This window comes from Oncorhynchus clarkii, chromosome 30 (genome assembly GCF_045791955.1).
Source record: "Oncorhynchus clarkii lewisi isolate Uvic-CL-2024 chromosome 30, UVic_Ocla_1.0, whole genome shotgun sequence".
In the NCBI taxonomy this organism is placed as follows: domain Eukaryota; kingdom Metazoa; phylum Chordata; class Actinopteri; order Salmoniformes; family Salmonidae; genus Oncorhynchus; species Oncorhynchus clarkii.
In genome coordinates, this window is record NC_092176.1 from 18174158 (window position 1) to 18246246 (window position 72089).

At 44.9% G+C, this 72089-nt stretch overlaps 2 protein-coding genes across 11 annotated transcripts in view; both read right to left on the reverse strand.

Moving 5' to 3' along the window:
- Nucleotides 1-3887: 3887 nt before the first annotated feature.
- Nucleotides 3888-45423, reverse strand: LOC139389288 (vinexin-like). 10 transcript variants are annotated; one of them, XR_011629399.1, is made up of 21 exons: nt 45189-45411; nt 25764-25880; nt 24487-24699; nt 23275-23353; nt 22635-22771; nt 21849-21912; nt 15435-15470; nt 15253-15334; nt 14655-14769; nt 12142-12282; nt 11815-11925; nt 11016-11074; nt 8842-8930; nt 8035-8093; nt 7668-7714; nt 7303-7417; nt 7090-7215; nt 6367-6953; nt 6121-6227; nt 5297-5566; nt 3889-4950 (listed from the first exon to the last, which is right to left on the reverse strand). XR_011629399.1 is itself a non-coding variant. In XM_071135878.1 (20 exons), exons 2-20 carry the CDS (start codon nt 25773-25775, stop codon nt 5505-5507), a joined length of 2241 nt encoding a protein of 746 aa, XP_070991979.1. In that variant the 5' UTR covers nt 25776-25880; nt 45189-45412; the 3' UTR covers nt 3888-5504. The 10 variants fall into 10 exon arrangements, 8 of the variants coding, with proteins under 8 accessions (XP_070991979.1, XP_070991981.1, XP_070991980.1 ...); XR_011629398.1 differs by having other exon boundaries at nt 5174-5566; XM_071135878.1 differs by having other exon boundaries at nt 3888-5566; nt 45189-45412.
- A 4771-nt stretch (nt 45424-50194) lies between these two features.
- LOC139389499 (E3 ubiquitin-protein ligase NEURL3-like) overlaps nt 50195-72089 on the reverse strand; it is a 36774-nt gene continuing 14879 nt past the window's right edge. The window contains exons 2-5 of the mRNA XM_071136324.1: nt 55275-55338; nt 51630-52142; nt 51315-51500; nt 50195-50364 (exon numbers count right to left, since the gene is read on the reverse strand). Of these exons, the coding sequence (XP_070992425.1) occupies nt 50195-50364; nt 51315-51500; nt 51630-52142; nt 55275-55338 (933 nt within the window). The remainder of the gene's footprint in view (nt 50365-51314; nt 51501-51629; nt 52143-55274; nt 55339-72089) is intronic.

The following is a 72089-nucleotide window of genomic DNA, read 5'->3' on the forward strand; positions in this document are numbered from 1 at the left end:
GCCTCTGTGTCAGGAAGCATGTGCTATTAATATAGGCCTACTATCTCCATAAAATTTCCCGTCAGGTTGGCCTAAGTATGTTATCTCTACTGGCCCCTTACATTACCATGTTGGCACAAAAAGACTCAATACATGGATGAGTGATTGAAAAATGACAACAAGTACACTCTTTTCGGCTGTCCCCATAGGATAACCTTTTGAAGAACCCTTTTTGGTTCCAGATAGAACCCTTTCCACAGAGGAACCAAAAATGGTTATCCTATGGGGACAGCCAAATAACCCCTTTGGAACCCTTTTAAGAGTGTAGGAAAACAAAACATGACAATAAACACTATTATGAGAATTGCAAACTTTTCTCAAAACTAACCTCCCCCTTGGCTGTAGGGACAATGGATATGCTCATTCCCAAACAGCTCTTGCTGAGCAAGTGCATACAGGCAATCTCCTGGAGAACAAAGAATGTCCAAAGTGATTGGCCACTAGGTAATTAAAGATGCGTTCCAGATTGAGGTTAGTTTGACTTTTAGCCATTAGTTCCAAAACGGGCCCCTGAACAATTGTGCACAATTGTGTATAACGTCATCCATTTTGTATGATATATTACATCCTGCTTTTTTTGTGTGTGCAATTTGCATAACATGTTACGAATTCCAATTTGTACAATATGTTCAGAATTTGTAAGTGCATTTGTACAATATGTTACTAATTTGTGTAAGTGCTTAAGGTCCCAGTATACTGTGTCTTGAACGCTTTTCTTGAGCCGCCTACTGTAATGGTTAGTGAAATTACTTTCAGAGTGGTTGCAGATCCCACTTTTCTGGACCCCTCTTCCCAACAGCTAAAGGTCCCGAAGCTACTGCTCATGTGCGGGATTCTCTACTTTAGTTTACAGGCTACTCTGGTGATTGGTGCATCATTTAATAAAGTTAGATGAAAAATGAATCAATGTCTACAAGTTCCCATTATGATAGTAGGCCTATTCTACATAACAGAACTGAATATAATAGCATAGTATAACGTCACTGTATGAAGGGGAAAAAAAATATTATGAGATTTTAGGATGTTTGTGTGAATGGTCACATTTTTCTGGCATGCTGCCAAACCACCGACGCGACCCGCTACCAAGGACTGTGGGCTCTCCCTCTCCTTGGCCAACGTGAGTAAGACATTTAAACGTGTTAACCCTCGCATTAACCCTCGCAAGGCTGCAGGCCCAGATGGTATCCCTAGCCGCATCCTCAGAGCATGCACAGACCAGCTGACTGGTGTATTCAGTCTCTCCCTATCCCAGTCTGCTGGCCAAAGTTGGCCACCGTTGTTCCTGTACCCAAGAACGCAAAGGTAACTGAACTAAATTACTATCGCCCTGTAGCACTCACTTCCGTCATCATTAAGTGCTTTGAGAGACTAGTCAAGGATCATATCACCTCTACCTTACCTGTCACCCTAGACCCACTTCAAGTTGCTTACCGCCCCAATAGGTCCACAAATGATGCAATCGCCATCACACTGCACACTGCCCTATCCCATCTGGACAAGAGGAATACCTATGTAAGAATGCTGTTCATTGACTATAGCTCAGCATTCAACACCATAGTACCCTCCAAGCTCATCATTAAGCTTGAGGCCCTGGGTCTCAACCCCGCCCTGTGCAATGGGGGTCCTGGACTTCTTGACGAGCCGCCCCCAGGTGGTGAAGGTAGGAAACAACATCTCCACTTCACCGATGCGCATCACTGGGGCCCCACAAGAGTGTGTGCTCAGCTCCCTCCTGTACTCCCTGTTCACCCTTGACTGCGTGACCATGCACACCTCCAACTCAATCATCAAGTTTGCTGACGACCAAACAGTAGTAGGCTTGATTACCAACAATGACGAGACAGCCTACAGGGAGGAGGTGAAGGCTCTCGGAGTGTGGTGTCCCCCTATCCACATCGACAGGACAGCAGTGGAGAAGGGGGAACGTTTTAAGTTCTTCGGCGTACATATCACTGACAAACTGTCAGGTCCACCCACACAGACAGTGTGGTGAAGAAGGTGCAACAGCGAAATTTGGCTTGGCACCTAAAACCCTCACAAACTTTTACAGACGCAGAATTGAGAGCATCCTGTCGGGCTGTATCACTGCCTGGTACTGCAACTGCACCACCCACAACTGCAGGGCTCTCCAGAGGGTGGTGCGGTCTGCACAATACATCACCGTGGGCAAACTACCTGCCCTCCAGGACACCTACAGCACTCGATGTCACAGGAAGGCCAAAAAGATCATCAAGGACAACAACCACCCGAGCCACTGCCTGTTCACCCCGCTACCATCCAGGAGGCAAGGTCAATACAGATGCATCAAAGCTGGGACTGAGAGACTGAAAAGCAGCTTCTATCTCAAGGCATCAGACTGTTAAACAGCCCTCACTAGCAGAGGCTGCTGCCTGAATACTGACTTGAAATCATTGGCCACTTTAATAAATAGAACACTAGTCACTTTAATAATGCCACTTTAATAATGTTTACATATCTTGCATTACTCATCTCATATGTATACACTGTATTAGCCTATGCCACTCTGACATTGCTCATCCACATATTTATATATTCTTATTCCATTCCTTACTTAGATTTGTGTGTATTAGGTATTGGTTGTGGAATTTTTAGATATTACTCGTTAGATATTGCTGCACTGCATTTCACTACACTCACAATAACATCTGCTAACCATGTGTATGTGACCAATAACACATATTCAAAACAACACTGTAGGCTACTTGAAACAACACTATGACTCAAGAAGATCTAAATGCATATCCCCATGAAACTGAGACTCTGTGTTTAAAGTAGAAAGTCCCGCACATGCGCAGAACCTTCGGGACCTTAAACTGTCTGGAAGAAGGGTTCAGAAAAGTCGTATCCGCAGACACTGCCAATTCATTTTGGCAGGGAAATTATCTCTAGCAATTTTCTGTAGGCCTAACGAGCTAGGCGACAGGGGATATGGCTGAGACATGAATATGTTGCCAAAACGCAGTCTGCTCAGACATGAGTCCCTGTCCAAGCATTTGCTTTTCATAACGGCCATTTGCAATTGCAAAATCAATGCAACATGAAATCAACTACATACACATCAACGGAAATAAACGCTGCAAAAAATAGAGAATGTTCAACTGTATTTAGCAACATGAGATAGCAGTCTCGTTCCTTCACTCAGCCATTGCTGATGGATGCCAGATCTAATAACACCTGGATAGGCATTTTACGTATCAGCTAAGCACGTGATGGTCGTGTTTCTCTCATCAGACATTGCTGACCCATGCCAGATCTTACAACGCCTTGATAGGAATTTTAGATATCAGTTCATTTCATCGTATGTTATAACAATCTGGTGCCAGGCAGCACTGTCGATGACTTGGCACCCATTGGTTGATGCACGCAACTCCTGAGCATGGAACACGCCACTTTGTAAGAAGAGGAGCGCTAGCTATAGTCACATGTGCTGATGGTTGTCTCGATGCTCATGGTCACACTTTGGAACAAAATAGTCCTCCTAGAACAGGCCTACACATTTGTGGGAAATCTGTATTTTCAGAGAGCAGAAACAGACTGTAAACTCATATTTATGAAGGAAATAGAGGTAGGCTAAAGGTAGGCCTCGCTCAGGGCTCTCCAACCCTGTTCCTGTAGAGCTACTGTTCTATTGGTTTTCACTCCAACCCTAATCTAGCGCAGCTGAATCAAGTAATTAGCTGGTTGATAAAACTAATCAGGTTACTTACAACTGGGGTTGGAGTAAACAGCTTCAAGAGTAGCTCTCCAGGAACAGGTTCGGAGAGCTCTGGCCAAGCTACTTCACAAACGTCAAACCGCTCGGGAATCAATTCGAGTCACACATCAAAACCGTTTTTTCACTTTATATGGTTTATTTGAATTACATAATGTGTGTGTATCATATATATTGAAGAACATTGGTTGGTATTAAATGAAATATATTACGTTTAATCTGACATGGTTAAAACCCTGTACAATCATATGTTGTGGCTAGAAAAGGTATGTTGCATTTTGACAATACCGTTAATGAACAAAGCAGAGAAACATTTCATTTGGCAACATCATGATAGGGGTTTGGGGTTTAGTTGCTTCGTATTGACTTAAACGTATATTTGCCATTGGTTACACTTGTATGCAGACCCTCGATTCGCCGTTTTAATGTATACTGTATGTCAAAGCAAATTGGTTCATTTTTTTAAGCGACAAATTAATAGAAACAGTAGTAAACAAACACAGTTTGCAGTAGAATTGAGCTACCAAATCAAATGTACAGTAGCCTAAGGAATCAATCTCCTGGTCCATTTTACTGTTCACGCCTTTCTTTCTGAAATGTTTGAACACCATTGTGGGTTTTGATGTTGTAGTTGACAAGCAGGATTCGTTTCAGAAAAGATCTGTGCTCCAAAGTGAAGCAATGGCATCTCTTTGCTATCCCTTAGGTCATGGCCTAAAAATGTCAGTAGTTCCACTGAATTGATACAATTGGTGTAGCTCCACTTCTGCTCTGTCGAGACATTCTGTGTTGCATTCACTTGGGGGTTAATGTCAACATTCCTCTTCTCCACCATCACATTCAACTTCCACTAACACTCAACACCTCCTCTGTTCCCAACAGAAATACAAGCTGCACAAATGGCTGGCTGAATCATTACATGTGAGATTAATTAAAGATGTAAGTAGCGAACAATAACACACTGAAGGACATAAAGACGTTGCCTTGATTCTATTAGTACTCTATGCAGCAGAGCAAACAATCTTGAACAAATGGAGAGTCAGCAGAACTATTTTGTAACCAAGCAACAAATATTTTATGCCATTGTTTCGAATAATAAAGTAAGTGATCCATTCATGTATATTGGACAGTCATATCAGTGCTGTAGCCTCGGACACACCCAGGACGCATTTATTGATCTGAAATCAAAGTGTAGGAAGACATTTAAAAGGCAACATTCATTCTGTCTACGTTATAGAGACCATAACATTCTCAGGCATTTGTGTCTGTGATGGCACTTGGGTGACAAAGTGCAGCAGGTGCATGCTAAGCCGAACACTCCATAGAAGTAGCTGAACTGTACTGAAGGAATGTAATTTGAGTTTTAGTCAATGAGGACAAAGTTCTTTCTTTATACTGTACCTGGAACAGTATCATCAACATTCATTATATCCATTCAAGCAGTGTCTGTGAAAATCACTCCAAGACTATTCAGTGATGGACCACATGCTGGGGGTGAGGTGTCAAACCACACAGTGTTCCTACCTCCAGACTAGCTGCACACTGGTCAACAGCTGTGGTCACTGGCTGATGTGAACATGCAGACCTGACTAAACCAGGTTGGTGACAGTGGGTGTTGGGGTAAGGGGTTGGTCATATGGCTGCTGGAATGATCTGATGTGCTGGTTGATCTAATAGTCATGTGTCCACTACAGTCCATGTGGTTGTGGAGTGGACAGGTAGAGTGAAGCAGTTACACTGGTGTGACATAGTTCCCTGGGAAAGTCCCAAAGGCATGTGTCCTTTCTGACGTACCTAAGGAAAGAGCAGAGCACATTGTAAACCAAAAGACTGCTCTCTCCTACTTTACATCATACAGCCAAGACAACCCTGGTCCGTTCATCTGACTACATAAGTAATATTTGTAATATCATTTGCTGCCCGATAGGGGGCACACTTGTATTTAATTTGACTTAACTTAAAGAAGTGGCAATCCGCTGCCGAAACAATAACAAAGTGTCCTCCCCAGCACATTCCGCTAAAAAGCTGAGGGGCGGGGCTGGAGAAATGTAAGCACTCTAAAATTCATAGACAGAGCTATGGATGCAAGGACAGACCATCCATGAAATAAACATAGTTTTAACCATGTTTTGAGGCTATATAGTGTTTGTTTACATGTTAGTTTGTTTACAAACATTTGTGTGAAATAAGCTTATATTTTGGGTGCTGATGGGTATGATAGTTGAACTAAGCTCATGAGGCATTACATTCTTCAAGAATCAATGGGTACATATCATTAATTTATAAAGTCCAAAAATAGATGTAGCTACTGCAGATTGCCCCTTTCAAGTCTTGTGTAAATGTCTTACCTACAAACCAGCCATCATCACACTTCTCCATCACTTGTACAATGTCCCCCTCTCTCAGTTCCAGCTCATCTCTGTTCTGTGGGTTGTAGTTGTAAACTGCTCTGTATCTGAGTGAGAGCACAGACCAGGGTGTGGGATTTGATTTTTGGCAAGGTGAGTAGACTGTGGCAGTGGAAAATGAGATAAACAGTACCTCCATTACATTACATAAAATCACATTTTCATTGGCAAAAACATTTGACTCACGGTTGGCGTTGCACTACTGTTGAGCCAGCATTGTTGGTCGTTTTTGTTTTGGGGATGTTGTTCGGGGCTGCTCCTCCCCTGTGGGCAGATGGGGACATCTGATTGGACGGTGAATCAGCTCTGCCAATGGAGTTGTGCAAAGCCGGTTGTGCTCCTCCCCAGTGGTTGCTCTGGGGGGTGGGGTAGGCAGGCCCAGAAGTGGGGTGTGGCCAGTGATTGGGTGCTTCTTTAGATAGTGAGGGCTGGAGGGATGAACGTGAATGTGAAGCTACTGTCCCATGGGATATGGGTGATGACGGCTTCAGGGGGGAAAATCCTGGTTCAGGGCTGCGGGAGGAGGGGGTCAGACTCCGAGGCGAGCGGGTCAAAGGAGAGCAGGGTGAGTGTAGAGGACGCCCTGGACTCATTGGCTCTGGGGATGTGGGTGACATGGGGCAAACTGGGTAGTCGTCAGAGGATGATTTGGTGCGGGGCAACTTGTTAACCTGGACATAGTTGGTGGGGAAGATGCCACTCCTGGTAGTCCCTGGTACCCGGCCCTCCAACCACCTGTCATCCACACGCCTGGTTACACTGATCACCTCGCCCTGAGATAGAGGAGCAGGGGGGGTTTACTTGCAGCCTTTTTATGAACATGTCCTGCATTGATTCCAGGCTGGCTTTCTTCAGGATTTAAAACAGGTATTAGGGTGTTAAAGATAGAATACATAGTAGGATGCTCACTTTACGGAAGGACAGCTCAACAGGCAGGTCTGCATTGAAGGTGAACAGAGCCACTGCCTGTCCGTAATCCAGCACCTGGATGGTGGGAGACTTGATGGGTGTGGGCTTCTCTGTAGGAGGGACAATCTGGAGCAGAAATGAGTGAGGTTCAGAATGACATGTGGAGCGCATCCCATAAATCGACATTCAGAGGTTAGTTGGATGCACACCCACCTCCACATAGGTTGTGGGGAAGATACCGGCTCTCCCATGATGCTCTCCTTCAAACCAGTTGGCGTCTACCTGCCTGAGGATGTAAACAATGTCTCCCTTCTGTAGAGACAGTTCCCTAGGAAGAGGAGGATAAAAGTCAGACTGTGGCTCGAGGGACATGCATTAGATTAATTGAAGAGCTCAGCTTTACTAACTCGATATTAACATTATTGGGCTTTCTGAGAAAATCGGTTTGGTCAAATTAGGTTTGACTGGCCTAAATGTGATATAATTACATTGAGTGTGTTTCTTTTCACTGACAATACAGTTAAACGGACATGTGAGGGGGAATGGTTTGCAGCCGATCAGCAGAAATTATAACTCACTTGGGGGACTGAGCCTGGAAATTGAACTTGGCTCTTGCTGCTTTCATCTGCACAAACAAACACAAAAAAAGTTTATTGGCGAGATGTGAAAGTCTGCTTCTCACAAGGGCACAGGCCTGTTCCAGCTTGCAGTTGTTGATAGTTATAGCAAGATCCTAATCAGGGCAGCTAAAAGAAAACAAAACAATATGTTCATATATACAGATTATTTTCAGACCACAATACATAAAGCACCAAAACCTTCCGATGAACCTCGCTCCTCAAAGATCATAGATACATTTTCAAAATGTTTTCACATTGTGTACAGTACACACAGGTATGTATAGTAATTGCATATCCCAACACCAAGAAGGATAAAGACATCTACCTGCTTCTCCTGTCTTTTGGGTGGGAACTCCATGACTTCAGGTGCAGGGGAGAGGCGTTCTATTGTAGAACAGCAGGGAGACGTGGAGAGCAACAGATGAGAGTGAGGAAACAAGACACGGGTCAAAAGAGTGGAGCAGAATCACAAGATTCATCAGGAAATTGTATAGCCTCCCAATCCAGCTTTTTGATGCTTTAAGAGTAATTATATCAAGTCGGTGGGAAGATATGTAAACATTGAATGAACCCTCTCCAGTTCAATGTATGTTCTTCTAAAGAAGCCAAACCTTTGGGCTGGTTCTTAGACTAATCTCCAAGAAAAACAGTTGGATAAAGCTGATCTATAATCAAGGTTTCCGGCCAGCAGTCCCTATTTTCTGTGCTACCTCCCCACCCATACACTACAGCTCTTTCCATGCTAAAAGTAAGAAACCTCTCCTCTCACTAATCCAGATCAGTTTTATATCAAATTAATTCAGACAGATCAGGAAAGTCTGCAGGAAATGACAAGGAATCACAGACTTCAACGGTAGTCCCATATTGAATTACTGTATTTCGTTAGTAGAGGCTGTTTTTCCATGGAAGTGTCACTGATTAGATTTTAAACATTAGCCACTATTAAAATGAATCAATTCCAACTACAGCATTCAAGTACACAGCAGTATTATACATAACCTACTGTTACTAGTCTTTACTGGGCCATTTTACTGAGACTGCATGTTGAGTGGCCTAGCCTTAGCACCACTCTTTCTGAATAAAGGTTTTCATGTATGGATTGGATCCAGGATCAACTCCTACATAGCCTTACCATGTGTGGGACTAGGGTCTGCCCTCTGAGAAACAGCTGTTGTGGGGACAATGGGAGGATGGAGAGGTTGCTTTGCTCCAGTCAAAGAGCTGGAAAAAAAACGACAGGAAAAGAGAACAGGTTTACTATATGACTGTATGCTCCCACAAACTCCAGTCAATTAGATGTTTCCCAACATTAACAGCCCACATGGTGGAGCTCCACACTGTATAAGGACAGGGTACTGTGTGCAGTAGTATATACATTTGTCATGCAGATTTGGCCTCTGGCCACAGCTGCTGGTTTGCATATAAAGATCAAACAAAAGTTGAAACAGATGACAAAATTGAGAGAGAGGAGACAGGAGAGAGAGGAAATTACTCTGGGGACCTTCTGTCTTTGGAGAACTCATAGTCATCATCATAGTCGCTGACTTTATTACCGTGTGTAAATGACAGGGAAACATCATGCAGGGTTCTCCAATAAATGTGAAGTTAAAAGACATAGCAGCATGAGCAAATCAGTATCATTATTAAACAAACATGTATCTGGGAAAGTGCATTAGATCAGTAAACAGCTGTCCACTGTCTGAACCAGATAAACACAGTCACAGAAAGGCATCACACCTGCCTGTTGATCCAGTCAGAGTCTGGCAGCAGGCTGTGTCTGCCTGCAGCCAAACAGGAGGCCTGGACAACAGGAAGCCGTAAAAACCTGCCGTATTCTTACTGTTGTATGTTTCCATTTTACATCTCCTTAGCAACCTGCTCAGTAACCGGACTCTGAGGTCTCGAGGTAGGAAGAAGGTCGCTTGGCCAAAACACATGAGCTCAGTTTAGCAAACAACAACTAGGAGAGATCTGTCCAATAATGTATTACACAGTAGGCAAGAAATTAACTGACCTTCAATTTGTTAAAAGGGTATGTAGCTCAACTATTAAGTATTATATAACAGTGTCTACTAGGCAGCAAGACTAACTTTACTTTGCTCTCATTTCTAACTGATAGGGAACCAACGACTGTAAAGACTGTAACTTATTGCAAGAGTAGTGTGATGGACAAGTGCATGTATCCATAGTGGATGAAGAAATGTGTAACTGGATTAAGAACGTGGGAGTTGGGCTCAGAGGAGGTCTGGTATGTGGCCACCAGCCAGACTGGGGCTCAACCATTAACCTGGCATGTCCTGGTGTTACCTCCCTCTGCAGTTCACACTGGCCTCATGCTGCACACTAACCGCACAATCTGGGATCATTTTGGAGAATATCTTTAGAAAGTCACAAGCTTTTGAATTGCATTATCTTTAAAAAACGGCATTGTTACTGTCGGGCGATTATTTCACATGCCTGCAAAAATGAATTGACTGCAATAATTTGAATCATGGCTTAGACTTGCTTCATCTCTCTGCACTGGTCATCAAGCCGCAGTCTAGCTAGACTCTTCAATGACCAACCTGCCAGTGCACAGACACATGCCTGGGGAAGTGGGTCCCACCCGTTAGTATCAAGACAACAGCAAATGGTTGTAAACAGACTTGTAGATGCTTAGTCACTTAGTCACTGAAGAGGCATCAGTCATCCAACTGTAATGCGCAAGCAATAGTCTCAATACCATTGACATACATGAATCTTGTAGAAACAACATGTGGATTTTCTACTCATACCCAAGTGGTATATTGAGTCAGAAATGATGCACACAGGTCAATAGTGCATCTGTAGCCTCTGTGGGACAATAAAGTTGTAAAAAAAAACTTTATGGTCTAAAAACAAAGCACAATTCATGTCAGTGAGACCAACTGCCAGATTTGATCTTTGTCCAAAACAAAATATTGTCTGGATAAGGAAGCTTAAGAAAGGCCCCAATGATTTGAAAAAAGGCTAAAAGATTTGCTGAGTAAATCCCCTGTCATGAACAGATTTGTCAGAGCAAATTAAATAATGGCGCGTGAATCAGTTGATGTTGACATGGTTATGGGGACGCAACTATAGTAGCAGGATACAACAATGAACAGTATAATAACTGTTTCCTGTATCGACAACAATTCCTGTACATATTTCTCAACATCAGAAAAGTGATGCAGCTACACCCAATGACCTACCCTGTACAACTTGAGACATAGTTTTACTGAAGGGATAAAACCATTGTATGTACAATCACACCAACAGACAAAGCAACAACGCTGTCCCATTACTCACCTGTTGTCCTGTGTTCTCCCTGTCCCTGCAGAAGTTCCTGGATCAGCATTCCTGGCACCCTGGAAGCAGAGATCACATTGAAGGCTGTTCTCTTTTGGAGGAAATCTCACAGCTACTCAGACAGAGCAGAGGTGGTGACCACTCCCAAATGAGCCAGAGGGAGAGAGAACTCCCCTGGGTCCTACACTCCATTGAATACAATGACAAGGTTGGTAACAGTATCTTTCTGTGGCATCTTTGATTGAGGACTGGCAGTATACAACCACATACAGCTGATTAGATGAGGTGCAAATTAAGGTTGTGAAGAGAATCAGCATCAACTTTTGAAGAGTGAAATGAAATCCTTCAATTCAGCATTAAACGCATACAAGGCATACAGTGTTGCAAACAGTTAAGTTCTTCATTGAATTTAACCTCTTTTTCTACAGAAAGCTTGAGGGAAAAATATAACAAATGCGTGTTGGATTTGCAGTCTGATTTAGATTTGTGTCGGGTTTAGATTTGTAGGCGTGTGATTTGAGGCAGACACATCCAAGTGCAAGGCAGGCAAGTCCTGGGGGTAGCAGGGTCACAGGGCAGTGTCGGGGTTGGCATGCAGGCCTGTCTGTCTTTCAAACAGTCCTCACAGGAGGGGGAGATGGGGAGATAACAGGGAGGTATGGTATTGACATTATCCATGCAAGCAACCTGACCTCCTCTCAGTGTATTTCTAGAGGAGTGTGAGAGTGAGGAGAGGGTTACAGGCAGGGTAGCAGGGAGGAGGGTTGCTTCAGCAGAGTCACAAGGGGGGCCTCAGTACCTCACCCCGGCCTCGCCGCGTCTGCTTCTTCTGGGAAAGCCTCCTCTCCAGGCCCTGGATGTCCGAGTCCAGCTCAGCCTCAAAACAGCTCAGCTCAGAGAGCAGAGACTCCTGGTCAACGCAGCATGGTGGTTGGAAGGAATGAATCAATCAAATATCCAACTAAATACAGTAACTCATGGTGGCCCCATACTTTCATGCTCCTGGCATGATTCAATCTGTCCATGCTAACTTTTCCTTTTTCTTTGCTAGCTCATTAAAACAATCACTGCCTTTGGCCATCATGGTGGAGGTTATGACAACTATCATATCACTGTGAGCACTCACCTCGAAAGCGGATGGCTTAGACGGCTTCTCTATGGGGGACCAGGGTTTCTCTGTGGGTCTGTGCTGGGCCAGCTGTATCGGCGGCTGCTGGGCCAGCTGTATGGGAGGCTGCTGGGGCTTCTGGGCTGGCTGACTCTGAGGCTGGGAAACACAAACATATAGACTCTGAGCACACAGTCAGACAGGGAGACCTGAGAGTTGGTCATATACAGTGGGGCAAAAAAAGTATTTAGTCAGCCACCAATTGTGCAAGTTCTCCCACTTAAAAAACCCCACAGTTTAATTTACAGTAAAGCATGATCATAGTTTGTGATACATACAAAACCTGTGTTTTTTATGTAATCCAGCCAAACACAGAAGTGCGTTCCTGTCGACTACTTTATAGTCAGTCAATCTGATTCACTTCATTAGCTCTACATCCACATAAATAATTCAACAGTCAGATAAAACCGAACTCATTCCCTCATTAAAGGCTCAATGCAGACATTTTTATATCAATATCAAATCATTTTGGGGTAACAATTAAAGGTCCATGTCACCAGGCAGGCCAAAACTCCAACCGAAACAGGCTGAAATTTCAGGTGGTCTTTTCAAACAGCTCTTACACTAAAAAGACATTATCATTATTTTCACAATTTCACAGTATTATTCCAACCTTAAAGTGTGGAAATATATATAAAACACAGGAAAATCACATTCTTGACTGCACTGGGTTTTTAAATACCTTACCATACTAGTTTTCCAATAAAATTGACAAAAAGCTATTTCTCAAGCAATAATTTTGCTAGGACTGTCTGGGAGTGGGGGACGGAAAACTAAAAACTACCTGTTATTGGCAGATTTGGAACTGTCTTTGTTATTGGTTTATTTACCAATTTACCACATTGTGATGTCACCAGGCAAGCCGAAACTCCAGCCCAAACCTGCTGATTAGAAGGTCCTGTGTAGATTGTATTTTCAACCAGCAACTATCAGGAAATAACAGAGATCTCATTTTTTTCCCCAAAAAATGTAGTGTCATCAGCCAATGCAAAACACAGGCAAACTGGATTTTGACTGCACTGGGCCTTTAAGAAGACATATGTTCCAGTAGCTTACACTAGAAAGAATTGCTACACTACTTTAAAAGGGTATAAACTTAAGAAACCTTCAACTCCCAACCCCTTTTTCATGTTCCTTGAAATACCTTGGCAGAGTGAGTTCCTGTGAAAGCCAAAGTATTCTCTCAGTCAGTAGTCATCACTACAATCACAGGCAATGATATCACTACTCAGGAGTTCAGCACTTGATTTGGTCTGTCCTCTGTAATTGTGTGATTCTCTGTACACAGGCTGGCCTGAACTGAGGAGAGGAGTTGCTGGAGGTAGAAGCTGTACCTAACCACAGATCTAGGATCATATTACAATACCTCCAATCCTTAACCATTAGGGGTATTAAACACATCTGACCCTGTATCAGTTGGTGAGGGACAATTTCTACCTATTCTAGAGCAAGCCTGGTGATGACCTTCAGAGTAAATGAAATACGCCTCCATACTGTGAAACATTACGCACCACAAGAGGTTAACAGGCATAATCAGTATCACAAGACGCCTGGGCCCTGTATTTGTTTTCTTCCCGCTGTGAGACGCCAGGCTCAATTTGCACCAGATCTGGGGCTTGGCGACAAGAGCCATTCAAAACGTCAGCCCAGAGACAAACACACTCCTCTCTAAATCACTCAGAGTATTTTAACAGACAGACATACATTATTCAAAGGGCCTCATGCATGCATGCATGCACACACACACACACACACACACACACACACACACACACACACACACACACCTCACACACACACACACACACACACACACACACACACACACACACACACACACACACACACACACACACACACACTCATGGGTAGTTCCGAGTCACTTACTCATTTTAGTAAGGGCAGAAAAGTTAGATACATTTCCAAGGGAACACATGCATCAGAGACAGCAAAACATACACTGTTGACCATCCAGTAGTTTATGGCAGTTCATGGTTAACAAACACTGTCTTCATGTTCTTCTGTTTGTTCTACAAATTATGATCTCGAAATTAAGAAGAAAGCCGGAACACAGCTGGTGTGGGTTTGCCATTGTAGCAATGATCGCATTAACAACTTCCTGATTACCTGGCGTGAGATGCTTTTAGCTGAGAAGCATTCCAGGGTATTGACACAAACTAATCCTAATAAGAAAGGGATAGGGTGTTTGCCACCATGAGCAGCTATTGTAGGCAGCCCACTCCACACTAACAAATACAGTACAAAGAAAAACTCTCAAAAATAGTTCTGAAGCTAAGCCACAAATCTTTTGAAAACCTCAATGAAAAGCATGTTGCTTTAAAATCAGAAATTATTTGCCACAGTGCAACCTTTAAATACAAACAAATATGTTCAATCCAAGTACCACCTATATTAAATTGTGTGGTATTGCTACATGTTAAGCACCCTGGTAAAGGAGGGTAAGGCCTAACCTGGCTGTGGACCTCTGAGGTGGTGCTCTGTCCAGGCTCAAAGTCAAATATGCTCCTGAGTTGTGGTGGCTCCCCCCATCGGTCTGAAAGCTTATCTTCAACCCCCAGCTCACTCCTGAAACACAATCCCCAACAACATGCATGCACGAACACACATGCACGCACACGCACACGCGCACACGCACACACACACACACACACACACACACACACACACACACACACACACACACACACACACACACACACACAACTTAATCATGGTTTCATTGTCAATGCCTGTAGGAACAGATCCAAACGTGTCTACCTGGCACTTGTTTTTGTCTCTCCCCACACTCCTTGTCTTGGGTCGGGGTTTGGAATTCACACTTATACCATTCACCCAATTACCATGTTGACTGAAGTAGCACGAACTGGGTGTTTCACAATGACTGACCACATGCTTCTGATATGCTGTGAACTTGGTCATGGTGTTACAGTAACAGAAACAAATACATTCTAACATTCTCAACATGAGCTCTACTGTTGGTTTAAATGAGGAGGTTGAACGTGGAATCTCCCAGTCCTATTCAGTCCCATCAGTCTCTCCCAGTCTCACCAGTCAGGGAGGGCTCCGTAATTGTCCATATGGGTCTGAGTCTGCTGCCCACCGGCTGAGTCAGCAGCAAGGGCCCGGCTCCCTGAGGATCAGTCAAAATTAGTGTTAGCAAAGACTGGCCATCTGACAGAGTAGATAAGTTACACCCCAGAACATGGCTATGTTATTTCCACTTTACTCACGTTCAGCAGACCATCGCTCAGAGTCCTCGTCAGTTTCTAACAAATGGGCAAAGATAGCAGAGTTAGAGGGATTTAGAGAACATTAATCATAAATAGTACACTCGCCCCAACTAAGGAGCCTGAACCATGAAAAACAGCCCCAGACCATTATTCCTCCTCCACCAAACTTTACAGTTGGCACTATGCATTCAGGCTGTTCTCCTGACATCCGTCAAACACAGATCTGTCTGTCGGACTGCCAGATGGTGAAGCGTGATTCATCACTCCAGAGAACACGCTTCCACTGCTCCAGAGTCCAATGTTGACTTTACACAGCTCCAGCCGATGCTTGGCATTGCGCATGGTGATCATAGGCTTGTGTGCGGCTGCTCGGCCATGGAAACCCATTTCATGAAGCTCCTGACGAACAGTTCATGTGTTGACATTTGAGGTAGCATGAGTTAGTGTTGCAACTGTGTTGCAATCAATTTTATGTGCTACACCTTCAGTACTCAGCGGTCCCAATCTGTGAGCTTGTGTGGCCTACCACTTCACGGCTGAGCTGTTGTTGCGCCTAGATGTTTCCATTTCACAATAACAGCATGTACATTTGCCCGGGGTAGCTCTAGCAGGGCAGAAATTTGACAAACTGACTTGTTGGAAAGGTGGCATCCTATGACAGTGCCACAATGAAAGTCACTGAGCTCTTCAGTAAGGCCGTTCTACTGCAAATGTTTGTCTATGGCGATTGCATGGCTGTGTGCTTGAATTGCCAAATCCACAAATGTTAAGGCATGTTCATGTACTTTCGTATGTATAGTGGTGATTCTATTCAGTAGGGCCCTGATTCCGAATTCCGTCTCAAGTTAAGCTCACGTAAATGGAACGTTATTCCCTTTTTATGCACTTTTCTCTATATATGCGTATTCTGAACTTGAATTTAAGAATGAGAGTAGCGTGCTATTCATCCGCTATTAGTTTGGGGTGGAGATCAAATAAATGAAGGAGTGGCAGAGATGTGTCTACAGTTACGCCGTATTCTGACCTTGACTCAACTCCCTAATAATTCCACCACCTTTACACGTGAGGAAACCATGAATAAGGTCGAGCAATCTGCCGGACCCAGGTTGAAAAAGCATCTACTTTAGATACATCTACTAACAGCATTCTCCATGCACTGTAATTTACAACTTGATAAGAGCTATTGACAAGAGCTATGTAAATGAGTAATCCGATTGGATAAGGGAGTTGTAAATATAAATTACACTTGTTTTAGATCTATTTTACCTTATAATTGATGGAGACAAATGTGAAACCAGTCATATGAAAGCAAACTGAAGCATATCAACATACCAGCTTTCCCACAGTAAAGTTTATGAAATACTGTGCCATTATGCTGAATTGAAATTATACAGTCTTTTAATTTGCAAGGATGGGCACTTTCAAATCTCTTAGTTATAGACTACCCCGACTTTCTCTGTTTCCTGTTTCTATCATGTTAAATATTAGCCACTATCGGTACCGACCCTCAGTAGGTATAATAACAACATATATTCAACTGCCAATTTATCATTCCATTTAATTACATTGTTTTTATTAACTTCATTTGCCATCACGGTCATGTGGTTGTTGAAGAGGATGACTAGTAACAGTTAATAATATAAATATATAATTTATATTATTAACTGTATATATATATATGCTAATTGAATTGTTATGGAGTGGAGTGCAGATCAAGCTGTAACAGTTTGAACCTGACGTATGGTGCAGTACTTGGCTGTGTGATAACACAGTTCCATGGTTAGTGCAGGCAATAGATGAGGGTATAGCCTACTATTGTACACTATTCTACCTATTACAGTGCCTTGCGAAAGTATTCGGCCCCCTTGAACTTTGCGACCTTTTGCCACATTTCAGGCTTCAAACATAAAGATATAAAACTGTATTTTTTTGTGAAGAATCAACAACAAGTGGGACACAATCATGAAATGGAACGACATTTATTGGATATTTCAAACTTTTTTAACAAATCAAAAACTGAAAGATTGGGCGTGCAAAATTATTCAGCCCCTTTACTTTCAGTGCAGCTTCTCTCCAGAAGTTCAGTGAGGATCTCTGAATGATCCAATGTTGACCTAAATGACTAATGATGATAAGTACAATCCACCTGTGTGTAATCAAGTCTCCGTATAAATGCACCTGCACTGTGATAGTCTCAGAGGTCCGTTAAAAGCGCAGAGAGCATCATGAAGAACAAGGAACACACCAGGCAGGTCCGAGATACTGTTGTGAAGAAGTTTAAAGCCGGATTTGGATACAAAAAGATTTCCCAAGCTTTAAACATCCCAAGGAGCACTGTGCAAGCGATAATATTGAAATGGAAGGAGTATCAGACCACTGCAAATCTACCAAGACCTGGCCGTCCCTCTAAACTTTCAGCTCATACAAGGAGAAGACTGATCAGAGATGCAGCCAAGAGGCCCATGATCACTCTGGATGAACTGCAGAGATCTACAGCTGAGGTGGGAGACTCTGTCCATAGGACAACAATCAGATGTATATTGCACAAATCTGGCCTTTATGGAAGAGTGGCAAGAAGAAAGCCATTTCTTAAAGATATCCATAAAAAGTGTTGTTTAAAGTTTGCCACAAGCCACCTGGGAGACACACCAAACATGTGGAAGAAGGTGCTCTGGTCAGATGAAACTAAAATTGAACTTTTTGGCAACAATGCAAAACGTTATGTTTGGCGTAAAAGCAACACAGCTCATCACCCTGAACACACCATCCCCACTGTCAAACATGGTGGTGGCAGCATCATGGTTTGGGCCTGCTTTTCTTCAGCAGGGACAGGGAAGATGGTTCAAATTGATTGGAAGATGGTTGGAGCCAAATACAGGACCATTCTGGAAGAAAACCTGATGGAGTCTGCAAAAGACCTGAGACTGGGACGGAGATTTGTCTTCCAAAAAGACAATGATCCAAAACATAAAGCAAAATCTACAATGGAATGGTTCAAAAATAAACATATCCAGGTGTTAGAATGGCCAAGTCAAAGTCCAGACCTGAATCCAATCGAGAATCTGAGGAAAGAACTGAAAACTGCTGTTCACAAATGCTCTCCATCCAACCTCACTGAGCTCGAGCTGTTTTGCAAGGAGGAATGGGAAAAAATTTCAGTCTCTCGATGTGCAAAACTGATAGAGACATACCCCAAGCGACTTACAGCTGTAATCGCAGCAAAAGGTGGCGCTACAAAGTATTAACTTAAGGGGGCTGAATAATTTTGCACGCCCAATTTTTCAGTTTTTGATTTGTTAAAAAAGTTTGAAATATCCAATAAATGTCGTTCCACTTCATGATTGTGTCCCACTTGTTGTTGATTCTTCACAAAAAAATACAGTTTTATATCTTTATGTTTGAAGCCTGAAATGTGGCAAAAGGTTGCATAGTTCAAGGGGGCCGAATACTTTCGCAAGGCACTGTATAATGCTATGTACACTAATCTGCCCAGCTGCCCACTGCACTGAGGCTAGGTAACACGGTCACCACTGATAAATCCATGATAATCGGAAATTTCAATAAGCATTTCTCAACGGCTGGCCATGCCTTCCTCCTGGCTACTCCAACCCCGGCCAACAGCCCCCCCCCCCCCCCCCCCACCTCTTGGATAGCTGCAGGGGGTCATCCCCCTCTTCAAAGGGAGTGACACCCTAGACCCAAACTGTTACAGACCTGTATCCATCCTGCCCTGCCTATCTAAAGTCTTTCGAAAGCCAAGTTAATAAACAGATCACTGACCATTTCGAATCCCACCATACCTTCTCCGCTGTGCAATCCGGTTTCCGAGCTGGTCACGGGTGCACCTCAGCCACCCTCAAGGTACTGAACGATATCATAACCGCCATCGATAAAAGACAGTACTGTGCAGCCGTCTTCATCAACCTGGCCAAGGCTTTCGACTCTGTCAATCACCGTATTCTTATCGGCAGACTCAATAGCCTTGGTTTTTCTAATGACTGCCTCGCCTGGTTCACCAACTACTTTGCAGGCAGAGTTCAGTGTGTCAAATCGGAGGGCATGTTGTCTTCTGGCAGTCTCTATGGGGGTACCACAGGGTTCAATTCTCGGGACAACTCTTTTCTCTGTATATATCCAAATGAGCTTCAATGCCATACAACACTCCTTCCGTGGCCTCCAACTGCTCTTAAACACTAGTAAAACCAAATGCATGCTTTTCAACCGTTCTCTGCCCACACCTGCCCGCCCGACTAGCATCACCACCCTGGATGGTTCCGACCTAGAATATGTGGACAACTATAAATACCTAGGTGTCTGGTTAGACTGTAAACTCTCCTTCCAGACTCATATTAAACATCTCCAATCCAAAATCAAATCTAGAATCGGCTTTCTATTTCGCAACAAAGCCTCCTTCACTCACGCCACCAAACTTACCCTAGTAAAACTAACTATCCTACCGATCCTCGACTTCGGGCGATGTCATCTACAAAATAGCTTCCAATACTCTACTCAGCAAACTGGATGCAGTCTATCACAGTGCCATCCGTTTTGTCAACAAATCACCTTATACCACCCACTACTGAAACCTGTATGCTCTAGTCGGCTGGCCCTCGCTAGATATTTATCGCCAGACCCACTGGCTCCAGGTCATCTATAAGTCTATGCTAGGTAAAGCTCCGCCTTATCTCAGTTCACTGGTCACGGTAACAAACACCCACCAGCAGTATTGCACACGTTCCAGCAGGTATATCTCACTGATCATCCCCAAAGCCAACACCCCATTTGGCCGCATTTCCTTCCAGTTCTCTGCCGCCAGTGAATGGAGCGAATTGCAAAAATCGCTGAAGTTGGAGACTTTTATTTCCCTCACCAACTTTAAACATCAGCTATCTGAGCAGCTAACCGATCGCTTAGTCCACTTAGTCCATCTGTAAATAGCCCACCCAATTTACCTACCTCATCCCCATACTGTTTTTATGTACTTTTCTGCTCTTTTGCACACCAGTTTCTCTACTTGCACATCATCATCTGCTCATTTATCACTCCAGTGTTAATCTGATGAATTGTAATTATTCGCTCCTATGGCCTATTTTTTGCCTACCTCATGCCTTTTGCACACACTACATATAGACTTTCTTTTTTTTCTACTGTGTCATTGACTTGTTTATTGTGTTATTGGCTTGTTTATTGTTTATTCCATGTGAAACTCCATGTGTTGTTGTCTGTGTCACACTACTTTGCTTTATCTGGGCCAGGTCACCGTTTTAAATGAGAACTTGTTCTCAACTAGTCTACCTGGTTAAATAAAGGTGAAATAAATCAAAAATAAAATAAAAATCTTCTAACATTACCATGGGTCAAATAATGGAATATGGCAATTTTCAGAAGGAATCAAACCACTGTATATTTGATTAATCAATATATTTTGTGTGTAAAGGCTCTCCAAACCATTTTTAAAAATTATTCCGTACTTTCCTAACCCCAAAATTTGCCGATATAATCTTCAAGATCAGATATATTTTTTATCTAACAGTTGGTGTTGAAATGGAGACGAATATGCATATATTTGGATTTCGATGTATTCTAGTCTGTTGACAAAATTCGAATGAAATGTTCACCGTATTTAAAGGGATGGCTTAAAATGCACTGAAAACCCAATTGAATGAAAACTCAATGAGAAAATCTGTTGGCCAGCTAGTGGGAGGGGTATCACCGGTTCAATTACATTTATTCAGCGGAGCAAGGTAACCACACCTGCAAAGCCCGTTACGCACCTTCATAAGGTAAGTCTGAATATCAACTACTGAGAAGGGCTGAAAGGCGTGCCTACGAAAGGCGTAATTTCCTAAGTCTGAATCGGGCCCTAGTGACATTCCAATGCAATTCTGATATGTGACTAATGCAAATATTTTCTGTACTCTGCCAAAGGAATCCATCACCTGCACATTAATCAGGTTGGTGCCTATGGCACAATGAACCAGCGCAGTAGACACTGCTCTCAGGAGGCATCAGTGGCTGTGAAACCTGTAGTGGGTTAAAAGCCAACTGCCTGGAGAGTGGTGACACCTGAGAATCAGTTTTAAACTCCATCCTGGCCATTCCTGTCCTGTCACTCTGAGGACCTGAGTGCTGCTTGTCAATACCACCAAGAAATAGACTACTGATATACAACTGGATATAAGAACTGGTATGAAGGAATACATTTAGGATGGTGCTAGATATGTGGAGATACTGTAGATAAGTTGGAATGATTGGGTATAGATATCAAAACATCTTGAGAGTTCTCCTGTCCCTGGAATAATCTGCCTTCTGGATCAGCTCTCTGGAGGCTGACATTGATAGAAAGGAATTCTCTGTCTGGGCTGGTGTGAGTGAGTGTGTGTGAGAGAAGGTGAGAGGGAGGAGAAGTCATACCTTCTGGCTTCTTGTGGATCTGCCTGAACATGCTCCTGTACCAGTCTTTGGGCTTGTTCACGCTCTGGTGTGAGAAAAGAAGGAAACATGACAAAAACACCTTGTTAGACATATGAGAAAAAGCTCTCAGAAGTTTCAGAGTACATGAATGAGGACATTTTGGCTCCAGGTAAATGACAACTACAGATGTTAGATTTTAATTTGACCACTCTTTTGTTGCTGAGAATTTTGCTGTACAGCAGGAAATGCAGATGAGCTTCATGTGTTACATAAATTCAATAATAATTTATTTTTTAAATGTATTTTTGGATTTATCCTTAATTTAACTAGTCAAGTCAGTTAAGAACACGTTCTTATTTACAATGACGGCCTACCCTGGCAAAACTCGGACAACGCTGGGCCAATTGTGCGCTGCCCTATGGGACTCCCAATCACGGCCGAATGTGATACAGCCTGGATTATATTAACAGTATTGCACTTTTCATGTAGCCTCTTTTTGGACAGCTAATAGCCTAACCATCGATCAAGCACCATTATAGACTAAACGTTTAAATCCTGTTTCTGCAGGATTATTTTACTGCGACAACACTGGTCAAATTAAGATCCTACACCTGTTTGAGTGTACCAAGGAGTATTTATTATCTGCGTGACCAGATTAAGAAAAAGTCTGGGCCCTAGGGCGATATATGGTTATAATATAATATAAATATAACAATAATATATGCTACGTAACAGATGCTTTTATGTATGGTTATGCAAGCTGCTATCTGTCTGTGTTCATCTTACTGATCTTGAGGCGATGGGCATCCCTGTTTCATCCACTGGGCCGATCCCAGAGAACTTGATGAGCCGCTCCTCCCTTGTAGCAACCCTGCGTGGCAGAGTGGAAGAGCCCCTGGTCTGGACTCCATTAGAAAGACCCCCTGTTACAGAAAGACAGGACAGACCTGTTATCAAAAGCAATTCTAACTGTCCTCATTTTTCTATTACATTTCAGCTGAGTAGCAGTATGAACATTCAAGCCTTCTTCACCACCATTGCCACTGGGTGGCCACAGAGTGCCACTGTGAAATGGAGGTTGTTTTCATTTATGAAGCAATTGTGTGGTTAATACCCTGCGTCATATAATACATTTTAGGGTGATAATAGTATGATTGTGAAGGCTTCATTAAAGCTGATGATAAAAAATATATTATATATACATTAAGCCTTGACATTTGAAACACAGAGTTCTGAGAATCTTTTAGCAGAAGATTTCAGACTGCGACCGCAGCACATATCAGTCATGTCTCCATTGAGAGTATTCCAGAGTGTTCTGTCTTCTCTCCCACCAAAGATCCCATAAGACTTTGCACATTCATGACTTAAACATAAAACTCAAAATGTAATGCTCTATATGATAATTTAAAGAAAACTATAATCCTACCATTTGATTGAGCAGGGCCATAGTATGATCCAAAACGAAGAGGGTCGGTAAGAGGGTCACTCCCATTGACCTCTGAAACCTAAGATGGAAAATCAATTAGTCTGATATAAATATTAACAGTTGGAGAGCATGTGATTGTATATATGAATTTTGTGTAAATAGTATTTTTGTTGTCTCTTGGTGTCTTTACTATATATAACTCTTTATTATTATCCAGGTCGCAATTGTAAATGAGAACTTGTTCTCAACTTGCCTACCTGGTTAAATAAAGGTGAAATAAAAAATAAAATAAAATAAAATTTATTTAAAAAAAAAGTAATATCTTATGTTGTTCTTGTCTATTACTGTTCTGTACTTCGTCGTGTACTTGTACGTTCTATGTGGACCCCAGGAAGAGTAGCTGCTGCATGTGCAGGAGCTAATGGGGATCTTAATAAACTAAACTAAACTGTGGAAATAGTCTGTAGTGCAGGACACATTATCATATATTGGATTAACCAACACAAATTCAGGTCCTCTATCAAGATCCAGTATATTCCAATCCAGTGGCATAACACTGAACCTGTGATACTAGACAATTCCACAGAAAGGAGCCGTTGTCTCTCAATATAACGTGTGATCTTGACAGAGTGTACAAAACATAGGAACCCTACTCTTTCCATGACATAGACTGACCAGGTGAATCCAGGTGAAAGCTATGATCCTTATTGATGTCACTTGTTAAATCCAATTCAATCAGTGTATTAGATGGGGAGGAAGACACGTTGAAGGATTTTTAGGCCTTGAGACAATTGAGACATGGATTGTGTGTGTGTCATTTAGAGGGTGAATGGGCAAGACAAAATATTTAAGTGCTGTTGGGCTTTCACACTCAACAGTTTCCTGTGTGTATCAAGAATGGTCCACCACCCAAAGGTCATCCAAAGGTCTTAATTTGATCACCCTGTTTCAGGTGAACTTTCCTGCAATGCAGGACATTTAAAACCTTTAGTGCATTTGAGGTTGAACAAGGCCTCTGAAGTTTGCAATTTCCACTTAGAAATGTCAGACTTGATTTTCCCTTAAGAAAAATGTTTCAACCCCTACATAAATGTACATTAATTATAATTCATATAATAATTCACATTTCCTATTGCTGCAGGATTATTTTCCTGCTGTAGCAAATTGGCCCGAATTAAGATTCTACATCTGTACAATAACCATGTGTATCACCTTAACAGTTTTGTTTGCCTTAATGAGCTCCACGGGTGGCAGTCTTGTGGAATGGAAGGGGCTGAGAAGGGGGGTGGGGAGCCCCGGGGAGATGACCACCACCTCCTGGGTCAGGTCTGGAGGGGACAGGTGATGCTGCTGGCTGGAGGGAGGGCCATCGTCAGAGAAGACGATACGAGAGCCGTTCAGATGGTCCAGGATGTCCACACGTTGCTACAGGAGAGAGGCAGTTGAACACTACATCTAAACACAGCCATGTCATTTTGTTAATGCTCTCTCTCTCTCTCTCTCTCTCTCTCTCTCTCTCTCGCGCTCTCTCGCGCTCTCTCTCTCTCTCGCGCTCTCTCTCTCTGTGGGAGGTCGGGTGGGCTTGTTAACGACATTGTTTTTATGTGGACATTAATTGACCCTAACAGTGGGGCTCCTGGTGAAAAGGCCTCTCATTTATTTAAAGCAGAGCAGCAGAAGGATGTGCTGTTCCACCCACTTCATCATCTCCCTTGCAGAGGCTGTAGAAAGGGCCCATTCAGGACCTAGATCAGGGGGTTGTAACAGGAGAGGCCCATTATAAGCCCATTAACCATCCATTCAGCTGGGCCTTGTGTTCTCCAACTAGGGGGAGTGGCCCAGGCCGAGGGGGTCGAAAAGGGGTCGCTGATGTTGACCGCAGTGAAAGTGCACCAGCATTAGTGATTCTCCCAAAGCCCTCCCCTGCTCTCTAAGTTTCCGTGTCAACTGGTCAGCCTCCCTCCTTGCTGCCCAACACTGCCCCACTTAGCCTACTCCTGCGTGTTTGAGTCCACAAGGGGCATTTCAGCTCTCTCTGTGTGAACTCTGGGGGTCATGGGAAGCTCTTGTGCCTCTCACACAGGATGAAACTGTATCTAGCTATTCCGAGAGATACCATTATGGAGCTAGGACTGGGGCATTTTCATGGAAATTGTAGCCTATAAATACAGTAAATAGCTGTTATTTTCATTCTAACTTATGTGTTGTTGTTTTGCCTTGTTGTATAGCATCTTTAAAAGGCACCTCTCTGTTTGCTGTTCATGCCAACTCTGCCAAGGCAGACTTCAAAGATTATTTTCTCTGACACAGCAAATTCAATTTGTTTTTAATATCTCTATCAAATCTTCAATACTTTGGGTCTGCCTGAATATGTTCTTTCATAGAATTCAGTTCTACTAAGAATCTAGCTCTCTTCATGTGGAGTTAGAGAAAGATGTCAGTTTTACTCTCAAATCCTAAATGAAATTTGTGAGCCAAAATGCCTGTACCTGAGACTGCATTTCATTTGTTATGATCCTGGCTGGGGTCTGACGCCAAAGTCTTCGTGTTATGAGCCTAGCTGGTCTATGACACCAAAGTCTTTGTGCAGCCGCCAAAGTATTCACCTGTGATAAACAAAACACACATACTGGTTAGATGGTGAGCAAATAATTGATATCAAGTCACTCACATGCAGAGAACACCACGGTAGCATATTCTCTTACACAACACCCTAAAAGGAGACAAACAGATTTATGGTCAATTACCTCTTATTCCAGAGACAATTGCATTATGCCTTTTAGTTGGGTCACGTCCAAGTTTTGAAGGCAAATAACCCACACTGGTTGAATCAACGTTGTTGTGAACCAATCTGGAATACACATTGAGTTGACGTCTGTTCCCAGTGGGAAGGGACTGACCAAAGAGCTCAGGAGCTGCCTGTACTGATAAAAGTCACTTACAATGCAACAAACTGTGCTTCTTCAGTTATTGGATAATTTTTTATAAATGCCGAACATCACTCCCAGAGATCTGAACTTTGATGCAATTCCCGGCAGAAGAGCAGGCAGGCATTCAAGACTGAATTGTGTGTTCTCTAAAGACGAGTGAACGCATTCCAGATCAAAATAGCATTACTGTCTAGAAAACGTTGCACGTCTATATTACATGTTAATGTGTAACAGCCTTTGTTGGGTCTCTGTGGGGTTGATTGATTCATCCTATGCCACAGACCATTCTTTTCAATGGAACATTTAACATTTAATCTCTGAGTAATTAGTCTGTCTGCCAAACAACCTTTTCGTCCATAAATCAAAACTAAGTCATGAGTTGAGTTGACTGGGGTTCTATTAACCCACTGTCAAGGCATTCTGAAAGGAAAACGTTTGTTATCCTCCTATCCCTGTTACCACAGCAGAGGCCATTCAAAACATGAGTCACAACTCTCCCTAAACTCTTCCATGACATACAGTGAAAGAGAGCTGTGGGAATGGCCACCGTGGCGAGAGTGAGCCATGTCAGGCTGAAGTCAGGTCCTAATCACCAGCACCTTGGAAAATCAGATTAGCTGTTTCTACATCAAAGGCCTTTGGGGACTCAAAGGGAGGTCATTTCCTCTCCTCTACAGTGGCGCCAAAAGCCCATAATAACAGGGTTGGCATGGAAACGCAAGACCTGAAAAGATCTACAACTGCTACCATGGGACTTGAGAATTGATACGTGATTATTAAGACTTTCCATTTGAGATCAACTTTCTCCGACTTGTGCCTTGGCCAGGCGAGGCTGAGAGCTGTCCAAGAGTATTTGAGTTGATGGGTTTTCCATGTGGCCCGCAACTTTACGGACTGTAATCATTATGGTCAGTGCTTAGAGACAGATATATGCACTCTGTCTGTGTACAGTACAACAACAACAAGACAAAATGTAGCAAAGAGATCCAATCAGTGTTTCTGGTTCCGGACAATGATGTCACTCTTTCTGACTCATCACCTCCGAATAAATCAGGTTACGTAAGAGGGAAAATATGGGAAACGGGGGATCATTGTCTACAATAATACCATTACAACTCAGATACAACACAGATGTTAAGACTGCACTAAAAGTAATCATGTTTATGTGAGGGACACTTTAACAGTATATCACACTTGCCAACAGTGTTAATCAGTTAGGCTTTCTGGTTGTTTTCACTGTGGTATTCACACTTCCAATGGCCTTTAGGGCAGGCAGCGTTATAGATGTTTGACATCATGTTGGTTTCTCTTGATTCTGTGGCCATTACAACCCTCAGGTCTGGCTGTATGTGGTGCTCTTTGGGCTGACATTCACTCTGAGATCCCATCTCACTGATGGATAACTAGACGTGTAATTCATTGGCATTTTGGACAAATAATATTTCCACATAGGAGGACTGTTCAATCTAATACTCCAAAAGGGCAAACAATTGAGCTCCTTTTTGTTCCTAACACTGCTGCCATTCATGTCTCAACGTCAATCACTGCAGCAATAGGGCTGTCTCTTATTTCTTCTTTTCATGTATAAATATTATAAATTGTGTTATTACTGGAGAGACATATCTAATCATGATACATGAAGAGGGGGATCAACATGCATTGACTGTTTTGTTACAGACTTTGTAAGAAAACAGCTGCAGACAAACGTCCTCTCAGTTCACAACAGAACACCGTTACAATATCTGCTCTGAGGGCGGGATTCAGTGAAACAGCCACTGTGGCACACCCACCCACACTGCATAGACATACATAACTTATGCACTGCAAAAATTAATGTGTTTATTAGAATAGTATCCTTTAACATTTTCTGATTCACCAAATTACTTCAAATGCACTTCCAATTATGGCAGTAACAATATCACTTCCTTACTGCAGGTTTGAAAGAATTCCAGCCTAGGTACTTTTAGTATCTTTGGCATCACAACAAAAACAACTTTAAGATCCAATGCAGTGGTTTTTTGTCTCAATCTCAAATCATAATATTGCGATTGTTTTCAAATTAAAATGGTCAAAAATAAATAAAAATAGCTTCTTAGCTAAGAGCAATTTCTCAAGTAATAACTTTAACTTGTGATGTCACCAGGCAGACCAAAACTCCATCCCAAAACAGGCTGAAATTTCAGGCAGTCTTTTCAAACAGTAATTTTCACAATTTTACAGTATTACCCCAGCCTCATAGTGTTGAAATATATATAAAACACAGGAATATCACGTTTTTGACTGCGCTGGGCCTTTAAAATATAAAATCATAGGTAGAAGTATCTCCATCAGTATGCGTTAGAAGCACACAAAAAATGCTTCTCCTTTTGACTGTGCATTTGGCCTCCACCATTCTCCTTACCTAAATGAGTCTGGATGGAGGATGGAGGTCTAACTCTATCAGCCAGAGCTACGCATATTACCACTCATAGAGCACCAAACATGATCCAGCCTAATAAGGCAAAATCAGCTGTGATATCTGGCAACAAATCCTGCTCCAGAACCTTGCTTCTCCCTGGGATATGTTTACTTTGAACGCCCCACACATTCTTATCTGATTAGTAACGTTCAAATACCATGACTATCTCTTTCACATGGAGCAGATTCCTCGAACAGTATTAAACAAAGTCAGATACAATTCTACTATATGCAATATACTGTATATATGAATAAAAAACACCTGCAAAGCTCATAATGTCTGGTATACCATATATGGTTGAAAATCCAAGATCAGGGCTGGTTTACTGCTAGTGAGGAATGTCAGAGTCTGTCAACTTGACTTTGATGTCCAAGATGTTTCTTGTACTCTGGATACCATGATTAAGTCACACAGGTATAATTTGGAATGCTCTGGTAATTTTGAACATTTCTCACACATGCAATATCTTATGTCAGATTGCTAGAGCTGCAGTGTGCCTTGTGTAACGCCCTCACCATGTCTTCCAGTATCTGCCTTGTGGCCTTATGGGGCAACAACCAGGCTGCTTTGGGACAAGGAAAGAGGATAGATAATTGAAGAAATATGACAATAGGAGACAGGGAGGATGTCTGTGTGGTAATCCCTCTCACATGGCCTCACACATCTCTGCTCAACAGAACTCATTTCGTCCCTTTGAACTTTGCCAGATGCTTTGCAATAGACTCACATTTCAAGAGAATGGGGTTGTCAATAAATGTGACTTTACCTTTAATACATAAGCAGTTGCCTTCCATTTAATGAGATAATGGTTCACAAACTCAGATGTTAGATACAGATACAGAGATCAGTAGAGACCAGTAGACTAATTAGATTGAGACAACAGACTACTGTACTTTGCAGAGAGAGGAAGTAGGAGGTGGTGTTAGTAACAGTAACAGTGCACTATGATGCAGTGAGACAGAAAAGTGTTAGTCAGCATGGGGTCACTGAACTTCACCACTCCCTGCTGCTGATTCCCAGGAAATCTATGGGACGTTTCCCTCACGGCCCAGATTAGCAACCGTGTAACTGAGTAGAATGGAGACGCACAGTTACATAGGTCAAGGAACCGACTCGATAACTAACAGCAAAGCTGCTGTATGACTATATCAGTGAAGTAGGGTCAGGGTAGGCAGGGTCACGGTAGGCAGGGTCAGGGTAGGCAGGGTCGGGGTAGGCAGGGTCAGGGTAGGCAGGGTCAGGGTGGGCAGGGTAGGGGTAGGCAGGGTCAGGGTAGGCAGGGTCAGGGTAGGCAGGGTCGGGGTAGGCAGGGTCAGGGTAGGCAGGGTCAGGGTAGGCAGGGTCAGGGTAGGCAGGGTCAGGGTAGGCAGGGTCAGGGTAGGCAGGGTAGGGGTAGGCAGGGTCAGGGTAGGCAGGGTCGGGGTAGGCAGGGTCGGGGTAGGCAGGGTCAGGGTAGGCAGGGTCAGGGTACGCAGGGCCAGGGTAGGCAGGGTCAGCAATGCTGTGATAATCAAATAAAAAAGCTGTTATAATTGTATATTTTTTAATCATTCTTTTTTGTTATCTAATGTTTTTTCCCAATGATTCTGGTGGTTTTTAGGCTCAAAATCAAAAAATATGCCAAGAATGCTACAAAACCATAGGAAAGGTGTCAAGGTATGCATGCTTTCCATTCAAATCCATTCAAATTGTTGACGGACGTGGTCGTTCCTGACTAATTTGGTGCTTGCATCCCTTGAACTGAACAAAGGTAGCGAGCAAGTAAAAACTGTCTGACGAATGGACACTATACTGCACCTTCTAGGCAGAGTTATTTTGCCCATATTAATCTTTTATTTTTATTGGCCAGTCTGAGAAATGGCTTTTTCTTTGCAACTCTGCCTAGAAGGCCAGCATCCCGGAGTTGCCTGTTCACTAGTGCCCAAAAAGCTAAGGACCCTGGGACTAAACACCTCCCTCTGCAACTGGATCCTGGACTTCCTGACGGGCCAGCCCCCAGGTGGTAAGGGTAGGCAACGACACATCTGCCACCCTAATCCTCAACAGGGGGCCCCTCAGGGGTGTGTGCTTAGTCCTTTCCTGTACTCCCTGTTCACCCACGACTGTACTCCCTGTTTACACTGCTGTTACTCGCTGTTTACTATCTATGCATAGTCACTTTGCCCCTACCACCATGTACAAATGACCTCGACTAACCTTTACCCCCGCACATTGGTTCGGTACCTGTACCCCCTGAATATAGCCTCATTACTGTTATTTTTTGTGTTGCATTTTTTTTTAAATTTAATTTGATACTTTAGTTTATTTAGTAAATATTTTCTTAACTCTATTTTCTTAGAAATGCATTGTTGGTTAAGGGCTTTTAAGTAAGCATTTCACGGTAAGGTCTACACTTGTTGTATTCAGCGCACATGACAAATGAAATTTGCTTTGATTTGACAACATCCTATGATGCATTTGATTAATCAAGCTTAAATTCTGTTTTGATGAGACACTTTTTTGATGTTTTGAATTGTATTTTTCAGTCATTTTGATTGTTGGACATTTCGTTAGAATCTTATTATGTATGTGTGTGTAATAATATTTCACAAAGTAATAATATTATTATTGTGTGTGTGTGTGTGTGTGTGTGCGTGTGTGTGTGTGTGTGTGTGTGTGTGTGTGTGTGTGTTTGCAGTGCATTGGAAGTATGTAAATCTATTGTGAAAGGCTATGGAGTTTGTGTTGTAAATTATACTGATTACATGTGTCCATATATTGTTTTTTTAGTGACCCCTATTAGTTGTTTGGTTGTAACTGTGGATGCTACATCGGTCTATGGCTGAGCTGAGTTAAGCAGTGTTTCATTTCGTCGGATGATATAAAATATGATGCCATCGTAGACTATCGCTTGTGTACAATACAGTGCCTTGCGAAAGTATTCGGTCCCCTTGAACTTTGCGACCTTTTGCCACATTTCAGGCTTCAAACATAAAGATATAAAACTGTATTTTTTTGTGAAGAATCAACAACAAGTGGGACACAATCATGAAGTGGAACGACATTTATTGGATATTTCAAACTTTTTTTAACAAATCAAAAACTGAAAAATTGGGCGTGCAAAATTATTCAGCCCCTTTACTTTCAGTGCAGCAAACTCTCTCCAGAAGTTCAGTGAGGATCTCTGAATGATCCAATGTTGACCTAAATGACTAATGATGATAAATACAATCCACCTGTGTGTAATCAAGTCTCCGTATAAATGCACCTGCACTGTGATAGTCTCAGAGGTCCGTCAAAAGCGCAGAGAGCATCATGAAGAACAAGGAACACACCAGGCAGGTCCGAGATACTGTTGTGAAGAAGTTTAAAGCCGGATTTGGATACAAAAAGATTTCCCAAGCTTTAAACATCCCAAGGAGCACTGTGCAAGCGATAATATTGAAATGGAAGGAGTATCAGACCACTGCAAATCTATCAAGACCTGGCCGTCCCTCTAAACTTTCAGCTCATACAAGGAGAAGACTGATCAGAGATTCAGCCAAGAGGCCCATGATCACTCTGGAGGAACTGCAGAGATCTACAGCTGAGGTGGGAGACTCTGTCCATAGGACAACAATCAGTCGTATATTGCACAAATCTGGCCTTTATGGAAGAGTGGCAAGAAGAAAGCCATTTCTTAAAGATATCCATAAAAAGTGTTGTTTAAAGTTTGTCTCAAGCCACCCGGGAGACACACCAAACATGTGGAAGGAGGCGCTCTGGTCAGATGAAACCAAAATTAAACTTTTTGGCAACAATGCAAAACGTTATGTTTGGCGTAAAAGCAACACAGCTCATCACCCTGAACACACCATCCCCACTGTCAAACATGGTGGTGGCAGCATCATGGTTTGGGCCTGCTTTTCTTCAGCAGGGACAGGGAAGATGGTTAAAATTGATGGGAAGATGGATGGAGCCAAATACAGGACCATTCTGGAAGAAAACCTGATGGAGTCTGCAAAAGACCTGAGACTGGGACGGAGATTTGTCTTCCAACAAGACAATGATCCGAAACATAAAGCAAAATCTACAATGGAATGGTTCAAAAATAAACATATCCAGGTGTTAGAATGGCCAAGTCAAAGTCCAGACCTGAATCCAATCGAGAATCTGTGGAAAGAACTGAAAACTGCTGTTCACAAATGCTCTCCATCCAACCTCACTGAGCTCGAGCTGTTTTGCAAGGAGGAATGGGAAAAAATTTCAGTCTCTCGATGTGCAAAACTGATAGAGACATACCCCAAGCGACTTACAGCTGTAATCGCAGCAAAAGGTGGCGCTACAAAGTATTAACTTATGGGGGCTGAATCATTTTGCACGCCCAATTTTTCAGTTTTTGATTTGTTAAAAAAGTTTGAAATATCCAATAAATGTTGTTCCACTTCATGATTGTGTCCCACTTGTTGTTGATTCTTCACAAAAAAATACAGTTTTATATATTTATGTTTGAAGCCTGAAATGTGGCAAAAGGTCGCAAAGTTCAAGGGGGCCGAATACTTTCGCAAGGCACTGTATCTTTTCTACATTGGTATTTACATTTGGTGAAAATTGTTTGTCAATCTCAGTTAATAGCCTATGTCACTCTGGTTGTTGGAGCGATCTGTCGTATGGTTCATCAAGGTTTATTTGTGAGTAAATCTGTCTTTGATAATAGCTAGTGCAGCGTTTCCCAAGCTCAGTTCTCGGGACCCCAAAGGGTACATATTATGACTTTTGCCCTAACACTACACGGCTGATTCAAATGATCAACTAATCATCAAGCTTTGATCATTTGAATCAGCCGTGTAGTGCTAGGGCAAAAACCAAACTATATTAGTTTTTATCGTAGCCAATAACGTATAGGGACATTTTTCATATATTTGCTTTAATCTTCAATCCCATAAATACCTTTTATTACAAGAAGGTGTTTCACAACAGGATTTCTCTAAGCACCAGTATTTGTTTATGGTCAAATGTTGCAATAGGATGATCTCGTGAAAAATGAGTTGGCACTCTGTTTCTCTGTCACCCAGATTTCTCCTCTGCTCCTCTCCTCCTCTGCTCCTCTCCTCCTCTTCTCTGCTGTAGGAGGCCACTGGGTTAAAACTGGTTGAATCATCTTTGTTTCCACATAATTTCAACAACAACTTTCAATATGATGACATTGAATCAATGTGAAAAACTGATTGGATTTGGAAAAAGTCATCAGTGTAAAGGTGGTGCAAGCTCCCGAGTGGTGCAGTGTTATAAGGCACTGCATCGCAGTGCTAGAGGCGTCACAACAGACCCGGGTTCGATTCCAGGCTGTATCGTAACTGGCCGTAATCGGGAGTCCCATAGGGCGGTGTACAATTGGCCCAGCGTTGTCCGGGTTAGGTGAGGGTTTGGCTGCGGGGGCTTTACATGTCATTGTAAATAAGAATTTATTCTTAACTGACTTGCCTAGTGAAATAAAAAGGCAATGTTATTTTTTTTCACCCAAATATTAACCTACATCCATGGTGAAATGTATTGTTGAGTTCACATTGAATTCATGTCAGTTGACAACTCAACCAAATGTAACGTTGATGTTGAAATGACATCTGTGCTCAGTGGGGGTTTTCCTGTGACTCGGCCCAGCTCTGACCTCTTCCACATCACCTCCACCAACTCCTCATCCATTGCATTGTTCTCCCAGGGAGTATGGTTGTCAGGACAGCGACAAAATACACCTTGTGAGTTGTTGTTTTGGTTGTCGCGGTGGCGACCCCTGAACTTCTGCTGCCAACTGTATCACCACAACAGGCAGCCTGCCAGAGCCCCAGCAGGGTAGAGGGAGAGTTTACAGTCAGTTGGAATAACAATAGAAAAACGTGTCTTCATGCCAAACATCATGGAACCATTTTTCGGCTTGAAAGAGAATGGACGAAACTCAACAATTGAATTGAAGCATTGATTCACACAATTTAGACATTTTTCACGTTATTTGACATAAACCAAAAAGTGCAGTTCATGGTAGTATCATATAGGGCTGGGAATTGCCAGGGACCTCAAAATACAATATTATCACGATACTTAGGTGCTGATACGATATGTAGTGCAATTCTCACAATTCCATATGTATTGTGATTCGATACTGCAATTTGATGTTCTGAAGAGAGCGCATGAGGGTAAAGAGAGAGTATGAGAGAAAAGAGAGAGTATGAGAGAGACGAGAGAGCATGAGAAAATTAGTTTTGATCAGTCATGGGAATAAAAGTGCTGAAAACATGTTGGCTCACTATTTAAAAGAAGATAGAGAACAAGCTATAAGAAAATACAGGAGTTTGTTGTAGGTACATCTGACTAGCCCGATTTAACACTATCTAGCAAAACATTTTTATAATATCGCAATATATCAATTTTTCCCCCATCACTAGTATCATAGCTTGAGTATAGTGAAATTGGTGTGCAAAGTCACTTTATGGATAACTCGATTTGACACCTAAAAAAGTCCCTGCAACTAATCAAACTAGCGACATCCTCTCTATTCATTGTATTTCTATGACTGACCACCTCCATTGGCCTCTGTGTGAGGGGCTGTGTTTGGCAGAAGGAGCAGGTTAATCATTGACTCCATAATGTTGTTCCCAGCCATGAGAACGGATCTAAGTCCTGCTCAGAGTTAGACTAATAAGGACAGACCAAAACACCGACATGTCTGCTTAAAGTGGTCAGTTTGTTTGTTTGTGTGTTCCTGTAGTGTAGTGCAATACAGGTCCTGAAAACATATTGGTTTTCTTTAATATCAGACAGCATAAACATCCCTTCATCTGCATGTATCCTTTAATGGAAATATACATATATATTTATTTGTTTAACATTTGGGCAAAAACTGATTGAATCAACTATGCGTCATTTCAACCCCAAAACTCAATGTGATGACATTGAATCAAAGTGGAAAACTGATTGGATTTTCAACCAATCATCATCGTAAGGGCATTTTGTCTTTTTTCACCCAACTTTTAACCTAAATCCAATAACATGAAATGGTTTGTTGATTCCACAATGAATTCCAGTTAGTTGAAAACTCAATCAAATGTAAATCAAAACTGAGGTCTGTGCCCAGTGGGCCATGTCTGGTCTCGCACAACTACTCTCCGGATGAGTAGGAGGCAGGTAATGCCTTATCAAATAATCTCACACAATGTAGTAAATTCCAGGGGATAAGTTTCGTGCGAAAGCAATAAACCTGAAAAGACCGTCAATATCTTTTTGCTTGAACAGGATGTAAGATCATCACAAATCTTTTTCAAAGACCTGAGGGGTGACTCATCATCAGGTTGTTATTATAAAGATGTTCTCTAAAGTATCCTACAAGGTTAATCACACACTCCTGCCTTGTCTCCAGACTGCAACTTGGCCCATGTGAACACACAGCCGTAGACCATACAAGGACCTGGACCAGGCCTGTTTATGATATGCGTTTATTGAGCGATACACACATTTATCAGAAGGAAACTATTCTGCCTCCTTGTATGGTGATCCCTCCCCTCAGCCTGCTGCTTGGGGGAGACATGGCTTCAGTGTTACTTGTCAATGGAGATACTACATGTTCCCTGCTAGATTAGATGCTCTTCATCAGACATACCATAGCCTCACTTTGAGGGGGCCGCTAATAATATGACGGCTGAACCAGAGAGTGTTTGGAGTTTTCAGAGAGGTTACTGTACTCACATTAGGGCTCATGCAGTGCTATGAAAGGTAGTTCAGCCTTTACACTCCTTTATTTTTGTAATTATGATTGATATGATTATTTTTTTTCAGTGAGTATAGGCTGTGGTGATGGAGCAAGAGAGATCTCAGAAGAGCTCAAAGAGGATCAGTGCAGTGTGTAGAAATCCTCCTGACATCCATAATAACCCCCAAGGTAAAGGGAGAACATGTCTGGAGCCAGTGGGCCCTGTGTTAGGGGCAGTGTCCCAGGGAAGTGTCCCTGACAGGGATGTTTATTTCCACATGTCACATCATGGGAATCACACCTCTATACAGAGTTAATAAGAAAGCCCCATGATTACAGTACAGTATTTCCAAACCCGTGGGCAGAGCAGTGAAGACCATAATAACACAGCCCCCTCCTCTCATGCCCACCCTCTGTGTTCCTGTAATGTGACAGGGGGTGCCTCAGAGCTGCCCTCTCCTCTCCTCCACTCAATCATCCACATGCCACAACTCAGACTGCTACTCTAGGACAGTTCCTAAATCACAGCATTGACGTCATCACTGAGGGTAGCAGAATAAATCAACCTCTTTTGTCAGAATGAGACAGCCTTAACGTAAGTATATTTATATTGTACTGGGTCTCGCTGTATGGCCATCCTCTCAGTTTACTGAGAGTCTCTAAAAGAAACCACGGACAAATTCCTGGTCTACCTCACCAATCCTGTGAAGCAAGTAAGCAAGGAGCAGACAGGCCGACGGGCAGGCGAATCAACTCTTCAATAAAAACAGAGCAAAGCACAACCTAGCACAACCACGTGATTACATAGTTACATAGTTAGTGCAAAATATCTGTCTGGCTATATCTGACAAGTGTATCTCATGCTATGTCATCCTACAGTCCTGCCTCATCATAGGAAAAATGTAGGCTACTCACCTCTGATGCAGAATCCCAGGGAACAACACACCTCTCAAAGTCCTGTCTGCTCCGTGGTGCATGTAAGCCCAATATGTTGTGGGCAGTCACTCTCTACTCTCGCTCTCTCTTTCCCGCCCACCCTCCCTCCCCCTCTCTCTCTCTCTCTCTCTCTCTGGACTTGCTCCGCCTGTGAAGGACTTCCCGGTTGACAGGCATAGCCATGGCAACCCCTGGGCCGTGTTCAAAAGGCACCCTCCTCTTTGCTTGTCAGTGTGGGGCTCCTTCAATGAAGAGGGCCCATTGTTGTGATTAGGTGATATTTCACAGCGCAGGGTTAACCAAAGGGGAATGCAAATAGTTCATCACCTCCACCTCTCCAACACCCCACCCTATCACACACCTCTCTCTCTGTCGATTTCTCTCCCATGACTCCCTCTCTTTTGTGCTGCTGTTTGTTTGTGTCTGTTCTGCGGGCATATACAGGCCAGGTCTCTGTCCAGTCAAAGGGATGGGAGTAGAGAGGAGGGGAGGGGAGAGAAAGAGCTCTCTCAGTCCAGGGGGGTTCTCTGATGATCCTCTGGCATCATTCGTCTTTTGGGGGGTCCACCCCATGTATCCTACTGACACTGGAGCCACCACTAGACCCTAGACAAACAGACAAAGCTGGTCTCTCTCACATCCCCTGCCCTTCCACACATCACTGATATCCAACTACAGCACGTTAGTACGTTGACTAAAGAGAAATGTGAGGGTAGGTGAATCAATTTTAATATGCTTCAGCCACTGAACATAAATGTTTCTGTCACATGTTTCTCAGGTACTGAGTTAACCTTTACACGGCCCACGTTGCAGGTGGTAGTCCACTCACCTTTATTGCACTTTCCTGACAGACCAGCTATAAACTAGAAATGATTTGATAAGCTGTGTGCGGATGCGTGTGTGTGCGGATGCGTGTGTGTGCGCGTGTGTGTGTGGAAGCCCCTCTCCTTGGCCAGTTCCAGGTTGGAATTGAAAGAGTCAACTCTTTTTTAATAAGTCAGTGGTCTGGCTTGGGACACTGAAACTCAGGCAAATACCAGACAGTATCCACTTACTGAGTCTTCACCCCTTCTCTGGAGGTTGTTTTTGCTAAAGGAAAGCAGAGTTTTTTAGCCCTAGGACAAGAAATGGTTCTGGATAGTTTGGCCTGTAGTGGAGTAGGCTATAGGTCCCAGTTAGGGAAGTCAGGCAGGCACAGTCCCCCGCTGTGACCCAATCCTGCACCCTGTCACTCTGTGGCTCAATGAGGTGCAAGAGGGGATCGCTGCTTTGGCCGAGGACCCAGCGCCTCTCTCACAAACACTCCCCCTAACTCTTCTCTCCTTCTCTCTCCCCTATACACATACATATCTTTCTCTCTCACTGCGATCTTGCCTGTACCTCCCTCCAATGAGAAATACTATATTTGGAGAGGTGGGAACTGTAGCTTGTTTCACTATCCCACTGAGTTCATAGCATGGTTTTTGTAACAGTGATGGGATCCTAATAACTTAACCCTAGCAACTCTCAAGCTCTGTACCAGACTGGTAAATCCCACCTAGCAACTTTCAACACATTCAATCCTGTCCTGTCTCAGTGGTATGTCACTATGTTCCAGTATGTTTCTATCAAACCCTGTCCAACCTCAGTGGTATTTTCCTGGATGTTCCAGGATGTTTCTATGAAACAATCGTGTGGGTCATTAAAATCCCAAATGCCAAGCCAAGTGAGTAAATACATCATGATATAAATCTCTGTCACATACCAGTGAACTACCTCACTTGATGATGGCTATAGGCTGCATACTTTTACTACTGCTTAGGAAAAACATTTCCTAGTAAAGCACTAGACTACAGAATCTGAATTTATAGCAAAATAGAATCATGCATTTGGAATTAAACTATCAAAACTGCCCATAAAAGGAACTATTTGGTTTCCATCAAGCCTTTAAGATTTAATACATAGTAGTACAATCCTATTACTAAGTATTGCTGAACACTGAAAGACGTTTAATATAAAAACTCAGTTCAGCTGGTTTATCCTTAGGTGACCTTTGCCTAAAAGATCACCACTGTCTCCCATACAGCCTAAATGCTCACCACTGTCTCCCATATAGCAAAATGATCATCACTGTCTCCCATACAGCCTAAATGATCATCACTGTCTCCCATACAGCCTAAATGATCATCACTGTCTCCCATACAGCCTAAATGATCACCACTGTCTCCCATATAGCCTAAATGATCACCACGGTCTCCCATACAGCCTAAATGCTCACCACTGTCTCCCATACAGCCTAAATGATCATCACTGTCTCCCATACAGCCTAAATGATCACCACTGTCTCCCATATAGCCTAAATGATCACAACTGTCTCCCATACAGCCTAAATGATCATCACTGTCTCCCATACAGCCTAAATGATCACCACGGTCTCCCATACAGCCTAAATGATCACCACTGTCTCCCATATAGCCTAAATGCTCACCACTGTCTCCCATACAGCCTAAATTATCACCACTGTCTCCCATACAGCCTAAATGATCACCACGGTCTCCCATACAGCCTAAATGATCATCACTGTCTCATATACAGCCTAAATCATCATCACTGTCTCATATACAGCCTAAATGATCATCACTGTCTCCCATACAGCCTAAATGATCATCACTGTCTCATATACAGCCTAAATGATCATCACTGTCTCATATACAGCCTAAATGATCATCACTGTCTCATATACAGCCTAAATGATCATCACTGTCTCCCATACAGCCTAAATGATCACAACTGTCTCCCATACAGCCTAAATGATCATCACTGTCTCCCATACAGCCTAAATGATCAACGCCGTCTCCCATACAGCCTAAATGATCATCACTGTCTCATATACAGCCTAAATGATCATCACTGTCTCCCATACAGCCTAAATGATCATCACTGTCTCCCATACAGCCTAAATGATCACAACTGGCTCCCATACAGCCTAAATGACCATCACTGTCTCATATACAGCCTAAATGATCATCACCGTCTTCCATACAGCCGGACACACACTGAGTGAACAAGACAATAGGAACACCTTCCTGATATTGAGTTGCACCCCCTTTTCCCCTCAGAACAGCCTCAATTCGTTGGGCATGGACTCAATGTGTTGAAAGTGTTCCACATGGATGCTGGCACATTGTAACTCCAATGCTTCCCACAGTTGTTTTAAGTTGGCTGGATGTTGTTTGGGTGGTGGACCATTCTTGATACACACGGGAAACTTGAAGGTGAAAACGCAGCAGCGTTGCAGTTCTCGACACAGTCATACTCCGTTCAAAGGCACTTCAATATTTTGTCTTGCCCATTCACCCTTTGAATGGCACACATACACAATCCATGTCTTAATCGTCTCAAGGCTTAAAAAGCCTTCTTTGACTCATCTTATCCACTTCATCTACACTGATTGAAGTGGATTTAACAGGTGACATCAATAAGAGATCATAGCTTAAATCTGGATTCACCAAGTCAGTCTATTTCATGGAAAGATAATATTTTGTACACTCAGTGTTCTTACAATGCCTTTCAGAAGGACACAACAGCACCATGGGGGTTGTTGGTTTGTTTTGCTTGTACACAAACCTTTGGTGACAGCGGTCGGTCCATCTCCCAACCCTATGAGCCATAATGCTGAATGATGGTGAAGCCCACCATTCCCATGCATACCTCTGCTTAGACTCTACTTAGAGGAATGCTCTTCTGAGAGTTAACCTATGATAAGAAACCTCTATTTCGTTCTCTCTATCAGCACTAAGATGCACAGCACTTATTCACCCTGAGTATAAGAGTAGAGAAATGAACACAAGAAGATATGCTTGTGGTGGTTTGCCCAAAGAAGAATCTGAATAATCATTATCCATTTGGAGCTCTCAAGGTTATCTACTACTAGGATAAAACAACCCAGCTAGGGCTTCCTGAGTGGCGCAGCAGTCTAAGGCACTGCATCACAGTGCTTGAGGCGTCATTACAGACCCAGGTTTGATCCCAGGCTGTGTCACAACCAGCCGTGACCGGGAGTCCCATAGGACGGCGCACAATTAGCCCAGCGTTGTCCGGGTTAAGGGAGGGTTTGGCTGGAGGGGCTTTACTTGGCTCATTGTGCTCTAGCGACTCCTTGTGGTGGGCCGGGCGCCTGCCGGCTGACTTTGTTTGTCAGTTGAACAGTGTTTCCTCCAACACATTGGTGCCGCTGGCTTCCGAGTTAAGCGGGCCGGTGTTAAGAAGTGCGGTTTGGCGGGTCATGTTTCTGAGGACGCATGACTCGACCTTCGCCCTTCTCCCGAGCCAGTTGGAGAGTTGCCGTGAAGAGACAAAATCAAAATTGTGGAGAAAAAAGGGGGTACATTGTTTTTTTAAACAAGCTAAACAGAGAACAAGCACCAAAGCCATAGAAGTGGAAATGATAGTTAAATTACTAGTAAGCCCTTCACATACGGGATGGTAACAAAATGATCATGATAAAACACTGGCATGTTGAATGAACAAATGAACAAATTAACGTATACAGTATGTGTACATGAACATGCACAGCATAACCAGAAGTGCAACACTGAAGTGGTTTCATTCAGCATAGCTCTTAGCCCAAAACAATAGCCATGGAAACAGCAGAAACCTGTTTTTCCGTGGAGTTCTGATTCCTATCTACTCAACCATAGACAGTGAAAGATAGCTCCTCCCTAACACAATGTTAGAACTCTACCAGAACTACTATGCTGTTACTGTTTAACAATATTCAGACAAAGTAATTGACACACATGGAGAACTAAAGATAAACAGAGTTCCAGTTCCCACAGTTTAAGTGTATAATCCTGTCATTATGCTCCTGATCTCTTCAGTCCTCTAAGTGATAGAGCAGAAGAGAGAGAGCAGGAGTCTCACAATATGAACTGTTTTTTAGTCTTGGTGTGGAGCACCAGAGACAGACAGACAGAGAGAGAGAGAGTTGTACTTACAGAGCAGTGCAGGCTGAGTAGAGAGGTGTTCTTGAGAAAGAAAAAGAAGGAGGGAGGGAGAGAACCACTGCTGGGTGTCTTTTATCTTCTGCGAGCTTGAGTTTGAATGTTTTTTTTGTGTCAGTGAGTGACTGTATGTGTGTATGTATGTGTGTGTGGGTGTGTGTTTGAGCATGCACCCCTCCACTCCACTATACAGCGACTTTGTAATAGTTTCCATCTGCAGCTGGAAATAATAGAAATCCCCATGCAGGCACAGCCTCAGTGGCACCGACCTTTTGTGTTCCATGAGCAGGAACCGAGGAGGCCATTTCCATAGCCATCTAAATAAACAGACTTTTGTTTGAGATGGATCCAGTAATAGTATGGTGCTCCATTCACAGTCTAAGGCCTGTGTGAGCAGCCTGGTATCATAAACTAGACTTGACATAGTAAATGTAAATCTGACTTGCATGAGTATGATATGTTACTTTTGGTGTGGTTACAAAAGACAGAACGTTACTTGGTTGGGGTGGATGGGTGGGAGTATAGCGCGAGCGTCTAGCAACCCAAATGTTGAGAGTTTGAATCTCGTCATGGACTACTTTAGTATTTTTGCTAATCAGCAACTTTTCAACTACTTACTACTTTTGAGTTACTTTGCAACTACTTAACATGTTAGCTAACTCTTCCCCTAACCCTAATCCTAACCCTTACCTTAACCATTTTAGCTAACCCTTCCCCTAACCTTGACCTTAACCTTTTTAGCTAACCATTCCCCTAAATCCTAACTTAACCCTAACCTAAGCCCGAGCCTAGCTAACGTTAGCCACCTAGCTAGAATTCGTAAAATAGGATCTGTTTTGCAAATTTGTAGCATACAATACGAATTGTAATTTTTAACATACAGTGGGGGGGAAAAGTATTTAGTCAGCCACCAATTGTGCAAGTTCTCCCACTTAAAAAGATGAGAGAGGCCTGTAATTTTCATCATAGAGACGCTTCAACTATGACAGACAAAATGAGAAGAAAAAATCCAGAAAATCACATTGTAGGATTTTTAATGAATTTATTTGCAAATTATGGTGGAAAATAAGTATTTGGTCACCTACAAACAAGCAAGATTTCTGTCTCTCACAGACCTGTAACTTCTTCTTTAAGAGGCTCCTCTGTCCTCCACTCGTTACCTGTATTAATGGCACCTGTTTGAACTTGTTATCAGTATAAAAGACACCTGTCCACAACCTCAAACAGTCACACTCCAAACTCCACTATGGCCAAGACCAAAGAGCTGTCAAAGGACACCAGAAAAAAAACCTAGTGAATGACATGCAGAGAGCTGGGACCAAAGTAACAAAGCCTACCGTCAGTAACACACTACGCCGCCAGGGACTCAAATCCTGCAGTGCCAGACGTGTCCCCCTGCTTAAGCCAGTACATGTCCAGGCCTGTCTGAAGTTTGCTAGAGAGCATTTTGATGATCCAGAAGAAGATTGTGAGAATGTCATATGGTCAGATGAAACCAAAATATAACTTTTTGGTAAAAACTCAACTCGTCGTGTTTGGAGGACAAAAAATGCTGAGTTGCGTCCAAAGAACACCATACCTATTGTGAAGCATGGGGGTGGAAACATCATGCTTTGGGGCTGTTTTTCTGCAAAGGGACCAGGACGACTGATCCGTGTAAAGGAAAGAATGAATGGGGCCATGTATAGTGAGATTTTGAGTGAAAACCTCCTTCCATCAGCAACGGCATCGAAGATGAAATGTGGCTGGGTCTTTCAGCATGACAATGATCCCAAACACACCGCCCGGGCAACGAAGGAGTGGCTTCGTAAGAAGCATTTCAAGGTCCTGGAGTGGCCTAGCCATTCTCCAGATCTCAACCCCATAGGAAATCTTTGGAGGGAGTTGAAAGTCCGTGTTGCCCAGCAACAGCCCAAAAACATCACTGCTCTAGAGGAGATCTGCATGGAGGAATGGGCCAAAATACCAGCAACAGTGTGTGAAAACCTTGTGAAGACTTACAGAAAAGTTTGACCTCTGTCTTTTCCAACAAGGGTATATAACAAAGTATTGAGATAAACTGTTGTTATTGACCAAATACTTATTTTCCACCATAATTTGCAAATAAATTCATTAAAAATCCTACAATGTGGTTTTCTGGATTTTTGAATAGTTGAAATGTATCTATGATGAAAATTACAGGCCTCTCTCATCTTTTAAAGTGGGAGAACTTGCACAATTGGTGGCTGACTAAATACTTTTTTGCCCCACTGTTTCATACAAAAAGGGTGATGGACATCCACAAATGAATACATACCATACGAAACGTAACATATAATACTAAATGGACTGTCTCGGATTTACGTACAGAATAAAAAGAAATGCTCTGAAAAAGGTTGGTGTGAGAGAATGAGATGCAGATTTGCTAAACTAAACCTTGAGTCATAATGTAAGTTGACACAAAGCAATGCAATGCTAGGGTTGCTATCTCTGCACGAATACACAAATTCAAAATACAGACCTGGGCTCACACTAACGCACTTAATCACACATTTACATGATATACACATGCCCAAAGCTGGAGGAGAAGAATCAGTGTTTCCATGGTCTGCTCCAAAAACAGCCATCCCCATGCTGCAAAGGCAGGCCTCTCTTGCCCACCCAGTTTGGGAAGTAGTGTGTTGCAGAGGAAAGTACTGTAGTATGTTGCAGGACAGCAGTGTAAAGTGGACACATTGGTAACTGCTTTCTACTTTAGAATATCAAACATGTTGAAGAACAAGAAACTTATTGAATGTGGTAGTGGTTGGAGAAATTACCTTTAAACTGTTGTAATGACAGCTGTTATGACAGCAGTATAAACAACCTGTTTCTCAACATAAACAACCTGTGCAGAAGTAGAGATAATCTGGTCCAGAAAGTATACTTACAGTACAGGTACAACGTTATTCCTCCTGTTTCGGTTCACAGAGTTCCTTAGTTTTGTTGTTATTCCTGACAACCTGTGGTAGAGAGGCTGGCTGGCCCCTCTGTCTTACCCAGCGTCTGACTCAGTCCTCAGATATTCTTCAGGCCCATGATGGACTAGTGGATTCCTCCTCTCTCTGGCTCTCTCTATCTCTCTCTGTCCTGACTGCAATCCAGCTCCGCTCTGCCATCCAAGATAAATATTTAACAGCCTGGCTGTGCTGTGAGATCAACAACCCTCTCTGTTCCCCTCCCTCCACATTATCTCCTCATGAGAGAAAACCAACTGTTCCAGCATCATGTCACCTTACCATCAGCTGAGTCACACCAACCATAAATTAAGAAGAAAGGTGTATAAGAAATTGATATTTAGTGGGTTATGGCATTGGTTTCAATGTGGCTCAAGTCACACAACTGTTTGTGTTAAACTTGTGGCCTGTGATCTGCCTCTTGAATTTAGAAGGTGTAGCCTAGCTCTTCATTAACAGTGTAACACTGCCACTTAGTGGTCAGATTAAGTATTTACCCAACATAATTTCCAACATGTTGCCTAAAGTAGAAGTTACGGGTTAGGGTTTAGGGTTATGGTTATGGTTGAGCCAGGGTGTTGACATGAAGCTAAGATTAGGGTTGGGGTTAGCGATTTTTGGGCCCATTTCAAAATGCCTTTGAGGGGCCCCCCATACCCTACAAAAGAGAAACATGTCCATGGACATTATCTGCTTTGATTATTATTATCCCACAATTGAAAATAACTATTTCAAAACCTATTTTAGAAGAGAAACTATGCTGCCACCATAATACATGAAAACACAGAGGGTTCCAATATGTGTTGTGTTGTATTAGATTTGACCCAAACTGGTAGTTTTTCATTTTGGCCAAAAAGTAAGAATATTTGTCTTGCAGTGTTAGTTAAAGGCCTTGTTGCAAAAATAATGAATGATTTGGAGTGGATTTTTTTTAAACACAGGCTTCCTCCTTTTAACTTTGGCATACAGGCCAGTAATGTGGAGTGAATACAATGTTGTTGATCCTCTGTATTTTCAAGTATTGTGGTGGCACTGGCAGCATCATATTATGGGTATGCTTGTAACCGGCAGGGACTAGGAAGATTGTCAAGATAAAAAAAATTCAATGAGCAAAGCCCAAGGAAAAAGTTTGAGAAAAACCCTCTGTAGTTGTCACGCCTGCTCCCGCTCCCCCTCTCTGATGCTCGAGGGCGCCAGGCTGCCCATGGTTACGCACACCTGTCACCATCATTACGCGCATCAGCACTTCATTGGACTCACCTGGACTCTTTCACGTTTTTGATTGCCTGTCTATTGCCTGTCTATTCCTCAGTTTCATCCCTGTGTCAGCATTAATGTCGTTTTGTTTCCCCTGTCCAGACGCTGTCCGTGTTCTGTTTCATGTCGGTTGTTTATTAAATATTCACTCCCTCCACTTGCTTCTCGTCTCCCAGCGTCTGTCCTTACAGTAGTCTTCTGAAAATCTAAGACTGGGATAGAGTTTTATTTTTCAGAAGGACAATTACATAGATTTGAATGCCAAAGACACATCAGAATGGCTTTCCAGGAGGTATTGAGTGTTCCTGAAGGGCCCAGAATCAGTCCTGACTTAAATCTGCTTGAAAATCAGAGACAAGGTTTGAATATTGTTGTTCATCAATGATTCCCAACCAAATTTACTGAGCTTGAGCCTTTCACCTTTCCCTATGAAAGGATACCTAGTCAGTTGTACAACTGAATGCCTTTAACTGAGTTGGGCAAGGCTGGTAGAATTGTATTCAGAATTATTCACAGTTGTAATGGCTGCCAAAGTGTCACGTCCTGACCATAGAAAGCCTATGTTTTCTATGGTAGAGTAGGTCAGGGCGTGACTAGGGGGTTTAGTCTAGTTTATTATTTCTATGTGGGGTTCTAGGTTTAATTTTCTATGTTGGGGTTTGTGTATGATTCCCAATTAGAGGCAGCTGGTAATCGTTGTCTATAATTGGGGATCATACTTAAGTAGCATTTTTCCACCTGTGGGTTATGGGATATTGTTTGAATGTATGTGTTTTGAGTTAGTGCACATAACATCTCTGTAGTCACGGGTCATTGTTAGTTTATTGTTTATTTGTTTTTGTCATTGCTAAGTTTCACTTTATTCATTAAAATTATGTGGAACTCAACATACACTGCGCCTTGGTCCGACCATCATTATTACGAACAACGTGACACAAAGATGCTTCCACCAAGTATTAGCTCTGGGGTGTGAAGACATACGCAATCAATACATCTTAATTTGATATTTTTTCTTAATTAAATCTACAGTTTCCTTTCACTTTGAAAATGTGGAGTAGATTGTGTAGATCCTTCTGAAGAAAATCCAGTAATCACTTTTTAGTAATTTGGACACAGCCCTTAGCCATGGTATATTGGCCATATACCATAAACCCCCGAGGTGCCTCAGTAAAAATACATGTTTTGTAATACCCGTGGTATACGGTCTGATATACCACAGCTGTCAGCCTTCAGGGCTCGACCCACCCAGTTTGTAATTCTGATTATAACATTTCTTTACAAAGACATCTGATAACACAGTTACTGGGTAGATGTGGGTGATTACCTGCATGGCAACATACAGTCGCTAGTGACAGTTACTTGCACAGTCTTCACATTTTGCCAATCAGAAATACTATCTCATCCCTAAATGGGCAAATTTATATGCCTACATTTGCGCACAGGCCAAGTAGATATAGGCCTACTTCAATGCATATGCATCCTTACTCAACATTGACAAGAGCACTACAAACAAAATACAATGACTAAATTGACAGAACTTGTAAATGGGATTAAAAAAAACTAAAGTTCTTTCTCACAAGTGTAGCATACGTTGTGCACTCTGCAAACAATGTGTCCATTCTGACAATGATAATGGGAAGACTGGAATAATAATGTTAAATGCATTAAAATGAATGACCATAATCAATGTAACAAACATTGTAGAGTCGAAATGATAGGAATTAACTGTACATTTACTACTGGTGATATATGTAATGGGGAATTGATATAAAATAAGTAACAATCGAAAGCAAACAATTCACACAGAGCCCCAGCTGTTTTGAGCCCCACCTGTTCAGCTAAAATATATATATAAAAAAGTTGAATTACAAAATTTGCCCACAAAGGACCACCTTCCTGTTCAATTGAGCACAGTACAACAAGGTGAGTCCAAAAATGTCTTGTATGCTGCTGCATAAATGACTTAATATGCCAGGGAGATATGTATACTGAAGTTAAGAAAGTAATACTGATTGTATGTTGTGTAGTAAGCTGTTAGTAGCCAATGTGCCTCACCCTAATAATTTGGTCCCTTTTCCACTGTTCTGACTTGGTGGTGTGCATGTAGCCTATAGCCTGTTTTAGAGAAATGTAATCATAGAATATTGTAAGAGGTTTCATTGTCTGCTTATATGCCCCCTTTATTTATCCTACGGTTCTGACTTGGTGTTGTCACGGATCCCTCCGGAACACCTGTCCCCTATTTCCACTGATTAGTATTTGTATATATGTGTCCTTTGGTTTCCATTTGGAGGGTCAATTATTGTTACTATGTCCGTTGGTGCGTGTGAGTACCTGTGCTGTGTGTTTTGGCTTTCGTGCCATTGTGGATTGCGCAGATGATTACAGGTCTCATCCTGTGTGTTAAACATTTGTTCGAGGTACTCCTCACTCTTTTGTTTGGGTTTCAACCCTGTGTTTTTGTATAGTGTTTGTTTGGTCTTTGTCCCCGTGCCTTTACACGGCACGCCGTAATTTGGGTACAATAAAAAAAAACTATTACGCATTCCTGCGTCTGTCTCCCGATCCTCCATGCCAACTGACAGGTGTACAGGGAGTATACTGTAAGAACGGCCCATGTTTTCAATTCTGTTGCTGTACATTTCGAAAGTGCAGAACAAATAGTTATATTGACTATGTCCGTCCTAGCTCGCTCATTAATGTCTTAATCGGAATCATGGATTGCCTCTTATTCGCTCGTCGTCCCCTTATACCATAGTTTGTACATCTCAAAAAACACATTTATTTAAGAAAATCAGCCATAATAGATATGTTTTTTTTTAAGGCAGTACATGAGTCTGAATGAAGTGTTTTGCTGCCAGACAAGGCTCCGCTGATGGCCAGCGGTGTTGTGGTCAGGTGTTGGGACTGCTGTTGGGACTGCTGTTGGGACTGCTGTGGGGACAGTTTTGTGTAGGCCCTAGCAGTTTGTGGGCACCGTTTGTCAATGTTGTAGTGCAATTAATGTATTGTTTAGTGTTGTGTAGTGGCTTTGCTGGCATGCATCCCAATATGTGTTGGGGGAGCTTGCCAAACCAAGATTTACATGCTAAAATGGCCACTGGCACAAATTGGCAGGGAGAGCACATTCTGAAGAGAGAAGTGCATTGTGCATCTGGGCGCATGGTCAATCAGACGTCCGCGTTGGCCATGCGGCATTTATGGTGATATGGCCTCAGCAAAAGTTATGGCAGGAATGGCCTCATTAGAAGTCAGGGTATTAATACTTATTGCCCTTCACAGAGCAGTGCAGAGCTGTTGTCAAGGAAGTGAGTTTGTGTTTATACAGGATGTACCGCCCCACCTACCATCAACCAATCATATCAATGCTGAATTATACAGAGCCCTCCACATTGTTAAACATTTTTGGGAGGCACATGGCGATGCGTTACAGAGCTCGATATGGCCTCTGCCATTCTCTGGAGGCTCCACAATTGTGTCACACCCTCCATATGGAGCCTCCAACCACATTTTCTAATCAAACATACATTTGCTTTTAGTCTAGGCCTCCTCAATGGATTAAGTCACTGAGATGGGTGCAAATATATATATTTGTTACTGCTCGACTAAAACAATCTCTGTCGACCAACAGCCTAATGACCAAACAATCGACCAATCGAGTAATTGGGGTCAGTCCTACTGGGTCATTTAGTTTGCAGGAAGCTCTTGATGTTCTGGTGACACAGAGGGCAGTTTCCAAACTCCTGGATCACTCTGATGGCACACTGGAGACACAGGCACTGGTGGCCACACTGCAGGCTGATACAGGCCTTCTGGCTCATACACACCGCACAGTCCTCCACGCTCTCACAGTCTGCAATCAAATGAGATACGCTCAGTTACATGACATATAAGGTCAAGTGGGACTTGGCTCAGGGTGGCTAGTGTTGTTGTGTCCATAAGGTTGATCCGGGTGTCATTTCTGCTAAACCTAGGATATGGCAAAGTTACAGGGCTGGGGGGAGGTATTTTTAAAAAAAAGTTAAAGCTCATTTACTGCACTTCTACACAATTTCAAAACTCTAAAATACTATTTGGAGAACGGCAAAAACTAGCTAAACTGACTCCAGCCATTATCACCTTAGCTGCTGTGGCTTAATTCCCCTCAACACATGTCATACAGCAATTAGCTGCTCCACAATAGCTCAGTACCGGGATTAAAAACGAGTTTAGTTTTAGGTCAAGTCAAACATCAGTTACATAGTGTCCTAGTCATCTACAGCCACCTTCCATCTCTGCACTGTTTTGAGAGAAAAGTCTCGCTGTCCCCCAGCCAGCTCCGAGGTGTCCACATGGGCCTAAAACATGCTCTCTACTACCGCGCCAGTCTGCTCTGAGCCATCTGCATGGTCCTAAAGCCAGCCCACTAATACCACTAAACTGCATTTGCCTTTTAATGGGGATTGAAATTGTTGGTGTTGAGAGCTAAGGTATGGCAACCACCATACTCTGCCATACCCAATAGATGCCCCTGAGTCCTACAGTGCGTGAGGCTAACATATACTGTATCTATGTCCTTGAACAAATGTGGCTTAGATGTTTCTGTAAATGTTAAGCTACACAAGTAGTACGTGTGTAAATTGTTAACTTGTAAAAATGTTAGGTTTGCCAAGCATGTGACAATAGAAACATATGTATTTATTTAAAAAAAACAAGAATACCTTAGATTAAATATCAAGATATTATACTCAAATGAAGTACCATTTTCATAAAAAATATCCAAAACAAGATAGCAGGAATTTATTGTATAATTGTGATGCTTACCTGATGTCTGCTTATTGTCTGGACGGGGAAGAAGATAGCTGTCATGAATGTAATCACAAATCTGTCTCACATTCACATAGTTTTCAATATTGAGCGAGGTGTGTCTCTGAAGAGCAGAACAGGAGGAACGCCGTAGCGGAGCAGGACAGGACTTTTGAATCCCCAAAAACTCTTTCTTCTCCGACCCTACAAGAAATAACCAGATTTGTGGTTAGTCACTGACACTGACAGATGGACATCATTTCAAACCAATAAATCAAATTAGGTCAGACTGCACTGTTCATTCATACATGTTCCATTGATTTCTGAACTTACCCAGTAAGAGCACAGAGCAGGTTTGCCCATAAACGTCAATCATGGCCCACAGGGGGCGGCTGAGGTCCACTCCCTTCAGCAGTTTGTGTTTTCGGCTGTTTTTTCGTCTGTTGGCTTTCCTGAAATACACTCTACCGCCATGGGAGACCCAAAACTCCAGCTCTGAGCCTGGCAGGCAGCAAGTTTCAGGCACAGGAGCGGCCCAGTGGCCAGGGAGGTCTGTGAGGTCTGGGATGGCCAGGGACGGCAGGGCTCTGGCAATAGGAAGCACATTGGTGAAGCCCACACGCATGGCTCCAAGCCAGGTCAGCTTGCACAACTCCACTCGCAGACGCACCCTCTCCTGGGGCCGTACCGGGCGGCTGCTGAAAACCAGGCCGTGTCTGAAGGTGACCCCAGTCCTGTCTGCCTGCCTGGCCCCCTGGCTCAGGCTCACCAAGGCACCCATCACCTCCTTATGGAAGGTCAAGGGGCCCAGGCATTGGGGTCCACAAATGTGTGCTGGCTCAGACTCTAAAGGAGATTAAAAAAGAGCAACTACAGTTAATCATTGGAATGCTACAGTACCTCAGTCATGATAAAAAAGATGGTTGTGATCAAACAAAACTAACAAAGAATGTATGTCTGAAGGTGACTGAGAATGAAACTGAAACTGCTTTACAACTTGTTTCGCATTCAGTAACTTTAAATCTCTAATGATATCTGGTGCCATTCTAAAGTGTATAGTGGCTCACGATAACAATAATCAATACTAAATGTTACTTCTAAAATAAAAAATTAGATGAGTGTTATTAGCTAACTAGTACAGGGTGGATCCTTTGAGTTTTGCATTGAAACTGCCAGCAGGAAAGGCAGTTATAGGTATAGACATAGATACATAAATACAGTAACCTGGTTAAGGAAGAGGCTTGTTCACATCTCATACTTGTTTACAATGCACTCAGCAAGTTATCTGATTTTGGCCCCCATTACATCATATGTCTTAATTTGCTTCAATGTAATTCTTCAACAAAACATAATTTGTGATTGAATATCACATTAATAATTACCTAACCCTCCTTTCAACCCAGATCAGACAAGCCTTTGGAAAGCAGATCTTTTGTCAGTAGTAAATTAACTTGCTAGTCATGTCAAAAAAGCAATAAAATAAAATACTTGGCAACCAGATTGTGTGACTGGTTGCCACACAATCTCTTATTCTACTGTCCTCGGAAAGGAAGACAAATCTGTTAAAGATTTGCACAGCCATATGTAACTGGCCATGTACAGTATGCCAGTGCTGTGAATTACTGGCTGTACTGTCATCTGTGCCTACCGGAATCCCTTGACGAATATGTGTATGATTAATTGAAGGAAAAATACAAAATCTTTGAGCGGTTTCAAAACTGCAGAAGAAAGCTTTTCTGATCTACTTAGAAATAAACTCAGCAAAAAATAAGTGTCCTCTCACTGTCAACTGTGTTCATTTTCAGCAAACTTAACGTGTAAATATTTGTATGAACATAACAAGATTCAACAACTGAGACATAAACTGAACAAGTTCCACAGACATGTGACTAACAGAAATGTAATAATGTGTCTCTGAACAAAGGGGGGGTCAAAATCAAAAGTAACAGTCGGTATCTTGTGTGGCCACCAGCTGCATTAAGTACTGCAGTGCATCTCCTCCTCATGGACTGCACCAGATTTGCCAGTTCTTGCTGTGAGATGTTACCCCACTCTTCCACCAAGGCACCTGCAAGTTCCCGGACATTTCTAGGGGGAATGGGCCTAGCCCTCACCATCCGATCCAACAGGTCCCAGACGTGCTCAATGGGATTAAGATCCGGGCTCTTCGCTGGCCATGGCAGAACACTGACATTCCTGTCTTGCAGGAAATCATGCACAGAACGAGCAGTATGGCTGGTGGCATTGTCATGCTGGAGGGTCATGTCAGGATGAGCCTGCAGGAAGGGTACCACATGAGGGAGGAGGATGTCTTCCCTTAAACGCACAGCATTGAGATTGCTTGCAATGACAACAAGCTCAGTCCAATGATGCTGTGACCGTGACGGACCCTCCACCTCCAAATCGATCCCGCTCCAGAGTACAGGCCTCGGTGTAACGCTCATTCCTTCGAAGATAAAGGGGAATCCAACCATCAACCCTGATGAGACAAAACCGTGACTCGTCAGTGAAGAGCACTTTTGCCAGTCCTGTCTGGTCCAGCGATGGTGGGTTTGTGCCCATAGGCAACGGTTGTTGCCGGTGATGTCTGGTGAGGACCTGCCTTACAACAGGCCTACAAGCCCTCAGTCCAGCCTCTCTCAGCCTATTGCGTACAGTCTGAGCACTGATGGAGGGTTTGTGTGTTCCTGGTGTAACTCTTGCAGTTGTTGTTGCCATCCTGTACCTGTCCCACAGGTGTGATGTTCAGATGTACCGATCCAGTGCAGGTGTTGTTACATGTGGTCTGCCACTGAGAGGATGATCAGCTGTCTGTCCTGTCTCCCTGTAGCACTGTCTTAGGCGTCTCACAGTACGGACATTGCAATTTATTGCCCTGGCCACATCTGCAGTCCTCATGCCTCCTTGCAGCATGCCTAAGGCACATTCACGCAGATGAGCAGGTACCCTGGGCATCTTTCTTTTGGTGTTTTTCAGAGTCAGTAGAAAGGCCTCTTTAGTGTCCTAAGTTTTCATAACTGTGACCTTAATTGCCTACCGTCTGTAAGCTGTTAGTGTCATAACGACCGTTACACAGGTGCATGTTCATTAATTGTTTATGGTTCATTGAACAAGCATGGGAAACAGTGTTTAAACCCTTTACAATGAAGATCTGTGAAGTTATTTGGATTTTTACAAATTATCTTTGAAAGACAGGGTCCTGAAAAAGGGATGTTTCTTTTTTTGATTAGTTTATATATACATATATACACTACCATTCAAAAGTTTTGGGCCACTTAGAAATGTCCTTGTTTTGAAAGAAAAGCAAAAAAATTTGTCCATTAAAATAACATCAAATTGATCAGAAATACAGTGTAGACATTGTTAATGTTGTAAATAACTATTGTTGCAAGCTTTCAGTAAAGCAGTTTCAGTTTAATTTTGTCACTTCAGACATACATTCTTTGTCAGTTTTGTTTGATCACAACCATCTTTTTGCGTCATTAATCAGCACAACAGTTTTCGGCTGTGCTAACATAATTGCAAAAGGGTTTTCTAATGATCAATTAGCCTTTTAAAATGATCAACTTGGATTAGCTAACTCAACAAGCCATTGGAACACAGGGCATGGTTGCTGATAATGGGACTCTGCACGCCTATATAGATATTCCATTGAAAATCAGCCGTTTCCAGCTACAATAGTAATTTACAACAGTAACAATGTCTACACTGTATTTCTGATCAATTTGCTGTTATGTTAATGGACAAAAATGTTCAATTTTCTTTAAAAAACAAGGACATTTCTAAGTGTCCCCAAACTTTTGAACGGTAGTGTATATATTGTACTACTAATGTTTGTAGTTATAAAGATCAACATGGAACCATTATAAGATAAGTGATAGTTCTGTATCTATGAAAATTTACATATAGCGTATCATTTTCCTCCTATAACAATTACAACACCGTTGTCATCATTCATCAATAAGAGGCCATCCTTACCAAGGCTTCTGCTGACCATCTCCCTCACCATCTTGTACAGGTTGCTCTTCGTATGCTCTGCAATCTATAGTACATACACCTACAATAGGTTGAGTATAGTTCTAAGATGGTGAGAGTGTTTGCTGTTTTTATACTCCTCTCAGTCTGCACATGTGCCTGTAGTTTATACACAAATCATAACTCATCACATAAGGAAAGAGAAAGGGGGTGGCTAAGGGGAGGGACAGTTCTCTGGAAAATATCTACGTTCTAACAACGGATGCTGCTTCTTCTGGTGCTAACACTCACTTGACTCTACTGAGTCATGTCAAGTCAAAAATCAGATCTATCATATGATTACTACGCGTTAGTTATTGTACTAAAATTGTCTATTTTTTTATTTGTTTTATGCAACACCATTTTACATTTTATGATATCTTTGAAAACGGTACACATTTTTTGAAAGCATGATCAAACTGTTGTAGGAAATAAACCACCGTTTCTAAAACCTATAGCACATCATATGGGTATCAAGTTAGAGTCACTTTCATTTCACATCATTCAGATCTAACAAGGTTCTTTATGTACAGTGCCTTCAGAAAGTATACACACCCAATGTTCCGTCTGATTGTTTTCGGCACTGAGCAAATGTCAGGTCTGCTAAGCTCAAACTTACAATTTTCACAATGTTCGTGCAACTTCCGTCGTGTGTTTACTGTGAACACTGAGGCTGTACCCACTTTAAATGACAGTTTTAACAGTGGCCAAGTAGGCTACTGTGGCTTTTTGGTCATAATGTAGGCCTACCAGAGTGGCTTACCATCATAAACAATGGAGTAAAAGGCATCCCATAACATTTTCACATGGAAATAGCTGTTCTGTCAGTAGCAGCAAATGTGTGGTGTTGAATGTAGGCCTACATTCCATGAGATTTATGAAAAAATATGCAGGGCTTGACATTAACCTGTTTGTCCATGTGTCCTTCAGACAAGGAGGTGACTGAAAATGTTGTGTTATTTGATGCAAGATACCACTTTACAAAATAAAATGCATTATTATTCTAATACCAATTTTATAGAAAAAACAGACAAATGATGCTACCCTCTGCCTATTGACTACTTAGCTTATTTAAGACCGTCTCAAAATACAACACTGCCCCTTTAAGAAATAAAAAAGCTCTTTACCTCACTCACTCTTCAAATATGGCTGGAGATGTACACATTCTGTGCTCTTGTAGGAAGCAACCACTCCCCCATTGTTGACTAGAAATGAGCCATAACTGGGCTAATAATTCACTAACCAGCAAATAATATGAACAAATGTGCAGAGGCAGCTGGCTAAATGCAGCTTTTGTTTTGATATCAAAACAACTGCATCTAATCGTGCCCACTCATGCTATAAACACAGTCCAGGTCAAAGTGAAGCACAGTTCAAAGTGAAGCACATACAACAGGAATACAACAGGTAGACCTTACAGTGAAATACTTACTTACAGGCAGGCTTTAACCAACAGTGCAATTTTTAAGTTAAAAAAAAAGGTATTAGTTGAACAATAGATAAGTAAATAAATAAAAATAGTACAAAAGACAGTGAAAAATAACAGTAGCGAGGCTATATACAGTAGCAAGGCTATAACAGTAGCAAGGCTATATACAATAGCAAGGCTATAACAGTAGCAAGGCTATATCCAGGCACCGGTTAGTCGGGCTGATTGAGGCAGTGTGTACATGAATGTATAGTTAAAGTGACTATGCATATATGATAAACAGAGAGCAGCAGTAGCGTAAAAGAGGGGTTGGCGGGTGGTGGGTGGCGGGTGGCGGGACACAAGGCAGATAGTCCAGGTAGCCAATGTGTGGGGTCAACCGGTTAGACAGGCTAATTGAGGTAGTATGTACATGAATGTATAGTTAAAGTGACTATGCATACAGTGCCTTGCGAAAGTATTCGGCCCCCTTGAACTTTGCGACCTTTTGCCACATTTCAGGCTTCAAACATAAAGATATAAAACTGTATTTTTTTGTGAAGAATCAACAACAAGTGGGACACAATCATGAAGTGGAACGACATTTATTGGATATTTCAAACTTTTTTAACAAATCAAAAACTGAACAATTGGGCGTGCAAAATTATTCAGCCCCTTTACTTTCAGTGCAGCAAACTCTCTCCAGAAGTTCAGTGAGGATCTCTGAATGATCCAATGTTGACCTAAATGACTAATGATGATAAATACAATCCACCTGTGTGTAATCAAGTCTCCGTATAAATGCACCTGCACTGTGATAGTCTCAGAGGTCCGTTAAAAGCGCAGAGAGCATCATGAAGAACAAGGAACACACCAGGCAGGTCCGAGATACTGTTGTGAAGAAGTTTAAAGCCGGATTTGGATACAAAAAGATTTCCCAAGCTTTAAACATCCCAAGGAGCACTGTGCAAGCGATAATATTGAAATGGAAGGAGTATCAGACCACTGCAAATCTACCAAGACCTGGCCGTCCCTCTAAACTTTCAGCTCATACAAGGAGAAGACTGATCAGAGATGCAGCCAAGAGGCCCATGATCACTCTGGATGAACTGCAGAGATCTACAGCTGAGGTGGGAGACTCTGTCCATAGGACAACAATCAGTCGTATATTGCACAAATCTGGCCTTTATGGAAGAGTGGCAAGAAGAAAGCCATTTCTTAAAGATATCCATAAAAAGTGTTGTTTAAAGTTTGCCACAAGCCACCTGGGAGACACACCAAACAAGTGGACGAAGGTGCTCTGGTCAGATGAAACCAAAATTGAACTTTTTGGCAACAATGCAAAACGTTATGTTTGGCGTAAAAGCAACACAGCTGAACACACCATCCCCACTGTCAAACATGGTGGTGGCAGCATCATGGTTTGGGCCTGCTTTTCTTCAGCAGGGACAGGGAAGATGGTTAAAATTGATCGGAAGATGGATGGAGCCAAATACAGGACCGTTCTGGAAGAAAACCTGATGGAGTCTGCAAAAGACCTGAGACTGGGACGGAGATTTGTCTTCCAACAAGACAATGATCCAAAACATAAAGCAAAATCTACAATGGAATGGTTCAAAAATAAACATATCCAGGTGTTAGAATGGCCAAGTCAAAGTCCAGACCTGAATCCAATCGAGAATCTGTGGAAAGAACTGAAAACTGCTGTTCACAAATGCTCTCCATCCAACCTCACTGAGCTCGAGCTGTTTTGCAAGGAGGAATGGGAAAAAATGTCAGTCTCTCGATGTGCAAAACTGATAGAGACATACCCCAAGCGACTTACAGCTGTAATCGCAGCAAAAGGTGGCGCTACAAAGTATTAACTTAAGGGGGCTGAATAATTTTGCACGCCCAATTTTTCAGTTTTTGATTTGTTAAAAAAGTTTGAAATATCCAATAAATGTCGTTCCACTTCATGATTGTGTCCCACTTGTTGTTGATTCTTCACAAAAAAATACATAAATATATCTTTATGTTTGAAGCCTAAAATGTGGCAAAAGGTCGCAAAGTTCAAGGGGGCCGAATACTTTCGCAAGGCACTGTATATAATAAGCAGAGAGTAGCAGCAGCGTAAAAAGAGGGGTTGGGGGGTTGGGGGCACACAATGCAAATAGTCCGGGTAGCCATTTGATTACCTGTTCAGGAGTCTTATGGCTTGAGGGTAAAAACTGTTGAGAAGCCTTTTGGTCCTAGACTTGGTGCTCCGCTACAGCTTGCCATGCGGTAGTAGAGAGAACAGTCTATGACTGGGGTGGCTGGGGTCTTTGACAATCTTTAGGGCCTTCCTCTGACACCGCCTGGTGTAGAGGTCCTGGATGGCAGGCAGCTTAGCCCAAGTGATGTACTGGGCCGTACGCACAACCCTCTGTAGTGCCTTGCGGTCGGAGGCCGAGCAGTTGCTGTACCAGACAGTGATATATGGCAATGGCTATTTGCATATAAGCCTACTGCAGCTCTGATTGGTTATCAAATAAAATAAAATGTTTTTGATCACATACACATATTTAGCTGATTTTATTGTGGGTTTTGTGAAATGCTTGTGTTCCTAGCTCCAACAGTGCAGCACAATGGTCTGTGTACAGGCCTGAATCCTGCCTGTCAATAGAGTTGAATCCTACTCCAATGTTCGCTGCTTACATGAAAATCTCTTGCACAGTTAGGTTTGCACAATAAGTCTTGCATAGTTCGTTTTGTTTCGGTATGTTACATTGAAAAGGGCTAATATTGTGTTGATTCTAGCACAATTCCCACAGTAGAGTGAAACCTTAATAGTGATGACTAAAGGAGAAAACTCTAGAAAGTTGAGTGAAGTTCAATCTCAATTGTTTTTTTCCCCCTCATCAATCTACACACAATACACCCATAATGACAGTTTTTTTTAGAAATGTTTGCTAATTTAAAAAAAATAAACAATTGAAAAATCACATTAAAATAAGTATTCAGACCCTTTATTCAATACTTTATTGAAGCACCTTTGGCAGCGATTACAGCCTCTAGTATTTTTGGGTAGGATGGAACAAATTTGGCACACCTGTATTTGGGGAGATTCTCCCGTTCTTCTCTGCAGATTCTCTCAAGTTCACTCAGGTTGTGTCACGTAATATCAAGGTGGGTGGAATCAGGCGCAGAGAGCAGGTTACAGTGAGTTGATAGTTTTTTATTCTCCGGAAACCAAACACGGTCAACCCAAATATACAGGGTGAAATAATCCAACACAGGATCAAAATATTATCGGAGAAAATAACACACACGTATTAACCCAAAATACATGAATCCAAAACAATCCCGCACAAAACAAGGGCGGGACAACCTACTACATATAAGGACGTCAATAAACTAAAATACACACAGGTGAAACTAATAAGACAAAACCAACAGACAAACGAAAAAGGGATCGGTGGTGGCTAGTAGGACGGTGACGACGACCGCCGAGCACCGCCCGAACAGGCAGGAGAGCCAACCTCGGCGGAAGTCGTGACAGTACCCCCCCCCCTGACGCGCGGCCCCCGCAGCGCGCCGCCACCGTCCTCGAGGACGACCCGGAGGACGAGGTGCTGGGCGATCCGGGTGGAGGCGGTGGAAATCTCTCAGGAGAGAAGGGTCCAAAATATCCCTCACCGGAACCCAGCATCTCTCCTCCGGACCGTACCCCTCCCAGTCCACGAGGTACTGTAGGCCCCCCACCCGGCGTCTCGAATCCAGAATGCCCCGAACTGTGTACGCCGGGGACCCCTCGATGTCCAGGGGGGGCGGAGGGACCTCAGGCACCTCACCTTCTTGCAGGGGACCAGCCACCACCGGCCTGAGGAGAGACACATGAAACGAGGGGTTAATACGGTAATACCTAGGAAGTTGTAACCTGTAACACACCTCGTTTATTCTCCTCAGGACTTTGAACGGCCCCACACACTGCGGCCCCAGCTTCCGACAGGGCAGGCGGAGGGACAGGTTTCGGGTCGAGAGCCAGACCCTGTCCCCCGGTGCAAACACGGGGGCCTCACTGCGGTGCTGGTCAGCGCTCCTCTTCTGCCGTTCGCCCGCTAACCGTAGTGAGTCCTGAACGGCCTTCCAGGTGTCCTTGGAGCGCTGTACCCATTCCTCCACCGCAGGAGCCTCGGTCTGGCTCTGATGCCATGGGGCCAGGACCGGCTGGTAACCTAACACACACTCAAAAGGAGACAAGTTAGTTGAGGAGTGGCGTTGGGAGTTCTGAGCTAGTTCAGCCCAGGGAACATACCTTGCCCACTCACCAGGCCGGTCCCGGCAATAGGACCGCAGAAACCTGCCCACATCTTGGTTTACGCGCTCCACCTGCCCATTACTCTCGGGGTGAAAACCTGAGGTTAAGCTGACCGAGACCCCCAGTCTCTCCATAAACGCCCTCCATACTCTGGACGTGAATTGGGGACCCCGATCAGAAACGATGTCCTCAGGCACCCCATAGTGCCGGAAGACATGGGTAAACAAGGCCTCAGCAGTCTGCAGGGCCGTAGGGAGACCGGGCAACGGGATGAGACGACAGGACTTAGAAAACCGGTCCACAACGACCAGGATCGTAGTACTTCCCTGGGACGGGGGAAGGTCGGTAAGAAAGTCCACCGATAAGTGTGTCCACGGCCGTTGTGGAACGGGGAGGGGTTGTAATTTCCCTCTAGGCAGGTGCCGAGGAGCCTTGCTCTGAGCACACACTGAGCAGGAGGAGACATAAAATCTCACGTCTTTAGCTAGCGTGGGCCACCAGTATCTCCCTCTCAGACTCCGCACTGTCCTCTCGATGCCAGGATGACCCGAGGAGGGGAGAGTATGAGCCCACCGAATCAGCTTGTCCCGGACCCCCCTCGGTACGTACTGAGTTCCCACTGGACAGTTGGGGGGGGCCGGCTCTGACCGTGAGGCCTCCTCTATCTCCGCGTCCACCTCCCATACCACCGGTGCCACGAGACATGAAGCCAATGTCTCCACACCTTCAGAGCCTTGACTACAGCTAACAACTCCCGGTCCCCCACATCATAGTTTCGCTCCGCTGGGCTGAGCTTGCTCGAAAAGAAAGCACAAGGGCGAAGCTTGGGTGGCACGCCCGAGCGTTGGGACAGCACGGCTCCGACCCCAGCCTCGGACGCATCCACCTCCACTATGAACGCTAAAGAGGGGTCCGGATGCGCCAACACGGGCGCATTGGTGAACAGCTCCTTCAAACGAGTGAATGCTCTGCCCGCCTCTGCTGACCAGCGCAAGCGCACCGGTCCTCCCTTCAGCAGCGAGGTGATGGGAGCAGCCACCTGACCAAAACCCCGGATAAACCTCCGGTAGTAATTGGCAAACCCTAAAAACCGCTGCACCTCTTTCACCGTGGTCGGAGTCGGCCAATTACGCACGGCTGTAACGCGGTCATCCTCCATCACCACCCCAGAGGTGGAAATACGATATCCCAGGAAGGAAACGGACTGCTTGAAAAACTCACATTTCTCCGCCTTGCAATACAGGTCATGCTCCAGCAGTCGCCCAAGTACCTTACGCACCAGAGACACATGCGCCGCGTGTGTGGCAGAATAGATCAAGATGTCATCGATGTACACTACCACTCCCTGCCCGAGCAGGTCTCGGAGAATTTCGTCTACGAAGGATTGGAAGACGGCTGGAGCATTCTTCAACCCGTATGGCATGACGCGGTACTCATAATGACCAGATGTAGTACTAAATGCAGTTTTCCACTCATCTCCTCCCCGGATACGCACCAGATTATACGCGCTCCTCAGGTCCAGTTTTGTGAAGAAGCGCGCCCCGTGAAATGATTCCACCGCCGTAGCGATGAGAGGTAGTGGGTAACTAAACCCCACTGTGATGGAATTTAGACCTCTATAATCAATGCACGGACGCAGACCTCCATCCTTCTTCTTCACAAAAAAGAAGCTTGAGGAGACGAATGATGCGGAGGGCCGAATGTACCCCTGTCTCAGCGATTCAGCAACGTATGTTTCCATCGCTACCGTCTCCTCCTGGGACAATGGATACACGTGACTCCTAGGAAGTGCAGCGTTCTCCAGAAGGTTTATCACGCAGTCCTCTCGACGATGAGGTGGTAATTGGGTCGCCTTCCTTTTACTGAAGGCGATAGCCAAATCGGCATATTCAGAGGGAATGCGCACGGTGGAGACTTGGTCTGGACTCTCCACCGTAGTCGCACCAACGGCAACTCCTCTACACCTACCTGAACACTCCTCTGACCACCCCTTAAGAGCCCCCTGTCGCCAGGAAATCACCGGATTGTGTTGAGCTAACCATGGAACCCCCAACACCACTGGAAACGCAGGTGAATCTATAAGGAACAGACTAATCTGCTCCTTATGATCCCCCTGCGTTACCATGTCCAGTGGCACCGTAGCCTCCCTAATCACTCCTGACCCTAATGGTCGGCTATCTAAGGAGTGCACGGGGAAGGGTTGGTCTAACGACACCAGGGGAATCCCTAGCCTTAACGCAAGCCCACGATCCATGAAATTCCCAGCTGCGCCTGAATCGACTAGCGCCTTATGCTGTAGAGAGGGAAAAAACCCAGGGAAAGAAGTCAATACATACACATGACCGACAGGAGGCTCTGGGTGAGTCTGGTGCTTACTCACCTGGGGTGATCGAGCAGTGCTCCGCCTGCCATCCCGACTCCCAGACGAGTTCCTCCAGCACCGGTCTGACGTGTGCCCTCGTCGACCACAACTGGTGCAGGAGGACACTCCTCCTCCGGTCCCCCTCGAAGCTGCCCCTCCTAATTCCATAGGGATAGGGGCAGGAGGGCTGGGAAGTGGAAACGACAGGGCCTGATCCGAACGCCCGCGGGCAGCCAGCAGATTGTCGAGACGGATAGCCAAGTCAATGAGCTCATCCAGTGTGCAGGTGGTGTCCCGACATGCCAGCTCCCTGCGGACGTCCTCCCTGAGACTGCATCTGAAATGATCGACCAAGGCCCTGTCGTTCCATCCTGCTCCTGCGGCCAAGGTCCTGAACTCCAGAGCGAAGTCCTGTGCGCTCCTCGTCTCCTGACGCAGGTGGAACAGCCGTTCACCCGCCGCCCGACCCTCTGGTGGATGGTCAAAAACAGCTCGGAATCGGCGGGTGAACTCTGGGTAATTATCCCTCGCCGAGTCCGGACCATTCCACACTGCGTTGGCCCACTTGAGGGCTCGCCCAGTCAAGCAGGAGACGAGGGCGCTCACACTCTCCTCTCCAGAGGGAGCAGGACGCACGGTAGCCAGGTATAGTTCCAGTTGAAGGAGGAAACCCTGGCACCCAGCCGCCGTTCCGTCATACTCCCGTGGGAGTGTCAACCGAAGAGCCCCGGAGCCCGATGTGGTCGCAGGAACAGGAGGTGCTGGAGAAGGGGGTGCTAGCGATGATGTGGGAAGACCACTCCTCTCCCATCGATCCATCCTCTCCATCATTTGGTCCATGGCAGAACCAATCCGATGAAGCACGCTGGTGTGGTGGAGGACTCTCTCCTCCATCGATGGGAGAGGAGACGCGGCTGCTCCTGCTGATTCCATGGCCGGTGCGGGATTCTGTCACGTAATATCAAGGTGGGTGGAATCAGGCGCAGAGAGCAGGTTACAGTGAGTCGATAGTTTTTTATTCTCCGGAAACCAAACACGGTCAACCCAAATATACAGGGTGAAATAATCCAACACAGGATCAAAATATTATCGGAGAAAATAACACACACGTATTAACCCAAAATACATGAATCCAAAACAATCCCGCACAAAACAAGGGCGGGACAACCTACTACATATAAGGACGTCAATAAACTAAAATACACACAGGTGAAACTAATAAGACAAAACCAACAGACAAACGAAAAAGGGATCGGTGGTGGCTAGTAGGACGGTGACGACGACCGCCGAGCACCGCCCGAACAGGCAGGAGAGCCAACCTCGGCGGAAGTCGTGACAGTACCCCCCCCCCTGACGCGCGGCCCCCGCAGCGCGCCGCCACCGTCCTCGAGGACGACCCGGAGGACGAGGTGCTGGGCGATCCGGGTGGAGGCGGTGGAAATCTCTCAGGAGAGAAGGGTCCAAAATATCCCTCACCGGAACCCAGCATCTCTCCTCCGGACCGTACCCCTCCCAGTCCACGAGGTACTGTAGGCCCCCCACCCGGCGTCTCGAATCCAGAATGCCCCGAACTGTGTACGCCGGGGACCCCTCGATGTCCAGGGGGGGCGGAGGGACCTCAGGCACCTCACCTTCTTGCAGGGGACCAGCCACCACCGGCCTGAGGAGAGACACATGAAACGAGGGGTTAATACGGTAATACCTAGGAAGTTGTAACCTGTAACACACCTCGTTTATTCTCCTCAGGACTTTGAACGGCCCCACACACTGCGGCCCCAGCTTCCGACAGGGCAGGCGGAGGGACAGGTTTCGGGTCGAGAGCCAGACCCTGTCCCCCGGTGCAAACACGGGGGCCTCACTGCGGTGCTGGTCAGCGCTCCTCTTCTGCCGTTCGCCCGCTAACCGTAGTGAGTCCTGAACGGCCTTCCAGGTGTCCTTGGAGCGCTGTACCCATTCCTCCACCGCAGGAGCCTCGGTCTGGCTCTGATGCCATGGGGCCAGGACCGGCTGGTAACCTAACACACACTCAAAAGGAGACAAGTTAGTTGAGGAGTGGCGTTGGGAGTTCTGAGCTAGTTCAGCCCAGGGAACATACCTTGCCCACTCACCAGGCCGGTCCCGGCAATAGGACCGCAGAAACCTGCCCACATCTTGGTTTACGCGCTCCACCTGCCCATTACTCTCGGGGTGAAAACCTGAGGTTAAGCTGACCGAGACCCCCAGTCTCTCCATAAACGCCCTCCATACTCTGGACGTGAATTGGGGACCCCGATCAGAAACGATGTCCTCAGGCACCCCATAGTGCCGGAAGACATGGGTAAACAAGGCCTCAGCAGTCTGCAGGGCCGTAGGGAGACCGGGCAACGGGATGAGACGACAGGACTTAGAAAACCGGTCCACAACGACCAGGATCGTAGTACTTCCCTGGGACGGGGGAAGGTCGGTAAGAAAGTCCACCGATAAGTGTGTCCACGGCCGTTGTGGAACGGGGAGGGGTTGTAATTTCCCTCTAGGCAGGTGCCGAGGAGCCTTGCTCTGAGCACACACTGAGCAGGAGGAGACATAAAATCTCACGTCTTTAGCTAGCGTGGGCCACCAGTATCTCCCTCTCAGACTCCGCACTGTCCTCTCGATGCCAGGATGACCCGAGGAGGGGAGAGTATGAGCCCACCGAATCAGCTTGTCCCGGACCCCCCTCGGTACGTACTGAGTTCCCACTGGACAGTTGGGGGGGGCCGGCTCTGACCGTGAGGCCTCCTCTATCTCCGCGTCCACCTCCCATACCACCGGTGCCACGAGACATGACGGTGAAATGATGGGAGCTGGCTCAACGGGCCGCTCCTCGGTATCATAGAGGCGGGACAGCGCGTCGGCTTTGGTGTTTTGGGAGCCTGGCCGGTATGAGAGGGTAAACCGGAACCTGGTAAAAAACATGGCCCATCTAGCCTGACGTGGATTTAGTCTCTTCGCTGCCCGGATATACTCGAGGTTACGATGGTCAGTCCAGATGAGAAAGGGGTGTTTAGCCCCCTCAAGCCAATGTCTCCACACCTTCAGAGCCTTGACTACAGCTAACAACTCCCGGTCCCCCACATCATAGTTTCGCTCCGCTGGGCTGAGCTTGCTCGAAAAGAAAGCACAAGGGCGAAGCTTGGGTGGCACGCCCGAGCGTTGGGACAGCACGGCTCCGACCCCAGCCTCGGACGCATCCACCTCCACTATGAACGCTAAAGAGGGGTCCGGATGCGCCAACACGGGCGCATTGGTGAACAGCTCCTTCAAACGAGTGAATGCTCTGCCCGCCTCTGCTGACCAGCGCAAGCGCACCGGTCCTCCCTTCAGCAGCGAGGTGATGGGAGCAGCCACCTGACCAAAACCCCGGATAAACCTCCGGTAGTAATTGGCAAACCCTAAAAACCGCTGCACCTCTTTCACCGTGGTCGGAGTCGGCCAATTACGCACGGCTGTAACGCGGTCATCCTCCATCACCACCCCAGAGGTGGAAATACGATATCCCAGGAAGGAAACGGACTGCTTGAAAAACTCACATTTCTCCGCCTTGCAATACAGGTCATGCTCCAGCAGTCGCCCAAGTACCTTACGCACCAGAGACACATGCGCCGCGTGTGTGGCAGAATAGATCAAGATGTCATCGATGTACACTACCACTCCCTGCCCGAGCAGGTCTCGGAGAATTTCGTCTACGAAGGATTGGAAGACGGCTGGAGCATTCTTCAACCCGTATGGCATGACGCGGTACTCATAATGACCAGATGTAGTACTAAATGCAGTTTTCCACTCATCTCCTCCCCGGATACGCACCAGATTATACGCGCTCCTCAGGTCCAGTTTTGTGAAGAAGCGCGCCCCGTGAAATGATTCCACCGCCGTAGCGATGAGAGGTAGTGGGTAACTAAACCCCACTGTGATGGAATTTAGACCTCTATAATCAATGCACGGACGCAGACCTCCATCCTTCTTCTTCACAAAAAAGAAGCTTGAGGAGACGAATGATGCGGAGGGCCGAATGTACCCCTGTCTCAGCGATTCAGCAACGTATGTTTCCATCGCTACCGTCTCCTCCTGGGACAATGGATACACGTGACTCCTAGGAAGTGCAGCGTTCTCCAGAAGGTTTATCACGCAGTCCTCTCGACGATGAGGTGGTAATTGGGTCGCCTTCCTTTTACTGAAGGCGATAGCCAAATCGGCATATTCAGAGGGAATGCGCACGGTGGAGACTTGGTCTGGACTCTCCACCGTAGTCGCACCAACGGCAACTCCTCTACACCTACCTGAACACTCCTCTGACCACCCCTTAAGAGCCCCCTGTCGCCAGGAAATCACCGGATTGTGTTGAGCTAACCAGGGAACCCCCAACACCACTGGAAACGCAGGTGAATCTATAAGGAACAGACTAATCTGCTCCTTATGATCCCCCTGCGTTACCATGTCCAGTGGCACCGTAGCCTCCCTAATCACTCCTGACCCTAATGGTCGGCTATCTAAGGAGTGCACGGGGAAGGGTTGGTCTAACGACACCAGGGGAATCCCTAGCCTTAACGCAAGCCCACGATCCATGAAATTCCCAGCTGCGCCTGAATCGACTAGCGCCTTATGCTGTAGAGAGGGAAAAAACCCAGGGAAAGAAGTCAATACATACACATGACCGACAGGAGGCTCTGGGTGAGTCTGGTGCTTACTCACCTGGGGTGATCGAGCAGTGCTCCGCCTGCCATCCCGACTCCCAGACGAGTTCCTCCAGCACCGGTCTGACGTGTGCCCTCGTCGACCACAACTGGTGCAGGAGGACACTCCTCCTCCGGTCCCCCTCGAAGCTGCCCCTCCTAATTCCATAGGGATAGGGGCAGGAGGGCTGGGAAGTGGAAACGACAGGGCCTGATCCGAACGCCCGCGGGCAGCCAGCAGATTGTCGAGACGGATAGCCAAGTCAATGAGCTCATCCAGTGTGCAGGTGGTGTCCCGACATGCCAGCTCCCTGCGGACGTCCTCCCTGAGACTGCATCTGAAATGATCGACCAAGGCCCTGTCGTTCCATCCTGCTCCTGCGGCCAAGGTCCTGAACTCCAGAGCGAAGTCCTGTGCGCTCCTCGTCTCCTGACGCAGGTGGAACAGCCGTTCACCCGCCGCCCGACCCTCTGGTGGATGGTCAAAAACAGCTCGGAATCGGCGGGTGAACTCTGGGTAATTATCCCTCGCCGAGTCCGGACCATTCCACACTGCGTTGGCCCACTTGAGGGCTCGCCCAGTCAAGCAGGAGACGAGGGCGCTCACACTCTCCTCTCCAGAGGGAGCAGGACGCACGGTAGCCAGGTATAGTTCCAGTTGAAGGAGGAAACCCTGGCACCCAGCCGCCGTTCCGTCATACTCCCGTGGGAGTGTCAACCGAAGAGCCCCGGAGCCCGATGTGGTCGCAGGAACAGGAGGTGCTGGAGAAGGGGGTGCTAGCGATGATGTGGGAAGACCACTCCTCTCCCATCGATCCATCCTCTCCATCATTTGGTCCATGGCAGAACCAATCCGATGAAGCACGCTGGTGTGGTGGAGGACTCTCTCCTCCATCGATGGGAGAGGAGACGCGGCTGCTCCTGCTGATTCCATGGCCGGTGCGGGATTCTGTCACGTAATATCAAGGTGGGTGGAATCAGGCGCAGAGAGCAGGTTACAGTGAGTCGATAGTTTTTTATTCTCCGGAAACCAAACACGGTCAACCCAAATATACAGGGTGAAATAATCCAACACAGGATCAAAATATTATCGGAGAAAATAACACACACGTATTAACCCAAAATACATGAATCCAAAACAATCCCGCACAAAACAAGGGCGGGACAACCTACTACATATAAGGACGTCAATAAACTAAAATACACACAGGTGAAACTAATAAGACAAAACCAACAGACAAACGAAAAAGGGATCGGTGGTGGCTAGTAGGACGGTGACGACGACCGCCGAGCACCGCCCGAACAGGCAGGAGAGCCAACCTCGGCGGAAGTCGTGACAGTACCCCCCCCCCTGACGCGCGGCCCCCGCAGCGCGCCGCCACCGTCCTCGAGGACGACCCGGAGGACGAGGTGCTGGGCGATCCGGGTGGAGGCGGTGGAAATCTCTCAGGAGAGAAGGGTCCAAAATATCCCTCACCGGAACCCAGCATCTCTCCTCCGGACCGTACCCCTCCCAGTCCACGAGGTACTGTAGGCCCCCCACCCGGCGTCTCGAATCCAGAATGCCCCGAACTGTGTACGCCGGGGACCCCTCGATGTCCAGGGGGGGCGGAGGGACCTCAGGCACCTCACCTTCTTGCAGGGGACCAGCCACCACCGGCCTGAGGAGAGACACATGAAACGAGGGGTTAATACGGTAATACCTAGGAAGTTGTAACCTGTAACACACCTCGTTTATTCTCCTCAGGACTTTGAACGGCCCCACACACTGCGGCCCCAGCTTCCGACAGGGCAGGCGGAGGGACAGGTTTCGGGTCGAGAGCCAGACCCTGTCCCCCGGTGCAAACACGGGGGCCTCACTGCGGTGCTGGTCAGCGCTCCTCTTCTGCCGTTCGCCCGCTAACCGTAGTGAGTCCTGAACGGCCTTCCAGGTGTCCTTGGAGCGCTGTACCCATTCCTCCACCGCAGGAGCCTCGGTCTGGCTCTGATGCCATGGGGCCAGGACCGGCTGGTAACCTAACACACACTCAAAAGGAGACAAGTTAGTTGAGGAGTGGCGTTGGGAGTTCTGAGCTAGTTCAGCCCAGGGAACATACCTTGCCCACTCACCAGGCCGGTCCCGGCAATAGGACCGCAGAAACCTGCCCACATCTTGGTTTACGCGCTCCACCTGCCCATTACTCTCGGGGTGAAAACCTGAGGTTAAGCTGACCGAGACCCCCAGTCTCTCCATAAACGCCCTCCATACTCTGGACGTGAATTGGGGACCCCGATCAGAAACGATGTCCTCAGGCACCCCATAGTGCCGGAAGACATGGGTAAACAAGGCCTCAGCAGTCTGCAGGGCCGTAGGGAGACCGGGCAACGGGATGAGACGACAGGACTTAGAAAACCGGTCCACAACGACCAGGATCGTAGTACTTCCCTGGGACGGGGGAAGGTCGGTAAGAAAGTCCACCGATAAGTGTGTCCACGGCCGTTGTGGAACGGGGAGGGGTTGTAATTTCCCTCTAGGCAGGTGCCGAGGAGCCTTGCTCTGAGCACACACTGAGCAGGAGGAGACATAAAATCTCACGTCTTTAGCTAGCGTGGGCCACCAGTATCTCCCTCTCAGACTCCGCACTGTCCTCTCGATGCCAGGATGACCCGAGGAGGGGAGAGTATGAGCCCACCGAATCAGCTTGTCCCGGACCCCCCTCGGTACGTACTGAGTTCCCACTGGACAGTTGGGGGGGGCCGGCTCTGACCGTGAGGCCTCCTCTATCTCCGCGTCCACCTCCCATACCACCGGTGCCACGAGACATGACGGTGAAATGATGGGAGCTGGCTCAACGGGCCGCTCCTCGGTATCATAGAGGCGGGACAGCGCGTCGGCTTTGGTGTTTTGGGAGCCTGGCCGGTATGAGAGGGTAAACCGGAACCTGGTAAAAAACATGGCCCATCTAGCCTGACGTGGATTTAGTCTCTTCGCTGCCCGGATATACTCGAGGTTACGATGGTCAGTCCAGATGAGAAAGGGGTGTTTAGCCCCCTCAAGCCAATGTCTCCACACCTTCAGAGCCTTGACTACAGCTAACAACTCCCGGTCCCCCACATCATAGTTTCGCTCCGCTGGGCTGAGCTTGCTCGAAAAGAAAGCACAAGGGCGAAGCTTGGGTGGCACGCCCGAGCGTTGGGACAGCACGGCTCCGACCCCAGCCTCGGACGCATCCACCTCCACTATGAACGCTAAAGAGGGGTCCGGATGCGCCAACACGGGCGCATTGGTGAACAGCTCCTTCAAACGAGTGAATGCTCTGCCCGCCTCTGCTGACCAGCGCAAGCGCACCGGTCCTCCCTTCAGCAGCGAGGTGATGGGAGCAGCCACCTGACCAAAACCCCGGATAAACCTCCGGTAGTAATTGGCAAACCCTAAAAACCGCTGCACCTCTTTCACCGTGGTCGGAGTCGGCCAATTACGCACGGCTGTAACGCGGTCATCCTCCATCACCACCCCAGAGGTGGAAATACGATATCCCAGGAAGGAAACGGACTGCTTGAAAAACTCACATTTCTCCGCCTTGCAATACAGGTCATGCTCCAGCAGTCGCCCAAGTACCTTACGCACCAGAGACACATGCGCCGCGTGTGTGGCAGAATAGATCAAGATGTCATCGATGTACACTACCACTCCCTGCCCGAGCAGGTCTCGGAGAATTTCGTCTACGAAGGATTGGAAGACGGCTGGAGCATTCTTCAACCCGTATGGCATGACGCGGTACTCATAATGACCAGATGTAGTACTAAATGCAGTTTTCCACTCATCTCCTCCCCGGATACGCACCAGATTATACGCGCTCCTCAGGTCCAGTTTTGTGAAGAAGCGCGCCCCGTGAAATGATTCCACCGCCGTAGCGATGAGAGGTAGTGGGTAACTAAACCCCACTGTGATGGAATTTAGACCTCTATAATCAATGCACGGACGCAGACCTCCATCCTTCTTCTTCACAAAAAAGAAGCTTGAGGAGACGAATGATGCGGAGGGCCGAATGTACCCCTG

Coding starts and splice junctions, on each gene's coding strand:
- LOC139389288 (XM_071135878.1), bottom strand. Junction 22,772..23,274: donor TGGCCCTGCTCAATCAAATG/GTAGGATTATAG, acceptor TTTCTGTAACAG/GGGGTCTTTCTAATGGAGTC. Junction 6,954..7,089: donor TTGAGCTGTCCTTCCGTAAA/GTGAGCATCCTA, acceptor CCTCTATCTCAG/GGCGAGGTGATCAGTGTAAC.